Raw genomic sequence first — 70,946 nt, forward strand, 5'->3', positions numbered from 1 at the left:
CCTTCCCTTCCCTTCCCTTTCCTCCCCTCTTTCTTTCCACTCCCTCCCTCCCTCTCTCCTTCCCTCCTTCCCTTCCTTCCTCACAAAAAAACCTCATAATGTTTTAAGTAAATTTACGATTTTGTGTTGGACTTCATTCACAGCCATCCTGGGCTGCTTGTGGCCTGCGGGCTGCAGCTTGGACACCACTGGTAGAAGTTTCGTTCTCTTTCAGGGCCTTGCCTGTGACTCAAGAGGCCACCCTGAGCTTAGATCCAGCCTTCTCTGAATTTCTGCCATTCATTAAATTAGGCCTGTGCCAGGCTTTCCTTACTGTTGCCTTCCAGGTGCAGGTGGTAATTAATACACGTAATGCCTGTCATGTACTCAATTTTTTAATACATTAGTGGTGCTTAGAAATAGCCACCAAATTATAGAGTTCTTATAGATACCATGCCTTCATTTGTTAATGCTAGACAATTGCATCAGTATATCTCCTCCCCCACACCTCCTTCCATGTCCTGCGGGTGAATGTTTTTGCAGCTGCACTGCTTGAGCACCCACCCCAGGTACTATCAATATTTTGCCTTTAATCATCTGGCTAGGCAGCGATCCAGCTCAGAACTCCATGCCTAGGGCTGGCTTGCTAAGACCATTGTGTTAAGGTGGGTTCCCTAAAAGCAAAGTCTGAGATAAAGTCTCTTAAATAAGTGATTTATTTTGAGAATGCTCTCAGAAGGAGGAGGGTAAGGGAAGCGGGATACCATGGAGGGGGAAGCTAAGCAAGGACATGCTCACAGCTGGACAATAGCTCTAGCTTGAGTCCCTGGGGGCGTGGAAACACAATCACTGTACATGGTTGGTTCAACCTGGGGGATGGGGACCAACCCCCAGGCCAAAGAGGTGTAATGTTCAGGTGACTATGGCTCCATTTGCCCAAGGCAATACCCTGGGGAGAGGTGGCATTGGCAGCCAACCCTCATAGCAGCAGGGGGATAAGAAATCTGCCTGAAAGTGGGACTTTTCAGGGTCCCAACAGCACCCACTGCACCAGTGAACTGTTCTAATTAGTTTCCTGAATAGTGAAGACCTCTTTGAAATTCTTCTTAAATTCTTCCTCTGTTAGATCTGAGTTGTTGCACTGGGGGAAAAAAAACAGAGAAATAATGACACTCATTATCACTGTCATCAGCAATTGAAATGATCAGGACTCTTGTCTGAAAGACTGAAGTTACATTAACCAGGTTAAGTTTAAAAACACAAAAGCTAAGAGCAACTTTTGTTTCCTAAGAGCTTGATGAATTTTTGAGGACTAGAGAGAAATGGAAAATCACTCTCACACCTGAGGACTCTTACTTCTTAGGTTTGGGTTGTTTCTGTTAGTGAGAGTTACAAAACTAATCTAAGATCTTAATAGAAATCAAATATCACAGATGTCTAAGTACATCCAGTGACCTTTCTTTCGCATTGTCACTTCCGTTCCCCGCTGGTGACCCCTGTTAACTATGTGGTCCACTCCCATGCAAAAGACTCTGCAGTTTGGGATTTCTTAGAGGTCTGATGGAGTATCTTTGGGGAGAGATAAGAACCACAACATGACTTTAGGCTGCAATCTTCTCCTTAGGTTTGGAGCAGGGAGGATGTCACTGTTCTCAATGGGCACTTGTCGCCATTGCGGAGAATGAGCTCTCGGGTACGTAAATTGGGTTGCAGGGACACCTCTTGGCTCGCTGTTACTTTGTCTAGTGAGCTTAAGTCCTGAGTTTCAAAAGTCACTCACTTCCTGAACCATTGCTCATACAGGCTCATCAGGAAAGATGAGGGAAACGACAATTTCTCAGCACTGGGAAATGAGAGCAGAGCAACTCATGGCAAGGACGTGCAATGGAAGCAGGGAGAACCACCTACCTTGGGGTCTTGGAAGAGGGTGTGCATGGCCTGCACAAAATCTTTCACTGTGGTGTAGCCTCCCTCATTTAGACTCTTCTTGATTTTGTCCAGCATCCTAAGTCTCTCTAGGCATTGAGAAGCCTTTTCAACCTGGTGAAAAATATATCGACAGGAGATTTGCTGACACAGTTCACTGTCTGCCTTCTGTGGTCTCCCATCACATCCGACAGAAATGCGAGGTGAAGATGAAGGCAGCTCATGTTCTCCTCCCAGGGGCTTCCCATCATAAACCCCACAAGAGTCCGTGTCAAGGTCAGGGTAATATCACGAAGGGCTGTAATCATGGCTGGCTGTTGTTACTCACATAATTTTCATTTTCAGGAATTTTCAGGAAAATGCCATTCTCTAAAGGGCCATATAACTTTAAGAGGAGGAATGCACATTTCTGCAAAAGAAGGAGGTTGGGAATGAAAAACAGCTTGGGGAGAAGGAGCACGTAGTCATGCCCAGATACATGCACACCCACTCTAGTCTTCTGGAAGTGTCCCCAAACTGGCATTGCTTTTGGACACGAACATGTCATGGCTGAGTTTTTTCCCCCCCTGCAAAGTGGTCCTGGGAGGTTTCAGTGTGGCTGAGGGGTGGGCAGAGGAGCAGGCACCATTGTGCACCCTCCCCCTCATCCTGTGACTGACTGACTTCCCACATGTCAACAGAAAGGAGGCTTGGGGTTTGAATCCAACTCACCAACTTCTCCTCAGGCTCCATCTGTCTCTCCAGGACCTCAGATTCCCTGTAATGCTGCTGGCTTTTTGGTAGATCGTCTATTGTACAGGAGGTACAACGCCAACCGTTCCTGAAATGCCAGGTATAAGTGAGAAAGGGCAAAGCCGAGAAACATACACCATCCCTATGGCTGCCACTGTTTCCCTTTCGGGAATGGCAGGTAGGCACAGCCGGGGAGTGAAGGGGACACCTTCCGGGGTCTCTAAGATTCTCATGTGATGACCCTCCTCCCATAGGGGGTAGCCATGGGGGGTGATTGGGTGGAGGGTGGTATCAGGGTGGGTGGTGAGCTCTCTTCTCCCTGACCGAGCTACTGGGAGCACAAGGAGCTGCTGTACACGCGGCCTGAGTGCCGGAGACCGGACCTTAACCCATGGGCATTTCCAGCTTGAGTAGCTTGTTGAGAACATGGCAAAATGAGGAAAATTGTCCATGTTTCCTGCCTTTTTGAATAAAGCAGAACACAAACAGCTGGCATTTCCAGGCGTCTGTGCTTGGAGAGTTCTGGAAAGGACAGCAGCAGTATGCAGGCAAGGGGCCCATCCAACAGCCTCAGCCTCTCAGACGAGAGAGGAGAACATTCCGCTCCTGCTGCCGGCATCTTTTAGCAGCTCCCAGGATCGTACTGCTGAACTTGTACATCCGGCCCCACTCTGTCCCCATCGGGACGCAAGGAGGAACCCCCCACGGGGAGTGTGCATGGCAGGAGGAAGGGTCCTTAAAGGAGACAGGGGGCTGCATCTCACAAACCTCTTAGTGTCCACAGGGGGGAGGTGACAGTTCTCATGAAAGAAGCGCCGACATTTTTCACAGCGGAAGAGCTTTGCTCCATCCTGGCAGATCTCGCATTTGTCTGAGCTTCCCCCCTAGAAGGTAAAGCAATGTCCACATCGCCACGGGCCCTTGGTGACCAGTGCCGTGGGAGTCTAGGACTCGTGGCCTCTGTGCAAACTGCAAGGATTCTTATGTGCTTCTCTGAGCTGTGAGGGGACAGCATGGAGGGGCGTTCCAGAAGGAGGATTCTTGTTCTGCAGTGAAGTGCAGGAGGAGGGCCCTGTGGGGCCAGACCAAAGTGGTTTTTCCTATAAAACCAGAGATTCCAACACAGAAAGGCCGGCAACGAAACAAGAGGATGATTTCATAGGAATCATTTTATGAACCTGCAGATGGAACAAGGTTTTGAAAGAAGTGGTAAATCCCTTTGCCTACACTTCAATGCCTGAACTGAATCATGGAAAGGTGGTGTGTTGGGAAATTAATAAGATGGAATAAACCTCTAAGAAAACACTGATACTGTTTTCTTGGCTGAATGTTCCCCGTGAGTTGAAGGGCCTGCTAGGGGCCCTGGACTGTGGATTCTGTGCCTAGAGGGCCCTTGGCTGTGTGATAGTGCCCTTGGGTTGGAAAGACCATGGGCACAGATGGCCAAGTGGTGCCATGGCACATGGAGCTCTTTGAATCTGGAATCCCGAGGAAGATGCCCCGTGATTCAGTTGCACATGTGAGGTGTGGAAGCTCCATCCCGGAGTGGCCAGGGAGCGTGGCAATTGCTGTGTTGTATAAACCATGTGGAGGTACCCCACCAACCACCCCCCGCCGCTGCCACCAATGCACTCAACTGAAACTGGATTGTTATCAGTCTCAATATGTGGCCTTTAACTACTGACAGACCGAGGTAGGCCTAGAAGGAATGGAAAATCACCAGGTGGAAAACTACACCATGGGAAACCAGCCTGGGAAAATGCCTGCCTGGGAAAACGCCTGCTAACCTTACCCAGGACAAACAGATGCCCAGTGAAGATTGGGGTCTGGGGTGGGCCCACCCAGTGTAACAGGATGCAGCTTTAACTGGAGCCTGACAAGATGTATCAAGGACAATGGCCAGAAGAAACGTCACCCAGCAGCCAGCTCTAGCCAATCAGACTCTGAAGCCCCAACCAGTTACCCTTCCCGTGTTTTTGTGCTTAAAAACTCTGCCCTAAGAACAACCAAGCAAATCTTAACCTCCCAAGGTTGGCTCCACTTTCTCCACTTTCCCCTGCAAGTCCCAACCTCCCTTGGTTGGCCGCACCTTCCCTCTTATTCCCCTTTGATAAACCCTGCTCCTTGGCTCTCTGCTTCCGTCTGGTTTCTTGAGGGACTCCGACCTGAAAACTACATTTCATTTTATTTGGAGAAGATAAAATTTGATGGTATTTGCATCCAAGTCTTGTAGCAGAACTCCTACCCATTAAACCCAAATAAATTTGTAGAGCAGATACCAAGATACACTGTGTTCTATACAAACACGTGTATTTATAAAACAAAAAACTGATCTGTGACTGAGCCCTTTGTTAGTGAAGAAAACACAGTGTAAGGACTAATGTTAAAGCTCAGTGTCAGGTGCTGCTGTGACACCTGGTAACATTGAGATGGCCTTGGACAGCCTACCTGCACGTGCCTCTCCCCACCCTGCTCCCCTGAATAAGGTTTCATAGCTAAATAACGGTCTTCATCAAGGGACCACCGCTGACCTTGCTCATCCTAGAATATCAGGTTTCAGTTCCCTGCCAGTCATGGAATCTTTCACACAAACCAGACACAGAAATCAGGGACCCTGTTGCTGTCCTAGCCCCTGGCTATCCACTCGGTTACTGAGAGCAACCTCGGTGAGGCTTGCATGGGGACTCTACCCTCTCTCCTGGGACTGGGTTGTGTGTGGTTAATAAACACCTGTCAATCCATCCTCCAGTGACAGAGGCCATGATGTGCCATCTCCCCAACTGTCTGGTGGGTATCCCTCCCTCATCAATGGGATGAAGAAATGATGATTAAAACCGAAAAGCACTTTTTAAAAAAATGAAAATCAGCACTTACATATGAATGAGGAACTTTTAGAAACTCTATCTCCCCCTGGTTGCTTTCCTGGTTCTGTCTTCTTAGAGAATCCAGACAGTTTGAGAACCACTTGAAGGTTTTTCTTCCCAGAAAGACAGAAACATCCTATCTATCCCATGGTCTACTGGAGAAATTCCTCCCCTCCTGTGACCATCTGAGATGACACAAATGAGACTGGTTTGGGGACTGGCCCCCGCATTGATGAGTGCTGGGTGGAGGGAAGTGGGCTGTTGAGGAGCAGCAGGAGGCAGGGATGACAGCATCCACCCTTGTCTACTGTGACTCCTCCTCTCTCCAAACACATGCATTCTGTGCCATCTTTCTCCTGGGGTTACTCCCTCAGACTCACTGCTGTATCACTTTCCCTTTCCATCCTTGTCCTCCTCCAACATTTAGACAGAATCCCTCAGGTTCCCATCATTGGCCATTCAATTGGCCCCAGATGGTCAAATCACTCTCAGAGCTGCAGTTCCATTGCTATGTCTCCAGCTCCCAGATGTCCAGCCTGTCTCCTGCCTTTGTGCGTATCTCTGTTCTTACCCAGTGTCTCCTCCTGGGCCCTTGGATCACACCCCAAATTCATGCAGTCAAAACTGAATGTATTCTCCTGTCCCCACACCCGCTACATGTTCTTTCTGGAAGCTTCCATTTCATAAAATGTACACCTTCCATGGCAAACCTGAGAATCCATCATGGGTCTATACTCTTGTTCATATCCCAGATCCAGTCAATCCCCTGTCTTCTTAGCGTAAAATTTAAGCTTCCTTTGCTAGTTCCATTGTTTCTTTAGGGTCCCTTGCATACAGGGATGCTGAGATCCTGATGAATGGTTGCACCTTAATACATAAAGAAAAGGGGTCTGTTTCTCACAGTCTGTATTATATCTTGATTAAAGACACACAAAGATCAGAAGTCATGATTCAGAGTGGTTAAATAGAAATTTTGTCTGGAGTTAGATTTGGGCAATATTATTTCTCAAAGGTCTTCAGGTGATTCCAGTACAGCCTAAATTGAGATTTAGACTGAAACAGTGTGGTTATTAATGCCTGAGGATATTATATGTCAGTGTTCAATTGGCCTATAATATGTATCCTAAGAAATATTATTATTAGCAAGGGTACTCTTGCCGGAACAGTTGCCTTCGCCTCTCCATGGACCTCCAGTTGTTGGTAATATGACAGGATCCTCTGGGTCTCCATTGGTTGTACAGGACCCATGCAAATGTCCTAGATAGAACTCCAACACCTCCCACAGCTGGAGGTGCTGGAGTATGTGTTTGTTGCCTCCATAGCCTTCTTCCACAGAGGGAGAAACCACTTTCACAGACAGAAAGGAGGCCTGCTCAGCCCCTGAGGTGGAGCCAAAGGGGTGGCATCAAAATAAACAATTTTCTAGGTCAGCCTGTCACCTAAGCTACATCCACCTCCCAAGAGTGTCCTCCCCAACAGCAACATCCTCATGAAAAATTTGCCAATAATTTCTGCTTGAGAAGGAATTTTGTTTGTCTGTGTGTATGTTTTATTGAAGGATGAAAGAATGTGTAAAAATCAGAAAAGAAATACATTTTTAGTTTCCCTCGTGAAGTAGTATATGGTATTCATGTATGTCTCAAGAGAGACTATCTACTAGATGGGTTTGTCTGGATGATGGGAAGCAAAATTCTTCTTCATTAGATTTCATGAAAGTTAGAAAATAGTAACCTTTATCAAAAAAATCTGGGATGGACTTGAAGATGACCCTGGGACCTTATTAAGAAACCTTTTTGTGCATTCCATCATCATGTTTGCTTTTATAGCTTGACACCCTCACCACATCTGCATCTATAGCTGAAACTCAGCAATGAGATCTATTTGGTGGCTCCTTATCATCCCCATCTTGCATGGTCTACAGTTCACAGATAACCTTGCACACAGCCTACTGTTCCGTGGAACAACTCTGAGGGCATGCAAAATAAATGAATAAAATAAAATGAAACAGAATAAAATAAAAAAAAGAGGCAGGGGAGGGGAGAAGAAGAAACTTAATGATAATCCTACACTTGAGAAACCATAAAAAATGCAGTACATATAAAATCAGTTATGTAATAGGAACTTATGTAAAGTAATACTCACCTTTTTGCTCCTGCCACATGTTGTTGGAGGTGTAGGTACTTTGTCTTCCTGAAAGATAAAAATATCTGAGTATATGGATAGCCTGTATTTATGTACTGTGAACCTGGCATTCTAACATCCTCGTTAATATTTCTTCTTGGATATCACACTGTCAGCTCGCCAAGAAACCATCTCCCTCTTCTCACCTATACTTATTCTAGAATTCATCAGCAGTACCCAGAAAAGCATCAGTAGAATGGGATTCCTTGCTTTGTGCTTTTTTCCCCTGAGTTTTCAGAGATTTTCCTTCATAATCTCTGTGACACCTCTCCTCTCCTTTCCATTCCCACCAACACCACTCACACCTGCCTCCTCACACCAGGCCTATTCAACTGACACACACGTGTCCCACACCTGCAGGGTGTCACCCACTCTGGACAATGTTGGACACACGGTTACGGACAAACCCTAGAGGGGTCTAGAGAGACAAAAAGAATGCATGGAAGGATAAGAATAAGACAGTGTGAGAAGGGCCTCAATAGTGAGTTCAGGGGGCCCAGGGAAGGGATGACCAGGGCAGGTCAGTCAGGGAACATTCAGACAGGAGTGACACGGGAGCTGAGCCTTGCAGGTGGACTGTAGGTTTCTTGGGCTGAAAGACACTGAAGTCATTTCAGGGCCCCACATCGTCTGAGATACTGTTTTAATATGTCATGTCACACCTCAGGAGACTCCCTGGTTCTGCACTGTCTATGTTACCACTTTAAACTCCTTAGTCTGACATTAATGAAATCCCTCTGCAAACAGGTCTAATTGACAGATTATGCTGAATCACACAAAATCCATCTACCTCAACTCACAGAATCACAGTAATTGTGCTTCTGGTGTTTACACCACTCTTTCTCTGGAGTGTGTTCTGCCCACTCGTTTGACTGCAGACAGTCTTCTTTCTTTCAGTACCTAAAGCTGTCTGCAAGCCCCTGGGTCAGAGTGACCTTTCGTTCCTCCAAGCCCCTGCAGCCACCCTGACAGTGCCCCTGTGACAAGCGGACATGCTGCCTTGTACTGAGGTGTGAGTGTGGGGTACCTCTTCCTGGGAAAAAGTTATAGCTGGGGCCTTTGGGCTCTAGCCACAGCTCGGCATATATTGGGTGAACACATAGTGACCTCATCTTTGACCACAACAAAGAGAGTCACACCTTCTGCCCCTGCCACTGAAATACCTCCATTAGCCGTTTTAGGGTTTTTCCACCACAGGTCAGGCTGGTCTTCCAGTTACTTGCTTTTTCGTAGCCTCCTCTGACTTCAAATTCCCTGGGGGTGAGCCAGTTTCCATCTGCAGTTCTTATGCACTTCCTTGTGGCTCCTGTAAGACCAGGGTACGTTGATCCTGACCCCTCTTTGTCCTCAGTGCTCAGAGGTTGGCCTCCCACCATTTAGGACCTGATGTCACCCATCTGGGTTCAAGATCAATAGCAGGAGAGTCTGGCCTCCCCTTCCATGCTTCAGAATGCCCAAACCCAGCCTGAAAGTCCCCTCCAAAGAAATGTCCTGCTTTGAATAAAATCTCAAGTGGGGGCCCTGTCATTCACAATGGCTCTAAGCCATTTTCTCTGAGTTTAATGGCATTATATTGAGCAGATGTTTTTCCATCTTGAAATTATGGGTAGCTGACATTAAAATAACTGTGAAATATTAATCAGTGGAAATTTTAACTTATATGTAAAAGGTAGTCATACACTTAGCAACATTATTCATTAGAGAAAAGGAAATAAAAATTATATCATGCCCCTAAGATGGCCATAATAAAACAGATAGACAATCACAGTGTTGCTGAGAACGCAAAGAAATTGGAGCCCTCAGATTTTTCTGGTGGGAATATAAACTGGTACAATACTGTAGAATACAGTTTGGGTTTTCCTCTATAAATTAAACATAGAATTACCATATAATCCTGCGATTCCACTCCAGAGTATATACCAAAAAAATTATAAAAGTATATTCACTAAAAAAATTTACACAAAACAACATTATTCATGATAGCTAAAAAATGAGAAAATCAAACTGGTAGGTAAATGCAATATTGTATATCCATACCATGGACTAGCATATTATGTGAGCATGAAAAAGAATGAAGTATAATACATGGTACGATATGTAACCTTGAATACTTCATGCTGAGTGAAAGAACCATCACAGAAAGGCACATATTGTATGAGTCAGTTAATAGGAAATGCTTAAATTAGACCAATTTTAGATCAGAACATAGATTGATCATTGCTTAGGGTGGATGAAAAGCTGGGGTGGGGATGGGTATTGACAGCTAAGACATATGGGGTTTCCTTTAGTGGGGACAAAATGTTCCAAAATCAGATTGTGATGATGGTTTTATAATGTTGTGAAAGAACAAAACAGACAAATGCTCAACAGTGAATTCTACAATTTAAGTGCTGAATTGTCTATATATGAGTTATATCTCAGTGAAGCTGTTTTAAAGAATAGTTATGCTGCAAATATTTATTTATACTAATTTTTCCACATGGCCATATTAAGAATAATCTGATAGGAAGTTCAACATAATGGACAATTATAGAAAAGCTTTATAATGTTAAAACCACAAAATATTTTATATTCATGTATAAATTAATTCTCAAAGTTACACCAGGAGGCAGGACATTATTATCCATTTCTTAGAAGGGACGTTTCAGGCTCAGGAAGGTCCCAGTCTTCACACTGTCACTCTCAGCAGGGCTGAGGCTGGGATGCAGGTTTCCTGACTCTAAACTCTGTGGTCTCCTCACTGCATCCAACACCCTGTCCTGGTGGTGATTACCCAGATAGGATACAGGATGTGAACGTGGAGGCTGAGGGCCTCTTCCCTGTTATAGCTGATTCAAAGTAAAAAAAAAAGAAGTACAGTATTTTCCACCCAGAGACTGACAATCCTGCACTTCTCTTAGGTTCTTTGGGCATCCTCATGGGCACTTGCACATGGGGGTGAGCACTTAATATGCACCACTGCTTACAGTGTAAAATATTACCTTAGGGATCCCTTCCTTTTTCTTTCAAGCCACAGTGGGGCCTCAGTTCCTTGAATGATGGGAAATTGACATGGGTAATTCTATTACTTAATGTGATTCCTTTATAGAGGGTTTGCAACTTAAAGTAAACCTTGACACTTACCTTGTTCAAATTTCCTCTTAATTAACAGCCCCCTTATGTCCCCACATATCACAGGAAGTGTTTCAGCCTCCATATCCACATTATCTTCTTTGTGCTTTCCTGACTCTGGAAGAGAAGATTTTTTCATTCGGTCTCATTTCACAATTGCACATGTACAACTTTCTCCCGTGTCGAGGTCATTTCTATAAAGTCATAGGGGTACTTGAACAACTTTATTCCACAAATCTCCGGAGTTTCAGAGCCTTTCTTTCAGTGGAACTTTTGATACTTAATGGCAGAATGTCTACCTTCATTATACCTCTCAACGCCCGCACAACCAGCATGCTTTAGCAAGCAGAGACACCAGGCATCAGCACAACTGTCTTAGCTCCCCATGCAGTCAGTCCCCTGATTCTTATGTGACAGTGACACATGCAGCTGCTGCCCTGGTAGAAGGGAGCTCTGCAGCTGGGCTATTTCCCTGCACTTAGGTCACTGGAGACAAAGTCTGAGACTGTACCTACCTCTTCCTGTGTGAGCTCTGACTCAGGAGCAGTGGGGACAGTGATGGGGTGACCTAATGGAGATGGTGTCTGCCTGCTGTTTGTGTTCACTGCTTTGCCTCATTTCTCCCCCACATCAGCCTTCTCCAAAGCTGAAAGGGGAGCTCAGGAAGCTCTAAAACAATCAGCAAATCGCATGACTGGCTGGAGCATTTGCTGTCTGACAATGATGTGTGCTTTTTCAGAAGCTACATTCAATGCTCTGATCATCTAAGTTTCCACCTGTGCACACACTTCTCCTCTATTAGGACTCTATGTCACTGAAGGCAGCTGTCCCCAAGGAAGGCAGAAAGCGACCAGCTTCTTTCTGCATTGTGATCAGGACAAAAGTGGTGGGGGAATCAATGGCGTTATAGAGACAAACTCTGAAAATTCTGGATTTGGTTCTGACCCTCGATGGCAATGACTCCTCATTCTTTCCCCAACCACCCTGGAGGGCACCTCCTTCAGGGTCCCAGGAAGTTTCAGCCAGTGGAACGGTACAAAGGTTTTGTGGCAGTAAAAGAAGAGCAAAGATCCAGGCACCGGAGGAGGAAACACCTAGGAGGTATGGAGGTAGAGAGGCATTAATGATATCTGTCTTCCACAGCTGCCCTGAGTCCTTCTTCCAGAAGGAAACCACTGGGTCCAGGTCTTCCACCACTTGGATGCTGAGTCTGCCACTCAGCATCAGATATGAGGAAACAGAGGCTAGTGCCAGCATCTGAAATCCCATGCAGAGTGTCTCTGGACAATGTCCCCACACTAAATCTCAGTTGTTTAGTGGTGGGGTACAGGTGCAGGGACCAAATGCCATCTGAACATCATGGCCAAAGAGGTCAGATTGGAGAGACTGTCCTGTCCCCACTTCTTTCCAAACCCCATCAGCAATGAATAGAACTGAGAATGGTAAGGAGTGCAGGCAGTCAGGGGCCCACCTTACCCTGGCTGCCACATTCCCCCTAGGAACCTCAACAACTGTAAATGCCTCTCTTTCAGGGCATTTCTCTCTTTCACCGTGTGTGCCTTTGGATTGTACCATTTGTGTGAAAGCCAAGCCTTCACTTGCCTCTAATGCAGATGTGGTGACTTGCACTGTAGGGGTAATTATGGTTACCCCTACAATTATGGTTAAGGAAATTTGGTAAATACTGAAGAAGACCAATTGAATGAATTTGGTCCTAGCCTCCAGTAGTCCCATTAATCCTCATGGTTGGTAGAATGGTGTCCTCATGGGGAGACTGCCAGGATCTGCTGTGCAAGGTCAGTTTGTTGGGAGGTAACTCTCCATGTTTTGCCACATGCCCCAGAGTATCTTTTCAAGGATGTGTGAAGAGCAAATGGTTTTAGAAAACAGAGTTAATGTAGCCTTCCAGATCAGAAGGCAAATTTGTTTCCTGACCAGTATAAAACAGAGAATATCTCCCTCCTTAGAAACATCCCAGGATAATAAAGTCTCCCTTGTCTCCTCAGAGGAGGGTTTTTTAAGTTCCAGGGTGATGGTCACATTCCGTCTCTTGATAAAGATTTGGGTTTTACAGGTAAGTAACTTAAACAGAATCGATAGAATGATATACTTAATACTCACACAACTCATTGTAAATCTTATCTCAGAAGACAAAGAAAATAAATACAAATACTGAAGTCTAGTTAATAATATGCACACTAAAGTGTTCGGAAGGAAGCGTTCTGTTGTCTGCAACTTGAAAATGTTTCAGACTTGAGGATGGTTAGTAGATGGGTGGGGAAATGGATAGATGGACAGAAATGTGACAAAGCAAAAATAGTACATGTTAATTGTGAATCTTTGTTTAGTGTAAAAATTTCCCAAGTTTTCAGTAGCCTTAAAATTTTCATAATTCAATAGTTGGAAAAAGACATTTTGGCAGGAAAACAGGCTTATTAACTAAAAAATGACTGCTAAAATACAAGGAGAATATCAGCCACACAACAGAGTATAGAAGACAATGCAATCATCATATTAGTACATTGAGGAAAAATAAATGTTGACTTAGAATTTTTAATCTTGATAAAAATCCTTTCAAAATAATGGCCAATCAACAACTGTAAATGCCTCTCTTTCAGGAAGGCATTTTTTCAGCTTAGACACCCTCACTAAAATAATCAACGATTTATTCATGTAGACTAAAGAAGAAACCAAACAAGAAAATAATGATGAGTGCACATACAATGATGAAAAATTAATTTAAGTAAATAGTGGCTGAAAATCAATAATAATTTCAAAATGTACAATTAAACATTAATAACAAAATGTTAAGCTACAATAGCTTAATGATGAAGATGGTATGTTTAATTTGAGGGAATCCATGGTAAAATCCTTGCCATCTTTTGAGATTAGGGCATGTTAAAGAGATTACAGAAATTTTATCTCCAATTTCTACACAAATAGAGAAGGAAGATGGAATGTAAATTCTTTCTTAGTCAAGCAGAAAGCAGGAAAGAGACACGGAAACACAAAGAAAGAGTGGTTAACAAGAATATAGATTTATAAGTTCACATATGTCAGGGATCATAATAAAAGTAACAAATAAAACTTAACTATTGAAAGATTAGGATTATCAGAGAAGACTCCAAAAAGCTGTGTCATTATAAGAAGCATAAACCAAAGCTGCATAGGAAAGCTTAATGAAAATGGGTAAAAAATAAAACACAAAAGTTAATGTAACAGTATTAGCACCCTGAAAAAGAGATTTGAATGTAAAAAGCATTAAGAAGAATGAAGGGGAACACTCTACCTATAAAGAAACAAATCCATTAAGTTATAACAACCATAAAAAAATGTCAAAGTATTTATGGTAAAATAACAAAACAAGAAGGAATTGGCAAATACTCAATCGTTTGGAAAATTTAACACATCTGTATATACACACCTGATACATCAAATACAACATAAGTTACTATAGATTCAGTAGATTCAAACAGTGGTTTTGATAAAAAAAAAGGTGTATATAGGGAGAAGCCAGGACCCAACAAGGAGTTCAAACTGTATATAAAATACTTACAAATATCGGTCACACATCAGATTCCAAAAAAACTTCCAACAAATTTTTAAGAGCTAATGAAGTCAATTCTTCATATTGTGTTCTAGATATCCATTTTCAATTCCTAATTTACTAACAGAACATCTGCATTCTTGGAGATGTCATAGTCTTGACAAAATACCATAGTTCATAACTGCACTAATAGCTGACAGGACCACCTGTTCAAGATTTGATGAGTGAGATGTGGGAGGAGAGGAGCTCTAGAAAAGCTTCTCATAAAAGAGACAGACCTCTGAGGGAAGGAGTATTTTGCTGTTTACCATTTCTATTTTGGATGGCCTAGAGCATGGCATTGTAGCTGGAGCTCAGCAGGCGCCTTGGGCAATGACGTGATCTTCAAAGTGAATAAACTGAGAGATAGAAGAAGCTTCCAGATATAAAGTGCCTACATAGCTAAAAGTATTTGGGAAAAGAAAAACAAAATTATAGGTCTTTGTACCTGATTTCTGGACTAATTTCTGGACTAAAGCTACAGCAATCAAGATTGTCTAGTATTGATGTAAGGGTAGATATAGATAAATAGAACAGAAAAAGAATTACAGAGATTCACCCCACATCATGTGGCCAACTGACTTTCAGAAAGGATGTAGAAGCAATTAATTCAATGTAGAAAGGATAGTTTTTTCAACAAATGATGCTGGGACAATTGGATATCCATATGCAAAAAAGTTCTTACCTAACATTGTATGCAAAATTAACTTAAATTGGATGACAGATGTAAATGAAAGCACTAAGCCATGAAACTTCTTGAAGAAAACATAGGATTTTGAATTAGGCAAAGATTTCTTAACTAGAAACCAAAAACTGCAGATTATAAAAGAAAAAACTGTTAAATTGGATTTCATCAAAGATTTAAAATTTTGTTCTTCAATAGATAGTGTCTATAAAATGAAAAGACAGCCATCGAAGGAGTTGAAACCAGAATAGATAAATAATTCTTCCACCTAACAAAATAAAGAGATAACCCAATTAAATAAGGGTAAAAGATTTCAACAGACACTTTCACAAACAATATCTGTGGATGATGGCCAGTAAATTAAAAGATGTTCAGAACAATAAATTGTTAAGGAAATAAAAAAAAAACCTTACAAGAAAAACATTACAGATACATTAAAAATGGCTAAAATAAAAAAAAGTAACAATACTAAGTACTGGTGAGTATGCAGAGCAATGGGAACTTTATACATTTCTAGTGGAAATGTAAAAAGCTTATCACTCTGAAAAATACTTTGGCAGATTCACAAAATGTCGAACATGTACTTATGTTCATATCCACCAGTAGTATGACTCCCAGAATTTATTAAGAAAAGTTAATAACATATCTACCTAGATATTTGTATGAACAAGTCCCTAGTAGTTTTTTTGTAATAGCTTTAGACTGGAAATAGCTCAATACCTATGAACAAGTGAATAGATAAACAAACTTCTATATAGTCATACAATGAAATACTTCTCAGAAATAGAAATGAAGTAACTAGTGATACAGCAATATCAATGTGTCTCAAAAGCATGTTAAGTGAAAAAGAACATACATAAATAAACTGCACGTTGTATGAACTCACTTCCAGAAAAAAAAACCTACAGTGATAAAAAGAGATCAGCTGTTGTCAAGAGCCAGAGAGTGTGAAGAGGGACACTGATGGCCCTTTGTGGATGATGATAATGTCTCGTGCCATGATCATGGTGGTGTCGCCATGAAGACCCACATTTGTTAAAGTGATGACTTCTATTGCATATAAATTGTATCTCAGCAAATCTGACAAGAAAAAGTAAGAATATGCACAATGTATATAAAGGAAACCATAAAATTTTGTTGAAGAACAAAAAAGGTGACTTGAACAAATGCATGGGGCATTCTCCTTGAAAATGTTTCAGTTCTTCCCAGATTAATCTTTAAATTTATTGTACTTTTATTTTTTTAATTTTCAGAGTTTATTTTTAATTATATTTTATTGATTATGCTATTACAGCTCTCCCAATATTTCCTTCTTTGCCCCTCTCCCCCCAACACTCCCTACTCCCTCAGGCAATCCCCACACCACTGTGCACATCCATGGGTCATGTGTATAGGTTCTTCGGCTACTCCATTTCCTGTACTGTACTTTACACCTCCATGGCTATTTTGTAACTACCTATTTGTATTTCTTAATCCCCTCATTCCTTCACCTGTTCCCACACACCCTTCTCCCACCTGGCAATCATCAAAATGCTCTCCATATCCATGAGTCTATTTCTGCTCTTCTCATTTGCTTATTTATTGCCATTTTATTGTTCATAGTTTTGATCTTTTTAAAAATAAGTCCCTTTAACATTTCATATTATAATGGTTTGGTGATGATGAACTTCTTTAGTTTTTTCTTCCCTGGGAAGCTCTTTATCTAAATTATAACTTTCCTGGGTAGAGCATTCTTGGCTGTAGGTCCCTGTTTCCCATGACTTTGAATATTTCTTGCCAATCCCTGCTAGCCTGCCAAGTTTCTTTTGAGAAGTCAGCTGACAGTCTTATGAGAATTCCACTGTAGGTAACTAACTGCTTTTCTCTTGCTGCCTTTAAGCTTTTCTCTTTAACTTTTGACATTTTAAATATGATATGTCTTGAAATGGGCCTCTTTGTATCCATATTGTTTAGGACTCTCTGTGCTTCCTGGTCTTGCATGCCCATTTACTTCACCAAATAGGGAAGTTTTCTTTCATTATTTTTTCAAATAGATTTCTAATTTCTTGCTCTGTCTCTTCTTCTGGCACCCATATGATGCAAATGTTGGAGCTTGAAGTTGTCTTAGAGGCTGCTTATCCTTCTTTTTTTGGGATTTTTTTTCTTCTTGTTCCAATTGGTTGTTTTTTGCTTCCTTATATTCCAAATCGTTGATTTGATTCTCAGCTTCTGCCACTCTACTCTTGATTTCCTGTAAATTGTTCTTTATTTTAATTAGTGTATCTTTCTTTTCTGACTGGGTCTTTTTTGAAGTCCTCACTAAGTTCCTTGAGCATCCTTACAACAAATGTTTTGAACTCTGCACTTGATAGATTGCTTATCTCCATTTTGTTATAGTTTTTTATGGAGTTTTGTTCTGTTCTTTCATTTGGGCCACATTTCTTTGTTTCCTCATTTTGGCTGCCTCCCTGGGTTTGTTTCTTTGTATTAGGTGGAGCTGCTTTACTCCATGTCTTGGTAGTATGGCCTAATGTAGTAGGTGTCCTGTAGGGTCCAGTGGTATAGACTCCTCTGTCACCCAAGCTGAGTACTCCAGGTGCACCCTTCATGTGGGCTGAGTAAACCCTCCTCTTGTAGTTGAGCCTTGATTGCTGTTGGTAGTTAAATAGGAACTATTTACCTAGGCCAGTCAACTACAAAGACTGGCTATGACCAATGACTACCAATGCCTGTCCTCTGTGGAGGAGCAGCTGTGCATGGGTAGGTGGTGGTATTCTGATGTGGTCTGTAGCTGTCTACTGGATACTCAGGCTCTGGGGTTTCCCAGGTGGTGCAGGCCAAGGTCAGCTCCCACCTGTGGTCTGCCTTGGGCCACCCTGCATGAACTATAAAGCAATTTTAGATGGCTGTTACTTGTGCTGGGCTTGGAGATTCCCAGGTGAAGCCAAGTTATCCTTCCAGTGCTGGGCCTGGGTCCATTTAGCAAGAAATATGGGGTCTGGAGGCTCACTGAGGCCAGTTGTTGCTTGTTTGAGGGGATTTAGGAAGTTATGAATCATGAGCCAAGACCAGCCATTCGTATGGAAAAGTCACTCTTAACAGGTTGGGTGGGCTGTAAATTCAGTGGGACAGAATCTCAGGGTATCTCCAGGGTGGGAAAAACAGTGTCAGCCAGGTTGATGGAGTCTCAGATATGGCACATGCCTGCTGGCTCTTGCTCTGTGGGTTCAGAAAACCCACTTCAGTTACTTCAGGTACTTCAGTTCCTTTCTATATGCCACTAGTGTCTTTCAAGCTGCTAACCTGGTGCTAGAGCTTAGAGGGAGTGAGTCTGATTAAGTCTGTGTGTGGGATCTTTAAGAAGGACTGCTTGGGACTCCAGTTTCTTCCACTGACTCAATCCCCACTAATTTTGGAAGCCAGAAGTTATGGGGACTTTTATCTTCCTGACAGTGGAACCCTGGGCTGGGGAGCCTGCTGTAGGCCTGTGACTCTTTGCTCCTGAGATATCCCTCCTAAATTTTTATCCACCACATGTGGATGTGGGACCAGCCCATTCCATGTCTCTGCCCCTCCTACAAGTCTGGATGGATGCGGTTTCTTTAATTCTGTAGTTGTCAGGCCTACATTTAACTCAGTTTCTGATGGTTCTGAGTGATGGTTGTTCTATGTTTTAGTTGCAATTTTGATGTGGTTGTGCAAGCACGTGAGCCGTGTTTACCCATGCTGCCATCTTATTGTACTTTTAAATTCCCAGAGGAATTGGGGTGGTTTTAAGAGAAAATCTCGATTATATTCTAAAGTCACAGAAGATCAGTGTCACTGAACTTCTGAAATCTCAATAATAACCAATGAAAAATGCTCAAATACACTAAAATTATTTTCTCCCTCTCTCCTTCCCTTCCCCTCTAAAGATAAATAAATAAAATCTTTTAAAAATATTACAAACTAAAATATATCAACAAATGAGGCAAAATATTAACAAACATAAGTAAAATATAACCTATGTAATATATTAGCATACCTATTCTTGTTCAGCATGGTTTTGAAAAAAATGACCAACATAACAGCAACACTGGTAAGGCATATCCAGGCATTTGTAGAAGAAGAAAAACAAATAATTAATAACCAATGAAAAATGCTCAAATACACTAAAATTATAGTAATGCAAATTAAAACAGGAATGAGCACTTTTTATATTTAAATTGGGAAAATGTCAAATGTTTATAATGTCTAGTACATAATGTACTGAATTAAAGTAAAACAAATAACACGTGAATAGTTTTACTTAGATATGTCATGCAATTGATACTGTTCTACAGCTTCTGAAGTCTGCCCTCAGTTTTTGGCTCATCGTCCTCTTGTCTTCCTCTGTAAAGACAGCCGCATCACGGCTCTCTGATCGTTCTTCCATAGGCACATGTTCCTCTGCACAGCAGGACAGCTTTTCTGATTTTTAAGGACCTATCTAATTTGATTGGGGCACCCAGGCCACCCAGATTATCCAGGGTAACCTTCCATCTCAAGATAATTTACTTAATCACATTTTCAAAGTCTCCTCTATGTAGAGAAACAGGTTCCAGGTTCCAGGGATTACACATGGACGGCTCTGTTTCTGTTGGCATAAAAGAGTCAAGAACCAAATAGGTCTCCCAGGTATGTCATGGGGATCTGCTCCATTAGACAAAAGGTTCCTCCACGGATCTTCCCTATGTAATCACGTACCTATTTTTGGCTTCTGCTGAGATGGCTGAAGGGATCTGAGTCACACACAGAATCTCATCAAAGCACCTTTCTGTGACTGAATATTCCGGCTTTTTGCTACTTCTGAGGCTCTAGCAAAAAGTTGTACAGCCACACTCTTAGTCATTCTATCGAGCACACTTGCCTGACAGTGAATCTTCTAATTTTACCATCTTTTTCAACCAGAATAGGCTGAGGCTTCTCCAAATTATCACGTCTTGATTTATTTTGCCTCACAATTTCACCCTCAGTTTATCTCTTTTCTCTCACATTTTACTGTAAGCAGCAAAAACAAACCAGCTGCATCATCATCATCATCTAGAAATCTTCTGAGTGTATATCCAGAAAGTTCTTTCCACATTTCTGCAGGAAAGGATTTGGTTATAATTTTTGTCACTGTATACTGAGAATCTTCTTTTCTAGTTTTCTAAAACATGTTCTTATTTACTTCTGAGCCCTCAGCAGTCACACCTTTAAACCTCCATATTTGTGCTGATCAGGATGATTTTGTATTTTCTGAGACAATGAAGGTTGTTGTTCTCATGTTCATCCCTCTTTCTGAGTCCTCACTAGGTCTTCAGCACCCATGTTCTACACACTGCTCAATTGAGGATTTTTTAACCATTCAAGTTAAAATTCTTCCAGCCTCTTCTCTCTGCCCATAGTCACTGCCACATTTTAAGAACCAAAGTCTTTATTATTTCCATATTGCTGCCATAAGAATTTACTATAAATATGTCTTAAAACAACACAATTTATCATCTTACGATAATGTCAGTTAGAATTCTGAAATAACCTCACTGGGGATAAAATCCAGTTTTTAGCAGAGCTTCATTCCTTTCTGGAGGCTGTAGGGGACAATTTGATTCCTTGATTTTTCCTGCTTCTTGAGGTCCCCCACATTCCCTCATCCCCCCTCCATCTGCAGAGCCAGTGATATTGCACCTCCTTGACTGATCCTTCAGAGTCACCTCTTCCTCCCTCCACAGCCAAGAGAGGCTCTCCACTTTTAAAGGCCTATGGGAGTGTACTGGGGCCATCCAGGTAATCCAGGATAATCTCCCCCATCTCAAGGTCCCTAGTTTAATCACATCTGTAAAATCCACTTGCCATGTGAGATAACAGATTACAGGTTCCAGGGATTAGGACATAGACATCTTTGAGGAGCCATCATTCTGCCAACCACAACATTGGAAATTAACAACAACAACAACAACAACAACAACAACAACATACTGACATTGTGAATCATTTCTCACATCAAAAGCAAGTAAAATCTTATTCTTACTTCTTTTCCTCTTGGTCTTTTCTGAAGTAGAGCTGGTTTCAGAATCGACAGCACCTACAAAATAACAGGTGGTGGTGAGAAAACAGAAATGAATACATAAAATTTACATATTTTTGGATAATTAAAACTGCAGGAAGCTGGAGTTTATAAGGGTGTTTGATTTCCTGTTTCTCTTTTATTTATTTATTTTAATTTTTTGGAGAATTTTTTCATTGTAGAGTTACTGAAAACCTACTAAAATTGAAGTATGACTTCAGCATTGGCCCTGGGTCTTTTTGAAAAAGTAGCATTTTGAAAAATACTTTTATATACTTTGTACTCAGAGGTAGGAACCGGTATCATATCCTGTTGAGATCTTATGATTATTATGCAGAAATTTGTGCAAAAGTTTGTACAAAATTGCTGTATAAACCTAAATCACTGTACAAACCTGTGACATGCTGGAAGACAGATTTCCATCAAAAATATGTGACGGGTTGCTGGATTCAAAGATGGCTGCAGAGTAGGCAGAAGCTACACTTAATTCCTCCCAGCCCCAATCAACCTGAATAACCAAGCTGAACTGAAATATCCTAACCAAAGATTTATAGAAGAAATCACACAGTGATTGGTAAGAAGGGCAGAGATGTGGAAAGGGCTAGACTCTGCATCTAGGCCCACTGCAGCAGCCAGAGGGATATTGTGGCTGCAAAACTCTTTTTCCCCAGGAGCATGAGGTCTCAACCCCACACAGGGATCCCCAACCCAGGGCAAGACAAATGGTAAGAGGAACCTGCATAGCATCTGGTGGTGAAAATCAGTGGGGATGCAGTCCACCTGGGAGACCCAGACACCACTCTTTCAGGGATGAGCACTCCACTTATTACAGCACCAGCCTGCAGAGTGCAATGCTTGACTGCTGGTGAACCCAAGCTGCTGTGCTTGGGTCCTGCAGGGGGGGTCTGCTGCCTGCAGTCAGCATTGACTTTTGTGGTCCTCTTTTCCTGGGGAGATTCTTGGTGGAAATCCAGACAATGACTAACCTGTGCAGTTTTGGAAAGAGGGCTCATTTCCTCCTCCTTGAGCACACAACTGACATCACCTCCTACAACATGTTGAATGACTTGGATGGTGCCATCCTGCTGAGTTCAGTCATGCAAGGGGACCAGAGAGCTTCAGAGCTGGGACTTTTAGACTGTGTCTCCTGGGAAGCTTTTGTCCAGGAACCAAATGAGTTGAGGATAGGGTGTGTGGCTACATCACAGGGTTGGGGGAGAGCCACTTATATCTCCTGTGTGAAGTCAGCTGGTACTACACAAGGATGGGCAAGAAGTACCTATCCTATAGGCTTGTGGGCACCACTCCCAGAGACTGGATCAGCCCTGCCAAGTCTCAGATCACCTGCTCCTCAGTTCTGGGAGGGGAAGGGAGAGTGGCTGGGGCTTCAAAGGGTAAGTCCTTTGGGGGCCACTGTCTGGGACAAGGACAAAGTACTTAGTCCACTCTGTGGTTGGGCTGGCAACACCCTCACTGAGATAATCTTTCAATCTGTTGCCCTGATTCTGGGGCAGCTTAGCTTGCTCCTACAGAGAGGATGGTTGATTGTACCCAATCTAAGCCTGCAGCAAGCCTCTCCAAGAGAAACTAGAGTTGGAGACTCTGGCAGAGACTGAGTGTTTTGGCTCTGGAGTAGTGGCCACGTTCCCCTCATTGAGCGCCTGACTGTGTGATCCTCAAGTAGGCAACCCCCTAGTCCTATCCTCCTAGCCTTGTTGCTATTAACTACTGTGCTCACTACCTGTGGAAGAGTTTGCACTCAGCCTGGGGCAACATTACAGTCTTTCTTCAGAAGGCTCTGGAGAAAGACCAGGCTACCTCAGGGGGAGGTAGCATACCTGAGAGGTAAAGGCAAATGTCACGGAACCTTATTCCTTTTACACATCTACCCTCAGCTCTAAGTTGGGGGAAGCTGATCCTTTTACATAGATTGGTCCTTCCCTTGCACACCCAGGTCCAGCAGATACAGCCACAAACAATAAACAGTGTAGTAGCTCCAGACAGGTAGCCCAAGGCCACTTACACCCATATATCTGAAATTGACCTGTACCTGAACCCTGCCCAAGGGGACCCAGAACCAGTGCAGCCTGTTATGAGCTTTGGACCATGCCAGAGCTTGACCCAAGTGGCCACACAAGTGGCACACACAAGGAGATTCTGGCAGGCAACAGACTTTGCTGGGAACAACTGCTCCTCAGGGGTAGTCCTTGCACAGCATCCCCTACATGGTATTCAAGGCTTACCTTTACAGTCAGCCAGCCTGAAGGTATGACTCTACACACAAGAGGGCCAACATTATTCAAGATCAATGATTGTGCAACAGGATGGTGTGCATAACCCGCAAAAAACATTCCTGGAGCACGGAACTCATGTAATCAGGAAGAGTGTGACACAGCTCAATGAGACACCTCCATTATAAAGCCATCATAACAAGTTCAGAAGTCATAGTAGATCTTCCTAAAATACAGAGCCAAAATGGGGAGACAATGAAATATGCTACAAGTGAAAGTAAAGACAAATCCCCAGAAAAAAGAGTAAAATGAAATGGAAGCAAACAAAATACTGGATGCAGAGTTTAGGGCAATGGTTAAAGGTCTTCAAGGACATTAAGGGAAGAATAAATGATTTTGGTGAGAACTTAAACAAAGAGATAGTAAGCATTAAAAAGGAAATAGAAACCATAAAAAAAGAAGCAGTCAGAAATGAAGACTACAATATCTGAAATGAATACACTAGAAGGAACCAACAGCAGCTTAGATGAAGTAGAGGACAGAATCAGTGATTTAGAGGACAAGATAACAATAAGCATGCAAACAGTGCATTAAAAAGAAAATAAAATTTAAAAAAAATGAGGAAAGGTTAACATCAAGTGTAACAACATCCACATCATTGAGATACCAGAAGGAGAAAAGAGTGAGGAAGAAATAGAGGACCTGTTGAAGAAATAATGGCTGAAATCTTCCCTAACTTGGTGAAGAAAAAGTAACACAAATTCAGGAAGTACAGAGAGTCCTAATCAGATTAAACCAAAGAGGTCCACACCAAGACACATCATAATTAAAATGCTAAAGGTTAAAGACAAAGAGAGAATCTTAAAGGCAGCAAGAGAGAGACAATTAGTTTTAGCTATCTACAAGGGAGTTCCTATAAGGCTTTTAGCTGACTTCTCAACATAAACACTTCAGGCCAAAAAAGATTGGCATGACGTAATCAAAATAATGGAAAGCAAGGACCTGCAACAAAGACTACTTTGTCCAGCAAGGCTGTCATTTAAAATTGATGGTGAAACACAGAGCTTCCAAGACAAAAAAAGCCTAAAAGAAATTCATTACCACCAAATTAATATAGCAAGAGATGTTAAAAGGCCTTCTATAAGAAGGAATAGAAAGAAAGGAACATAGGTATAAAGAATAAAATGGCAATATGTAAGTACTTAACAATAATAACCTTAAATGTAAATGGATTAAATGCTCCAATCAAAAGACATAGAGTAGCTGAATGGATGAGAAAACTTGACCCATATATATGCTGTCTACAAGAGACCCACCTCAGAACAAAAGATACACACAGACTGAAAATGTAGGGTTGGATCCCATTCAAATGGAAGCAAAAAACCTTCCAAAATGGGGTAGCAATACTTATATCTGAAAAAGTAGACTTTAAAATAAAGGCCATAACAATAGACAAAGAAGGTCACTATGTAACTCTAAAGGGAATGATCCAACTAGAAGATATAACCCTTGTAAACATATATGCAGCCAACATAGGAGCAACTAAATATATAAAGAAAATCTTGGAAGACATTAGCGGAGAGATCACAGCAATACAATCTTAGTATGGGGCTTTAGCACCTCACTGTTATCAACTGATAGATGTGCCATACAAAAAAAAAAAAACCCTCAACAGGGCAACAACAACCTTAAACATCACACTGGATTGAATAGATTTAAGTGATATTTACAGAACACTTTATCCCAAAGCAGCAGAATATACATTCTTCTGAAGTACATATGGAACAGTCTCAAAGATAGACCACACAGTGGGACACAAAAGAAATCTTAACAAATTCAAGGAAATTGAAATCATATCAAGCATCTTCTCTGACCACAGTGGTATGAAGCTAGAAATCAACTACAACTACAGCTACAAGCCCCCCTGCCCCTCACAAACATTCAAACACATGGAGGTTAAAGCACATGTTATTAAATGATAAATGGGTTAACAATGAGATCAAAGAAGAAAGCTGTCCTGGGAGCGAAGTTCAGAGCACTATAGGTCTACCTCAAGAAGCAAGAAAAATCTCAAATAAACAATCTCATCCTGTACCTGAAAGAACTAGAAAGAGAACAACAAAGTCCAGAGTAAGTAGAACAAAAGAAATAATAGCAATCAGAGCAAAAATAAAGAACATAAAGACAAAAAAACAAAAACAAAAAACAAAACAAAAGATCAATGAAACCACAAGCAGGATCTCTGAAAAAATAAACAAGATTGATGAGCCTTTAACCAGGCTCATCAAGAAAAACAGAGAGAGGACCCAAATAAGAAAATTCAGAAATAATAGAGGAAAAATGACAACTGACATCATAGATTGTCAGAAAATACTATGAACAACTATATGCCAATAATCTGAGTGAAATGGGTAAATTCTTAGAAACATATAATCTTCCAAAATTAAATGAAGAAGAATCAGAAAACCTGAATAGACTGTTTACAATGAATGAAATTGAGGCAGTAATCAAAACGCTCCCAGCAAATAAAAGTTCTGGACTAGATGGCTTCATAAGTGAATTTTGCCAAACATTCAAAGAACTAACACCTATCCTTCTCAAACTATTACAAAAAATTCAAGAGAAGGAAAGACTTCCAAGCTCTTTTTAATAAGGCCAACATCATCCCAATTCCAAAACTAAATAAAGACACTTTGTAGGCCAATATTCTTGATGAACATAGACAGTAAAACCCTCAACTAAATATTAGCAAACCAAATCCTTGGGACTTATTCCAGGGATGCAAAGTTGGTACAATACTTGCAAATCAATAAATGTAATATATCACATAAACAAAATGAAGGGGAAAAAATCACATGATGACATCAAAAGATGCAGAAGAAGATTCAATAAAATCCAGAACCCATTTATGATGAAAACTCTCAGTAAAGTGGGAATAGGGAGATCATACTTCAACACAATAAAGGCCATATATGCCAAAATCACAGCTGATATCATACTTAACGTGCAAAGACCACAAGTATTTTCCATAAGATCATGAACATGACTGGGATGTCTGCTTTCACCACTCTTACTCTACGTAGTACTGTAAGTCCAGCCCCAGAATCAGACAAGAGAAAGAAATAAAATGCAGCTAAATTAGAAAGAAAGAAGTAAAATGGTCATTATTTGAAGATGACATATTATACATAGAAAACACTAAAGATTCCATCATAAAACTCTAGATCTAACAAACAAATTCAGAAAAGTAGCAGGATACAAAATCAATATTCAGAAATAGGTGGTATTTTTATATGCCAATATTGAATTATTAGAAAGAGAAATGAAAAAAAATATTCCCATTTACTATCTCAACCAAAGGTACCTAGGAAAAATTGAACCAAGGAGGTGAAAGACCAGTACTCAGACAGTTATAGAACACTGAAGAAAGAAATTGAGAAAGATACAAATAAGTGGAAGCATATACCATGTTTATGGATTGGAAGAATTAACGTCATTGAAATGTCCACACTACCCAAAACGATCTATAGATTCAATGAAATTGCTATTTAAATACCAATGGCATATTTCACAAATCTAGAACAAATATTCCAAAAACTTATATGGAACCAAAAAAGTTGTCAAATAGCCTGAGCATTCTTGAGAAAGTAGAACAAAGTTGGAGGTATCATGACAACTGATATCAAACTATATTACAAGCCTCTTGTAATAAAAACAGCCTAGTACTGGCATAAGGAAAGGCATATAGATCAATGGAACAGAACAGAGAGCCCGGAAATAAATCCACACTTTTATGGTCAATTAATATTTGACAAAGGAGGTATGAGCATGCAATGAAGTAAAGACAGTCTCTTCAGTAAATGGCACTGGGAAAATTACACTAAAATACTTGCAAAAAAAGTGAAACTAGACCACCAACTTACACTATACACAAGAATAAACTCAGAATGCATAAAAAACCTAAATGTAAGTCGCAAAACCATAAAAATCTTAGAATAAAACATAGGCAGTAAAATCTCAGACATCTTTCATTGCAGTATTTTTGACAATGTATCACCTTAAGCAAGGGAAACAAAGGAAGAAGTAAACAAATGAGACTACAACAATCTCAAAAGCTTCTGCACAACAAAAGAAACCATCAACAAAATGGACAGGGAACCCACTGCATGAGAGAACATATTTGCCAATGGTACATCAGATAAGGAGTTAATTTTCAAAATACAGATCAGTGGTCCCCAACCTTTTTGGCTCCAGTGACTGGTTTCATGGAAGACAATTTTTCTATGAACAGGGTGGGGGAGGGAGGGGGGCCGAAACTCAGGTGGTAATGAAGCTTTGCTTGCTTGCCTGCCCACTGCGACAGGTGGCAGAGCTCAGGTGGTAAAGGTAATGAGAGCTTCACTCCCTCACCAGCGGCTCACCTCCTGCTGTGCAGCCAGGCTTCTAACAGGCTATATGGACTGATACTGGTTTGTGGTCCAGGGGTTGGGGACCCCTGATATGAAGAACTTATACAATGCAACACCAGGAAGACAATAATCTAATTTTAAAGACCCTTCTTCAAAGAGGACATACAGATGGCCTATAGACATAAGAAAAAATGCTCAGTGTCACTCATCATCAGAGAGATGCAAATTAAAACCACAATGAGATATCACCTCACACCAGTCAGAATGGCTGTCATTAGTAAATCAACAAACAAGTGCTGGTGAGGATGTGGAGAAAGGGGAATCCTTGTGCAGTGTTGGTGGGAATGCAGGCTGGTGCAGCCACTGTGGAAAACAGTATGAGGTTTCCTCAAAAAATTAAAAGTGAAACTACCTTTTGACTCAACGATCCCACATCTGGGAGTATAGTCTAAGAATTCTGAAACAGTGATTCAGAAGAATATATACATCCTTATGTTCACTGTATTGTTATTTGTAACAGCCAAGAAGAGTGGATAAAAAAGCTGTGATACATTTATACAATGGAATATTATCTGGATGTAAAAAAGAAGGAAATTTTACCTTTTGAGATAGCATGGATGGACTGGGAAATCATGCTAAGTGAAACAAGCCATAAATACCAAATATCATAAGAAAGACAAATACCATATAATCTCACTTATATGTGGAATTTAATGAACAAAATAAACTGATGAACAAAATAGAAACAGAAGCATGGATACATGGAACAGATTGGCAGCTGTCAGAGGGGTGGGGCTGGGGGGACTGGATGAGAGAAAGTGAAGGGATTAGCCAAAGAACATACATACATAGCACACAGACAGATAACAGAATGGTGAGAACCAGAGAAAAAGGGGGGTAGAGGATAGGTGGAGGTGGGCAAAGGGGTGGGGGGGTGGAAATGAGGAGGGAAAGAAACTTTCCTTGGGGTGCTGGGCACACGATACAGTATGCAGATGATGTTTTATTGAGTTGTACACTTGAAACCTATATGGTTTTGTGAACCAATGGCGTTCCAATAAATTCAATTAAAGTAATAAATAAAATATTGAAAATACAGTACTGCTTTATATCACAATAAAATGTGCTGGGTTAAGAATAGCTGATTTGATGCATTTCCTCCGAACAATGTAGTCCAGAATCAAATGTTTTTTTGAGGCCACACAAAAGTGACACTATTTTTTTAGCCCTGGCTGGGTTGCTCAGTTGGTTGGAGCATGGTCCCATACACCAAAAGATCATGGGTTCAATTCCCACTCAGGGAACATATTGTACTTAGGTTGTGGGTATGATACCCAGTCGGGGTCTCATATGGGAGACAACTGATCGATGGTTTTCTCCCATATCATTTCCCTTTCTCTCTCTCCCTTCCTCTTTCTGAAAATCAATTTAAAAAATATATCCTTGGGCGAGGATTTAAGAAAAAATGACACTATTACCCAGAGGCAAAATTTTACTTGGCTTTCATAGATTCCACAGAATACTGGGTGTGATAAGAATGTAAATCATTATACAGAAATGAGGCCTGGATGCAGAAGAATGAAAACAGAAAATTAATACAAAGTGAACCAGATGATATCTGCTACAAACAACTAATGCAGATTCTGGACCAGACCTGTATAATCAACACCTTCATATTTCTTTTTTCCTTACCTTAGTTCCTTCTCGTCTCACAAATGATATGAGGCCAAGCACTCACTATAATAGTTATTGTTTCCTTTTTACCCTTAATTTCTATCTGGAAAGGTAACATTGGGCATCATCTTTTTTTCTTTTTTTTTTATTTTTTTTCTTTTTTTTTAAAGATTTTATTTATTTATTTTTAGAGAGGGAAGGGAGGGAGATAGAGAGAGAGAGAGAGAGAAACATCAATGTGCGGTTGCTGGGGGTTATGGCCTGCAACCCAGGCATGTACCCTGGCTGGGAATTGAACCTGGGACACTTTGGTTCCCAGCCCGCGCTCAATCCACTGAGCTACGCCAGCCAGGGGACTTTCTTTTTATTCTCACTCAAGAATATTTTTTCATTCTTTTTTAGAGAAAGGTGTTGGGAACTGCCCTGCCTGGTTTCAGAAACTGTAACTCCTCATGGCGAAGGCTGAGTCAAAAGACCTCGGGACCATAAGCCATTAAGGAGACAAAGCTTGTCTTTCTTGTAGGGGCGCAGCCTCTGCCCCCTTTCACTTCACCTGCTTGACCCCGGGCTGATGACTGGTTAGCCAATGATGGATAAGATTCTGCAAAGGAGGGATGACCTAAGACATTTATAGTTGAAAAGGGCCCTCAGGAAGGACTTAGGGGGGTACAGAAAAATGGGGTGATGGACCCCTGCCCCTCAGCTTTAACATAGCCTGAGTCCTCATTCTGTCTGCAAGAAGTCTCCTAATCTCTTGGCTGCCTTATTCCCCTGCCTGACTTAAGCCTGAAACAATGCTGGAGGTGGGTGCAGCCCTGGGCTGGAAAGGGCAGGTTCCCCAGGGCAATCAGGCCTAAGGAAGAATGCATAAAATCCTGTACAATCTACTTTGCTAATACCCTCAATTTAAATGATAAGGGTCCAAGCATGAAAGGAGTTTGTTTCCCCAAAGTTTTGTGGCCCTTTAGCTCTTAGATCCAGATTCAAAATAAGCCCTCATAGTTCTTTAATGTTATCTATTGTTTGATCACTACTGCCTGACAATGATTGATGAGCTTTCTGTATACTCCCTGTACTCCTGTGCAAATAAACCCAACAAAAGCCCACTGAGGAATAGGGCCTGGCCCTTCTCCTTTGAGAGATTGGTTACCTTTCCTCCCCAGGCAGATCATGTCTTGGTAGATTTATTCTCATCTGTGGTGGACTGGGAGGGGCCCGAGGGTGGAGCCCCCCCACAGAAAGAAAAGTGATTAAAAAAAAGAGAGAGATTCTAAAGAGAGAGAGAGAGATCACTTGCCTTCTAGAATGTACCCACACTGGGAATTGAACCCCCAATCTGGGTATGTGCTCTGAACTGGAATTGAACCCACCACCGTTTGATCTATAGGATGATTGCTCCAACAAACTGAGTCACACAGGCCAGGGCTGGGTATCACCTTTCAACCTACTTCACAGGTCAAAATATAAAACTGGTTACACACACGAAGTCGAGGATGTTGAGTGCTTGGTGACGTCAGCCCCACCAAAGGTTTAGAAGAATATTGTCTCCTTGACAGGAATTGCGGTGATCACCCCAGCAATGGTCAACCAGAAAAATGTTTAAATTTCCTTACATGAGTTACATTAGACAATACAATCGTCTTTGACCATATCTTAGCTGAACAAGTTGAGGTTTGCTCTGTTTTAATACCTTTTGTGGCACTTGGACAAAAGACCTCTGATAAAATAGAAATGAAACTAGATAAAATCTAGGCATAAGCCAAACAATTGAATGCAGCGCCCACTGTTACCACATGACCCTTTATTTTCAGCTGACTGCTTGCAGGGACGTTATGAGGACCCCGCTCTAGTAATGGTCGTCCAACATTTTTGAAATAATCACTGAGGCCTAAGAGACTTTGTGTGAGAAACCTCAGCAACCGAGATATTTCCCTTTAAAGAAACATGACAGCAAAGCTTTCCTCTGCTCCAGTGCTCTTGTTGCTCAAACGTGGCCCCTAAAAAAAGAGAAAACCACTTTCCTTCCCGCGTGGGACATGATGTCCTGGGAATGAGCCTTCCTGATGATGAGGGACCAACAAAGGCATAACACCCCCCACATGAGCCACCTGCCAACGGAGAACTGATGATGATGTTTTCAGTAACGGATCACTGCTTTCTGATAATTAATCAGTGATGCTCTGAAGGAAAGACCTTGATCCAAAGAGAAAAGTTGGAAAATTATAAATAAACGGAGCCACTTTAAAATGAAGTAACAGCTGCCATCCCAGAACTGCATTTCGCCTCTTGTGCCGGAAGCATTTGCACCGTTAAAACAGGAAAATAATCCTGGCACTGAGCCCAAAGCAACACGGTGTCCCAAAGAACACAGTGTCTCCTTGGTGTCCTTGTTTTCAAGAATAACAAGAAAGCAGATTTTATGACTACTGGATTTAGGACTACTGGACTGAGAACTACCTGACTAAAACATTTAAAACATCGCATAGAATTAGCATCACGATGTTAGTTTATATTCACCAATAGAAATTCCTTCCTTCTGTTGATGTAATTATTTCCCTGTCCTTTCTCATAGATACCCCTGGATCCTGTCTCCTAACCAGAGCACTGTTTGGGTTTTTGCATCAACGAGTGCTTTCCTGAACAGCTATTCTTTTGACCTCAAATAAATGCTTGTTGCCTCTCACTTTGAAGGGCCTTTTATTTTTAGGTAAAGAGTATCCTAGAAGCAATAGGATCAAGACATATGGAGAATGCTCAGAAGAAGATTCATGAGGAAAACAAAGCTGTACATTTTGATGATGGACACTTGTCATGCAGGACTGCAACCTTAACATTCATATCCTGTGCAAATTAGCATGATGAGCACTTGATTCTAAACTCAAGGATATTGAGCACTGCATAAATTAATAAGATGTTTTATGTGACTCCATGAGTGAAAAAAAGAAAAACAATCCCTCAGGAAATTCACTAATGAGAAAAGTCAGGAAAAGAGAACCAGAGGCATAGCATCATGGAATAGACTGACAGGTAAGAGGGGAGGAGGGAGGGGGCGAGTGTTTGAAAGAAGATGAAGGGGTTAGTCAAGGAACATGTATGAGGAGCCATGGACACAGACAATGGGGTGGGGACTGACTATGGAAGTTGGGAGGAGCGGGGCAAAGGGGAAATAATGGAAACAACTGTAAAAGCTAAAACTAAAATAAAAAGTAAAAAAAAAAAAACCATCTTGAACACCCATGCAAATCATGACCTGCATCCAGGCCACCTGGTCTGTCCCACTAAGTCACCTGCTTTGGGGATTAGCGATGCTCCATTTCCTGACCCCAGAGCAGAGACAACTCGCTGCTCTGTTTGCACCTGACCTCCCTGCACCCCTCCCTCTTCCTCCTCCTAGTGCCGCCTCGCGCTTCCTTCGTCTGCTGTTTCTCACGTGGGGAGACGTTGGGAATCTTGTGTTCAAGGCAGAGAGCCTTCTCTCCCCGACCCGTGTCCCTTGGGCTGTTTGCAAAGCTAAGAAGTGATCTCTTGTGTCTGAGCCTTACACCTACTACACACCACCTTTTAGAGCAGTTTGCCTACACTGGGATACAAGTCAGAATGTGCACTCTCTAAGAACTGAAGCAAACTTCTATTTTACATGGATAGACATAGTGAGGTATTACAATAAACACATGATTTACAATATTGTACTTTTGTAACCTGAAGATCAGGTAATATTTCTTAGTGTGTTTTCCTAAATGGCATGCTTCCCATAGCCTCTGTGAAAGTCAGAGAAAACCAGCCGCCAGCCTGTTTACCAAAGAGCTGCAGAGTTGATGGCCACTCACGCTGCCCAAGGACGAGGGAAACCATGTTTTGGTAACCGTTCCAAACTGCAGTTTGACAAAGGAAATAACCCAGGAAGCTATTATCTCCATGAGACTTTGAAACATTTATGTGACTGTGTTTCCTCATCTAGAAACAAGGGTAACAACGTCCATCCTGTGTAACCCTCAGGGTGGCTGTAAAGGAAAAAGTAAGATACTACTTGCAAAGGTCCTTTGAAAAATTCACTATATATGTTATGACTTGCTGAAGAACTCTGTCAAAAACAAAAAAACGGTTTTAAAACACTTTATCCATTTCTGCTAACACTAGATGAACGAGTTGTCTTTGACAATATTCAAAATTTGTGATCAGATGACAAGATGGCCTCCCAATAAAAAATATTTAGCATTCTCTTTTCTTTAGAAATAATGGTATAAATTTAACACTTAATAGTCATATCAGTTAGTTAATTTTAAAACAAACTCATTACTTTGCTGGCTAGTAATTTTACTATATATATAATCAATATGTAGATGCATATATAAATAGGACCCATCTATAAATAGTCTCGCCATCAAGAAAATATATATATACATATAGTGATTTCTTATTGTCTGGTACTTCCCAAAGTGGACAAGTAAAATGCAGAGAATGGGACTCAAGGATAAAGCGGATCCACGGTGCAGGATGAACTCACAACAGATGCCTCAGGAGACAGTAGCTGTTAGTTCAGCTTCCTGCAGCCCAAGCCTGGAGCTCCCACCTCCTTACCCGCTTTCCTTTTCAGTGCCGAGGTGGAAGCTTCTGGGGGCTCTTCTCTGCTTCTGTGTTCCGGGGAGTCCACGCTGCTGATCTCTGCACAGAGGACAAATCCCTGAGAGTTTCAGGGAGGCACCAAGGAGCCCACGGACAGGAAACCCCGAAATGAGAGCTCTAGGAAGACCTAGAAACTAGGTTAACTCAGGTCCCCCTGGTCTGCACCCTAAAGCGTGGGCCTGGCAGGTTGCTCCAGGTCCTACACAGAAGGTGTGAGATTCGGGCACAGAGGGCAGCTGTGCCCGTTCTGCAGCAATGCTTACCCCGCAGTCACCCTGCCTCCCACCTCCACCCCCACTCTACCTCTTCTTTCAGTCTCATTTTAATTCTTCACTTCCCTATTGGCTCAAACAATTTCCACTAATTACGCCTGGTGATGGCACGTCTTTATAGCTCTCCTTGTCTTCACGTGTTTCGTTTTCTCCCCTCCAACGCATATCTTGGGGTTTTGGGATTTTCTCCCTTTTCTTTAACTCCTACATCCATCCCTTTCCTCTCTTGCATAGAAATAGCTTCTCTGATATCAGTACTTAAACTGCCCATTTCTGCTTTTGGAGTTTTGCAATAACAGGGAACATTTCTCTGCTAAACTCGTTGTGTAAGTGCTGGTCCCCGCCCCTTCCTACCTCTAACCAAGGCCACCAGGACTGCCTCCATGGGCCTCATGATGTTTCCCAGCCCCTCAACTAGTACCATGACTCACATCACACACTCTTTCAGTCAGCCTTACCTATTATGTCAGATGCCTGGTTACAGTCACTCCTTCCTTGGGCTTCCCATTCACCTCCTGAATTAAAAAATGGCTTTTCCTTCATTATGTCCACTGGCACTATAGGGCAGGAATTCACTGGGATTCCATGGTTGTGTAGCTCTGCTCCTAGACAAAATTGCCATAAAGAATTTCATTTGTCTCCCGAAAGGGAGTGAGGACCCACACTACAATTAAGCCCTTCTCCCTGTTATCCCACTGCAGGGAGAGCTCCCCCACCCTCTCCTTGCCTGCTGCTACTCTCTGCCCTTCCTTTGTGCCTCTCTTAACTCTGGGGTTTTTGTTTTTTATTTTTGTTTCTATTTTTCAGAGGAGAGGCCTATTTTTATCTGAGAAGGTTCCTGGGCCATTCTCATCACCGTGGCTTACTTCTCAATGGTGTTAGGAGCAGTCTCTTGTGCTTTCTCTGGTGACTGTCTCCTCCAGTCAGACAAAGCTTGGTCTTCTCTCTGCCAGTTCTTCATTCATTGTTCTTTACTCTTTCTTGACATAGTGCTCTTGGTGTCTCCCTATTTTGTCTATTTATTGATATTTATTTTCCTCCGCATCTTTCTATTTATACTCATTCTCTACATTTATTTTTATCGTTGTGCACCAGGGCCCAGCAGGGCCCAGGGTGAAGCAAAGTAGCTGTCGACAGCACAGAAGATGCTGAGAGTGAGATCCTCTTCACACAAGCTTTTGGGTCCCCGTGTCACCCTCCACCTGACCCTGCTGTGCGCTATGTGAACCTTCAGTTTATCCATTCTCTGTAATGTTTCCTACTTTCTCCTATTGCATTTCTTAATTATTTCCATGGCCTGTGAATGCCCTTTCTATGTCAATTTTATCTTTATGTTTTCTCCATCTTAAGCATTCCCATCATTACTGAAGTTTTACTCTTGCGACTGTATCCACTACACTGAGTCCCTCCGCCTGCCAGTTCCCCTCCACACTCATCCAACCCAGTCACTCAGTCTTACCTGCTCGATCACACTGCTGGGCACATTGTTCATTCGCTTGTTGGCTTTCTAGTTCATCGTTGTTGTTACTGGTTGTACCTGTTTCCATTGCAATTATCTCTTCTATTTCAGACAGTTTCTCTGAGAGTTCTTTATCATGTGGAGCTGTATATAGACAACGTTTTGATGCATAGGTATTTTATTTGCTCCCTGCATCAATCAGGGCTCAGTAGGCAAATGCCAAGATCTCTAAGTTTTTAGAGAAGAGGCAGTTTAATCTAGGGGATTGGTTACACAGTTAATGGAAAAGCTGAGAAGCCCAAATGGAAGAATGCAGCAACCCCCCAAAAAATGGTCAATAAGGAGCTATGCGAGGGAACTAGGGTGAGGGTATGTGCCAAGTTCACCGGGTGGGCAGAAGCCGGACTATGGCTGGCCAGTTTTATGGGAAGTGGTGTCATGGGAGAGATGCAGCTGCTGCCAGCACTGAGGCCTGAGAAAGTGCCGACAAATACCTGCCTCTCCCTTGCTCCCACTCTCCAGTCTCTTGCTGGTGCCTCCCAGGGTAGGAACCGAACACAAACAGTACAAGGGAGCTGGCAAGCAGCCCACAGGGGTCAGTGGTCACAGATGGATAAGGAATGAGCCCCTGAGTAAACCACCCAGGACCAGTGCACCCACTTCCCCTTAGTGAACCTCCTCGGCTCATTGTCAATTCCACTGACCCATCCTACTCTGTTCCCACCGACCCCAATAGCGTATGGATGGATAAACATTATTTTCAGTGGACCTTGAAGTTTTTCATTTCACCTATCAATATCGATTGATGTGTATGTTGAATGTTTTATGTTTTTAAATGTTAAATTTTTGACTAAACCTGATTTCCTAAAAGTATCATGGTACTTTCAAAAATTATTCTGAAAGAAATTTTTTTCTTTTATAAAAATATATTTCTAACTTAGAACATCCTTCCTTCAACAACACACCCTAGCAGAGGCTACATAATAATGCCTTGTGTGCTGCTGTAGAGCAGCTCCAGGCCTGCTGCCCCAGAGATGAGGGCAGAGGATTTGCACGGGATTCGCATGGTGTCTGTGGTCCTGTGTGAGGGACCCGGCAGGTGAGAGACCCTGGCCCAGGAGGAACACTCATCACCCCTAACCCAGCCCTCTACTGCAGTGCTGGCCACCGCTGGATGTGATGGTAAGCAAGGCTGCAGCATAGCCAAGCGAGACAGAGACAGAAGACTGTGAAGCCAGGTGCATGGGCAACAGGTCCAGGCCCTGGTTGTCGGGAGCTGGCAGCACGTGCATTTAAGGAATATGGAAGGAGTGGCCCGCCCAGCAACCAGGAAAATGAGGACTGTGTTATCTAAATCTTTGGGGAAACTGCAGATACAAAGAGTGACTCTTATGGGCCATTAGTACTAAAGAGAAACTGCCCTCACCCCACACAGCACATGCCAGCATGGGGCACGAAGAGCAAAATATCACAAAACAGTCACTAGAAACACACCACTGTGATCTGAGGGATGTGGGCTGTTCCAGGGCAGGCTTGGGTATGAGCTCTCACCAGGCCCTAGGGGGAAGAAATTAGAAGTTTATTTCAGAAGCTGAAGTATGGGTGGGGCTGTACTCCCCGAGTCCCATTTTAATCCTTATAAAGTGGGATTTCAAGATTCCCTCCCGTCATGTATCAATTCAGAGCCCACCTGGACCTGGAGGATCCCCCTCCCCCACTGTTACAATCAGCTGCACCCCTGGCCTCAGTCAGGCCATCTCACTGAGATAATTCATGAGACACGTGGTAACTGGGGATGGCTTGTCATGTCACCCCCGGCCACAACGAACCTGTTTTTGTTGTGAGAGCTGCCTTGACTTCTTGCAAAGTTTGCTGACTCATCCCCACATCACTTCACACCACACCCTCCCTCTGCATGTCTGTTCCTCTGCCTTGTTGGCCTTTCATGAGGCTCAGTGTCTCTGTTTCCTGCACTTATTCCAGCTCCTGTATGTTTCTTTCTGTGTGTTTCCCTCTCTCTCTCTCTCTCCCTCTCTCTCTCTCTCCTCTTTTTTTGTCCAGGTTTCTGGCTTTTCCATGAGGTTATCTGGGTGTGCACAGGTTTAGGAACACAGACCTGCCCATTTGACCCCAAGCCAATTGCATACCTGCTCTTTCTAGATTTCAGCCTGCTTGTCTACAAATGTGCTGATGGTGACACTGCACCCCAAGGGCAGCTGTGAGCACTATGTTCCATAAGTGAGCTCTTAATAATACAGCTGTTTTATTGTGTCCTTTACCCCTGCTCTTGCTTTTCGTTTCCCTTCCGTCTTTCCCTCAAGGTACAACCAACCCCTCCTCCACATCTTACCACTTCCCTTCTCCTCCCCCATATGACTGCCCAACTCCTTGAACATTCCTGCTCTTAAACAGCCTCCCCCATATTTATATCAGTCCCGTTTTCTGTCATCATTAAGGATCTCCTCTGTGATGTTGACTTTGTGCCCACAGTTCTTAGCCTTTCACAGCTTCACACTGATCTTCTCTTCCAGGTTCTTTCTAAATCACAATTACTTCCAGGCCAGCATTCTCGTTAAATCTGGTTTCCTGCCTCACTGGGTTCCTGTTTCTTTGTTCTGGTTATTGGGTCCATGGTGCCTCGTCCCAGCTGCTCCTCAGGGATCAACTGCTGGTCAGACTCTCATACAAACACCCCTCCCTGCCTTCTCCAAGCTCCTCAGCAGTTCTCCCCTGAGTCCCGAAATCCAGTCAGAGCTCAAGTCCCCCCTACCTGGTTCAAATCTGGATTGGGTATCAGGCCTCTCCTCACTTTCTTGTGCATGATTTTCTGGAAAAAGTTTCTTGTCTGGTATCTCTGAAGAAAGGACAAAAACAAGAAGACAATTAGAAATCTCCATCAAGGATAGTGACATCACCTTAAATTACATGTGTAAGAATTTCCAGCCCTTGGGTCACTCAATGCTTAGTGGGCCCCAATCCCGACCGTGAAGTTCCCCTGGGACAGAAAAGAGAATCCCCAGCAAAGAAGGCCTCGTGCTTCCCACACAGAAAGGAACCACTTGAATGTCAGGACACAGAAACTGTGGGTGCCTGGCCAGTGCGGGTCAGTTGGGTGGGCCAGCAAACAGAAAGGTCCCTTGTTTGGTTCACCATTGGGGCACATACTGAAGGCGGCAAATCGATGGTCCTTTCCGACATCAATATTCCTTCCTCTTCTTTCTCCCTCCCTCACCCTTTCTTTAGAATTCAGAAATAAAAATTAAATTAAAAAAATGATGTGCTGGAAACATTGTGAACTTGTTACTCGTGAAAAAGTTCAGCTGGCCAAGAAAGCGTATATTAACATAAATAATGTTGTTTATTTTGAAATGTGTTTGCTGAAATGTTTAAATGTAAGGAGGAAACAGAGGGATTTCCTTTGGAGGAGAACAGAGATCTTACAGCGGTTCACATGTACACAAAAGGAAAAGCCCAAAAGTTTTAAAAATGTGACTGGACAAGAGAAGGTTTTGGCTTGATTAAATCAGGGAGGACGAGTGCTTCCCACAGAGACAAATCAGAGGACATGGGAGCAACTAGATGTCCCAGGGGGTCTCAGATCCCAGGACAAAGGAAGGCCACTGTCTGAAGCTACAAGCAGGGAGCGAGTATTGGAGGGCAACCCGAGAGGCCTCATTAGGGACCTGGGAGGCAGCCAAAGAGAGGAGAACGTGGCAACAGCCCAGGACCCCTGCATGGAGGTGGCCCAGCAAACACTGGAGGAAGGAAATAAACCAAAAATCCCTGGGGTAGGTCTCTGCAGGGAGGCCAGAGTGGAGCCTGAGGGAGCAGTGAGCCCATATGCCTTAGGGCTGGTGGCAGGGGCATCTCCTGAGGCAGTAAACCTGTACTTATAAACCTTATAAACCTGTCCTATCTTCTTCCTGTGTGGCAAATAACATCAAATTCCTTAGCTTAAAAGCCAGACCTTCCAAAATCTCTTTTCAAACTCGTCCCTCTTGAATCAGCTCCCACAGTCTGCTTCTCGCTCTGACATGGTCTGATCTGTGCTGGTTCCGCAGACACACGGGACCTTTCCCGTTCTGCCTGTCCCTGCACCAGCTGCACTCCTCAGTGCACACAGCCCTCTTCCTGCGCATTCTCCGTCGTTACTTGGGGATCTTTGTGCGACAAAAACTCCTTTAGGATAAAAAAGTTTTCTAGGCAAGTGAATCAAAAATTTTTGGAGAGCGTTTTGTTTAGCGAGGACCAATAAAAAAATATAAAATCATGCCTTCTCAGGGAAGAAGGAGAGAATCAAACCTGCAGTTTTTGTGTAACATCAAAATAACCCCACCTCTGGCAGAGCAATTGCTTTTGTGACTATTTGATTGTTGATCACATGTGTTGCAGGGAATGTGTTAATAAGACCATCTGTTCTTCTTCAAGGGCAAATTGAAGTTAATTTTCTTGCTCATTACTCTGGCAACCTGGTGAAAGTGGCCTCTCTTCTGTGTTACTAGGCCAACATTGAGCTTAGAGTTAAAACTGAGCAGTGGCAGTAGGTAGGTAAATTGGGTGTGTACTAGCAGGGACTAAATGCAAACTCTAAGCCATTTTTAGTCTTCCTCCAATGCGGTGATCCTTGTAAGTTGGCTCTTCCCTCGTGGGGTCATGGAAAGTTATGACTACAGAGTTGTTACACAAGATACTCACTGCATGGACGTGGTGTGGCTAAATCAGGGTGGATCCTGCACCCACAGCTAAGCTGCCACTCGAGGCAGGTAGTAGTCAACCTGGTGGACTGCTGTGTGGACCGCTGCATAGGTCCCACAGGAGAGCAGCAACAGCTGCTGTCTATTGGGATGTTGTGTTTCTTGTCATTTGTCCTTCTAAGTAAGCCTGATGCCACTGTGGCTCTGGTTGTCCTGTGAGTCTAAATGCCTCGTTAAGCAGAACCCAGATGGGCATTATACTGTATCCATTATATCATAAACTTTGAGAAGCTCATAGTATGTTTGTTTTCTTGACTGTTATGTCCCCACTGCCCAGCACTGTGTGTGACACATGGTAGAGGCTCAGTGTATACCTGTGGGAAGAAACTGGCCCTGGTCATCAAAAAAGTAGGTAATAAACCTAATTACCATTTTTGAAGATTTCATAAATATGCTTTAAATCAGGGTTTCTTTTCAAGGTGAACTCGTCGAACAATATTTTCAGAAGGGATGGTTCAAATTTCCTCTGCACTTCAGTGAGGACATCGTATACGACTTCTTCAATGTTTTGACCTTTTTTAAAAGTTTCTTTAGACACCTTAAACATAGTGAACAATGAAATATAAACACAGGCTTCCAAGTTATAGAAGAGCCCTAGAAAATAAATTTGTTGTAATATATTACAACTTTCCTGCATAGGTATCTTCTCATGTATACTTTTATGATTTGTATATGCTGTATGGCTACTAAGTGGAACAACTAAATCCTTCCTTCTTGAATATCCCCATTTGTGAATCTGATCTCCTCCCTCTCATTTACATTAGATGGAAGGAAGAGCAATTTTGAAGAACAAAAATGGTTCAGAGTTAAATGACGTGTAGCTCTTGCCGAGCCTGGCCAAATGTTTTAACAATAGACTTAGCAGGCGATGGACTGATGTTCTAGTGACTGGACAACCCTTGTCCCTTTCCCAGGACCGAGTCTGCCTGGGAAGGCTCAGGGAAGCCAGGTGGTGATTTTCCTCCTCCCGCGAACTTTGCCATAAAGTGAACATATTCACAGGGAAAGAGCAGACTAGCATCTCTGTATCTCCACCTATGTCTTCCACGAAAGTTAACTCAAAGTCCAAGGCTTCAGAAATACCACCAGAAAAGAAAAAAAAAAAGGAAAGGAAACTGAAAATTTTTGGAGAAAAAATAGCAAGAATTTACTTTCAAATTTGTCCTAACAAGACATTCATTCTCTGGGGATTTTAATGTTCTCACATCTAAGTATTTAAATGATGCTCATTGAAATGAAATATTTTATCAATTATTATTCCATTAAATAAAATCTTTAAAGTTTTTAATCTATTCATTAAAATTACTTTTAATTCCTGGTTTATGCTATATTGTATGTATAACTCCTACAAGGCATTGTACACCTATGGAGCCCACCCACTGCAGATCCAGCCTACCCCAGGGCTATTCACCCAACTGTAGGGGGCACATGGAGGCATGTGGGGCAATGTGCCCTAGGTTAACAGCAGGACTGTTTCCAGTGGTGCCTGCTTCTCTTCTCCCTTCTGACCTGGCAGGAATACTTACAGCACTACATGAGAAGGTCCACTCACAGGAGACTCCTCAGTAGTCTCGTTGTGTCTGACATTTGACTCCAAAATATCAAAGCAAAACTCAGTTTACGGCTGGTGTACCAGACTGTGACAAAGTAAACCTCACTTACATCATACATTTCACTGGTGATGAAGTCATGGTCATGGAGAAGTTCAAAGAAAGGAAATGAATCTTTTATCTTATGTGAAATCGCCACCTTGTGCTTTTTGAAGAGCTTCCGTGCTTTGTTCTCTATGCTGTTGTCTGTGTCCTGGGCTTCTGCAGACATACTGGGGAGAGGGGATGCCATGATAAAACGATCATCAATATTTTGGTATGCTGTAACATTTTATATATGAAAGACAGGCTGTGAAGAACCAAGCTATATAAAATAAATGGTCCTAGCCCTGGCTGGCGTAGCTCAGTGGATGGAGCGCGGGCTGGGAACCAAAGTGTCCCAGGTTCGATTCCCAGTCAGGGTACATTCCTGGGTTGCAGGCCATAACCCCCAGCAACCGCACATTGATGTTTCTCTCTCTCTCTCTCTGTCTCTCTCCTTCCCTCCCTTCCCTCTCTAAAAATAAATAAATAAAATCTTAAAAAAAAATAAAATAAAATAAATGGTCCTGAGTAGAGATGCGAACAAATGAATTGAAGCAATAGACAAAGCTATAATAAAGTGAAACATGGTGGATTAGAAAGACATACACAGTACTGAAAAATTCCAGCCTGTCTTGATTAAAAACCATTGTAAAGTTATTGTTTCCTAAACACATTTAGAATTTTTTATGAAAATGTTGTAATTTGTGCAAAAGTGAGATGCAGTAAACAGATCATTCACAGAGGAATACAAAACAATTGAATAAAAGTGGAATCTCAGTGTAAAAATGCATCTTAATTAACAACTAAAAGAACATAAATCTCAAAAAGATAAAAACAAGGTGTTCCCTCTATGACCTACAGCAGGTAAGAGAGATACCATACTGAATTATAAAGCTAATTTATAAATGATATGATGTTGTACATAATGATACGATAAGGCATAAACTGAAATTTCACATGAATATCAGTCATTTCTCCTGGGACTTCTGCTTTGTGCCAATATATATCTGTCTGTGCTATTGTTGTATTTAATGAATTGTTTTAGTCACCTGGATTTCAGAAATGGCTGCTGTTTTCTGTGAAATTAGTTGTCAGCCTGAGTCTGTAATTCTGCTTCTTAGCTGATCATTTTTTTGCTCTGGTAATAAACTTTTAATAGACATTTTGCATTTCTAAATGTGATGAAGCCTTATATGCTTCCTTTTTCAAATCAGAAAAAAAATTGGCTCTTCCTAGCACCCACCATGCATCAGGAAATAAAACTGTCATATCATTGTGTCAATTCTGTAAAAAACAAATTTCTGGTTTGAGATTGTGAATTGAAGATGAGCTTTTGTCTTCTGTCTTATTAAAAATGCCACTAAAATGATAATTAAAAATTGGTTTCACAATGAGGAAAAGAATGGCAGGGGGCAGTGACAAATGAGAAATTTCAACAACAAAAATGTCAGAGGAGCATTAGTTGCTATTGTGGGTGAAGGGCGCTGCCAGCCGTCAGGAGGCAACCCTGTGCCCTGTGGAATCTGGAAGGCAGTGGAGACTGAAAGGGAGACATGGTGCTGAAAACTAAGATGTTATTTGAAAAATGAAGAACAGGGCGATGTACCCTTCACCCCTCAGCCTCCATCCTGACTAGCTGGAGCCAGGAAACCTCTCTGTGGCAAACATTAGTGTCCTCTCTGTCACCATATGTTACTGTTGCCCGTTACTACATTCATACGTGGAATGTAGTAACATCATGTGTGCTTTTGTGTCTGACTTCTTTTGCTCATCTTCTACGCTGTCGTGTGACTGGGAGTTTTCTCCTCTCATTGTTCAGTGGTATTCCATTGTGAGTGCCTACCAGAATTCGTTTGGTCCTTTTCTGGCTAATGGATGTCTGAGGTGATTCCAGTTTAGTATGGGTAGGAATAAAACTGTTGTTCTTGTATAAATCTTTCTGTAGTCCGTTTTTGTTTCTCTTGGGTAAATAACTAGGAGTGGAATTGCTGGTTCATCGTGTAGGAGTACATTTAACTGTTTTCATACATGCGAAACTGGTTTTCAAAGTTTATTAGAAATAGCCTTTCTACTTTAGTCATTTCAGTGTGCTCTGTGGTATCTTATAGTTTTTTGAAAAAAATTTCATTGTTGTTGTTCAGGTACAATTGTCTCCATTTTCCTTGCTGCCACCTTCCCCCACCCCACCCACCTCCACCTCCCACCCTCAATCCTACTCCTCTTTGGCTTTTGACTATATTTATTTAATGACTGATGATGTTGGAAACAATTTCATGTGCTCATTGGAAATTCATGTACCTTTTTATGTGAAGTGTTTGTTCAGGTCTATGGCCCTATATACAGACCTGTATATATTATTGAGTTGTCTTATACTTAAAGATGTGTATAAGTTTGCTTTATAATTTTAGATATAAGCATTTTATTTAAAATAGTTGTGGTGAAACTTTTTTTCCCAATCTGTGCTTTGCCTTTCATTTTTTTTTCACTGTCTTATGATGAGGAGATTTTAATGGTGATAAAGTTCAATCTGTCCATTCTTTCTCTTTTGTGATAAATGACTTTAGTATACTATCTAAAGTATCTTTGCCTACTCAAAGTTTATAAGTGTATTCAAAAGCCAACATGTCTAAATCTGGATTTTCTCTTCTGTACCATCAATCTATTTGTCTGTCCTTGTCAGTAAACCTTCAGCTTGATAACTATAGATTATAGAAGTCTTGAATTCAGCTGGAAAGAGATAGTCTTGAGTTTTCTAAATCTTTTGCTTTTCTTTTTTTTTAAATTTTATTTTAATCATTGTTCAAGTACAGTTTTCTCCCTTTTACTCCCAATCCAGCCCACCCTCCCAACCCTCCCCACTTCCCTGCCATTACCACTTTCCCCCTAGTTTTTTCCATGTGTCCTTTAAATTTGTTCCCATAAACCCTTCCCATTGTCCCCTGAAATTCCCTCTTCTCTCCCCTCTGGTCACTCTCAGCCTGTCCTCTATTTCAGTGTCTTTGGTTATATTTTGCTTGTTTCTTTGTTTTGTTGTTTAGGTTCCTGTTAAAGGTGAGATCATATGGTATTTGTCTTTCACTGCCTGGCTTGTTTCACTTAGCATAATGCTTTCCAGCTCCATCCATGCTGTTGTGAAGGGTAGGAGCTCCTTCTTTCTTTCTGCTGCATAGAATTCCATTGTGTAAATGTACCATAGTTTTTTGATCCATTCATTTACTGATGAGCATCTAGGTTGCTTCCAGCATCTAGCTGTTGTAAATTGTGCTGCTATGAACATTGGGATGCATAGGTTCTTTTGTATTGGTGTTTTAGTGTTCTTAGGATAGAGTCCCAGTAGTGGAATTGCTGGGTCAAAAGGCAGATCTATTTTTAGTTTTCTGAGCAAGTTCCATACTGCTTTCCATAGTGGTTGTACCAGTCTGCAGTCCCACCAACAGTGCACTAGGGTCCCCTTTTCTCCACAACCTCTCCAACACTTGTTGTTTGTTGTTTATAATGGCCATTCTGACTGGTGTGAAGTGGTATCTCATTGTGGTTTTAATTTGCATCTCTCTGATAGCTAGCAATATTGAGCATCTTTTCATGTGTCTCTGGATCCTCTGTACATCCTCCTTGGAGAAGTGTCTGTTTAAGTCCTTTGCCCATTTTTTAATTGGGTTGCTTGTCTTCTTAGAGTGTAGTTGTGTAAGTTCTTTATATATTTTGGAGATTAAACCCTTGTCTGAGGTATCATTGGCAAATATGTCTTCCCATACAGTTGGTTCTCTTTTTATTTTGATACTGTTTTCTTTAGCTGTGCAGAAGGTTTGAATTTTGATGAGGTCCCATTTGTTTATTCTTTCCTTTATGTCCCTTGCTCTAGGGGACAAGTCAGTAAAAAAGTTTCTGTGTGAAATATCTGAGATTTTCCTACCTATGTTCTCTTCTAGGACTTTAATGGTGTCACGTTTTATATTTAAGTCTTTTATCCATCTTGAATTTATTTTTCTATATGGTGTAAGTTGGTGTTCGAGTTTCATTTTTTTAATCTTTTGCTTTTCCACATATCTTTAGAATCAATTTGTCAATTTTGGCCAGACAGATCTTTTGGATATTTATTGTGTTTATATTTAATCTATAGGTAAATTTGCTGTGAATTGATACCTTAACTACATTCAGCTCCAATTTGTTAACATAATAACACCATTTATGAAGTTTTCCTTCATTTTATTTGCCAGTGTTTATAGTTTTTAGTCCAGATGTCATGTGTATCTTTTCTTAAACTTATTCTTTTTGATACTCTTTATTTTTTTAAATCCTTACCCAAGAACATTTTTTATCTCTTTTTGGAAAGAGAGGAAAGGAGAGAAAAGAAAGAACTAGAGAGAGCATGACAGAGAGAGAAGGAAAAGGAGGGAGAAATATTGATGTGAGAGAGAGACATAGATTGGTTGCCTTCTCCTATGTACCCCAACCAGAGCTTGAACCTGCAACCTCTTTGTGCCCTGACTGGGAATTGAACCTGCAAACTTTTGGTGTACAAGACAACACTCCCTAAAAGTGAGCCACACCAGCCAGAGTTAGATGCTAATTTAAATGGTATTGATTTTTTAATTATTGGTTACTATTGTAGAAAAGAAGCATTGCTTTAAAAAATATTAACCATGTATCCATAACCTTTCTAATTCACCTGTGACTTTTTGTTAAGTATTACATATTTACTTCGGATTTTATAGAAAAAATCTAGACATTACAAAAACTCCTTTGATTTTTTATTTCCAACAATTATTTATTCTTCTTTTCTTATTGCTATGGTTAGGAGTTTAACTTCATTGTTGAAGAGAAGTTGTGAGATCTGACTTCCTGGTCTTGTTTCCAATCTTTGAAAAAAAATTCATTATGACTATTAAGTATAAGTTTTGTTCAACATTTTTGTGTATATATTTAAATGAGACTGAGGGCGTTTCTAGCTATTGCTAGTTTGTGGAAATTTTTAAAGAAATAAATGTTCAATTTTATCAGATGTATCCATGGAGATATTTATATGGTTTTCCTTTTTTAGTATTTAATAGTAAATTTCATAGACCTATTTCTGCAGCCTCTTATTAAGCTACAATATACATGACAATTCCACAGACTTTTGAGGAAATTCTTCAATGTCAGAATGAAAGAATAAAAAAAAATGAAAAAGTTACTATGAAAAATGGGAGACTTCTTCCCAAAGTAATATTTTTAGAGTGATATGAGAATTTATATTGCACAACATGATGCTAAGAAAAATAGAGCTACTATGGAAAGATGTAGAGGTCTTACATATATTTTAAATGATTTTAGAAATATAAATTATTTTAATGGTTTTAAAATAAAACTGAGGAAATATCCCACAAAACTGGGTAAAGAGATTAAAATGGAATAAAAGTAATCTTGAGAGAAAGTATAAGAAGACAAGCCTTAACACCCAATGTAATAGCCATGTAACTGCAGTCAAGACAGCTGGACAGAGAAAATGGAGAGGAGGAACATATCAAAGGAATCATTTAAGGAGACACCTCAGAGTAGAATTTTTTGAAAGGGCACAGTTGGGTATTTTACACAAATGAATTTCAAAAGAACCTCCAAGGTACATTGTTATGAAATAACAACACCTGAAAAACAAAGAGAAAGACATAAAGCTTCTGGAAAGAACCGAGAAACTGGAGCCTATGGAGGAGTGATGGGGCATAGCAGAGACGTCTCTCCCACAGCAGTGGCTGTAGAGCCAGGCTTTCAGATCTCAGAGTGGATCAGGTCAACTCCACACATGTGGGGCTGAGAGATTTTACTTATGAAATTACATTTTTGATGTTTTTTCTAAACTTTCATTATTTTCTTTTTTCTCACTAAAGTCTGTCCTTTATTTTATTGCCTTAGTTTTCCCTTACAACCCTCTTCCTGTTGCAGGATCCCACCCCAGACAGCTTGTCACATTTGCTGGGCAGGTCTCCTCAGGCTCATCTGCCTGGGGCTGTTTCTCAGACTGTCCTTGCCTTTGTGACTTTGACAATTCTGAGTGCTGGCCAGGTATTTTGTTGAATTCCTCTCAGCGGGGCTTTGTCTGACCTCATGATTACCCTGGGGTTATGGATTTTAAGGATGCTGAATACTGAATGTTGTGTCATTCTCAGCATGTCTTTTTTCTTTTTTTTTCTTTTAATCATTGTTCAAGTACAGTTTTCTCCCTTTTACTCCCATTCCAGCCCACCCACCCAACCCTCCCCATTTCCCTCCCATTACCACCCTCCCCCTAGTTTTTGTCCATGTGTCCTTTAAATTTCTTCCCGTAAACCCTTCCCATTGTCCCCTGAAATTCCCTCTTCTCTCCCCTCTGGTCACTCTCAGCCTGTTCTCTATTTCATTGTCTTTGGTTATATTTTGGTTGTTTCTTTGTTTTTTCATTTAGGTTCCTGTTAAACGTGAGATCATATGGTATTTGTCTTTCACTGTCTGGCTTGTTTCACTTAGCATAATGCTTTCCAGCTCCATCCATGCTGTTGCAAAGGGTAGGAGCTCCTTCTTTCTTTCTGCTGCATAGAGTTCCATTGTGTAAATGTACCATAGTTTTTCGATCCATTCATTTACTGATGGGCATCTAGGTTGCTTCCAGCATCTAGCTATTGTAAATTGTGCTGCTATGAACATCAGGGTGCAAAGGTTCTTTTGTATTTGGTGTTTTAGTGTTCTTAGGATATAGTCCCAGCAGTGGGATTGCAGGGCCAAAAGAAGAGTAAAGTAGGAGGGACCACAATACCTGACACTAAACTATACTACAGGGCCACTGTAATCAAAACAGCCTGGTACTGGCATAAAAACAGGCACATGGACCAATGGAACAGAACAGAGAGCCCAGAAATAAACCCAAGTCTCTACAGTCAATTAATATTTGACAAAGGAGGCAGCAACATAAAATGAAGTAAAAATAGCCTCTTCAACAAATGGTGTTGGGAGAACTGGACAGCTACGTGCAAAAAAATGAAACTTGAGCACCAACTTACACCTTATACAAAATAAATTCAAGGTGGATAAAAGACTTAAATATAAACCGTGACACCATTAAAGTCCTAGAGGAGAACATAGTAGGTAGGAAAATCTCAGATATTTCATGCAGAAACTTTTTTACTGACATGTCCCCTAGAGCAAGGGACATAAAGGAAAGAATAAACAAATGGGACCTCATCAAAATTAAAAGCTTCTGCACAGCTAAATAAAACAGTATCAAAATAAAAAAAGAACCAACTGGGGAAAGCATATTTGCCAATGATACCTCAGACAAAGGTTTAATCTCCAAAATATATAAAGAACTTACATGACTCATAATTTTCTTTATACACATATACATAAACATATATAGATTTCACTTATTTATTTATTTAAACTTTTAAAAATTGTTGTTCAAGTACAGTTGTCTCCATTTCTCCACCTCAGTACGTCCCCCTGAACCCGGCCATTCCCACTTCCTACCATTGATCCTACCCTCTTTTGGTTTTGTCCATGTGTCCTTTACAGTTTCTATAATAAAAATTTGCAAGTGCTTTTAAATTTTTCTGCAATCACTATTTTACTTGTGGCTTGTTTTCTACCTAGCAGGTTTCCCCTTCCTTTCCATCTCCATCAGTGTCCTCAACTCTGCCACATAACCCATTTAAATTACTTTGCATGGGTTCTTCCCTAAATGTCCATAAACATGTAATTTCATCTACCCTTATCTATATCCTAGCCATACTTCCAAAATGTTTTGTCATCCTATAATATTATGACATTATATAAATTTTCCTGCATCATGCATATTTTCTGCAATATACACCCTTTTCTGCATCACATTTGTTTTCTGCATAACATCTTGCAAAAATTTTCTAAGTCATGTAGTATGGTTTTAGATTTTGTGTATGTTTGTTTCATGAATGTATCATATTCAGCAGCACCCTTATAATTTCATGAAAATACATCAGGATAAAGTCCAGAAAACCAGAAAAGTAAACCAGTAGTGAGGAAGATGTAAAAACCAAAACACAGTGAACCTAACCCAGGAGACAGTAGAAAGAGGTGCAAGATGGCAGCCTGGCTGCAGACCGAACAGCTCAGATTGGAGCAGGTGATGATTACAGCACATAGACAGGTGTAATGAGTAACAGCAATGCGAGGAGAAAGGGGAGGAAAACACTGGGAAGAGTCTGTTATGAGGTACAAGCACTACAGGTGGAGTGGTGTAAAATGCATATTGAGTTACTAGGCAAACACTAAAAACATTTAAAAAGAAGTAAATTGATATATTAATAGATGGGATAAATAAAATCATGTAACATGCTAAATTAAAACCAGAGATGGTATAAAAAAGGGGTGGGAAGGAAAAAAGACCGAATACAATGAATAGAGAACTGTTACGAACATGATAGATATTAATTCAATTTATTAATAATTACTTTCAATATGAATGGTCTTAATACTCCTATTAAAAAACAGATTATGTATGAAAGAAGTGGAGGCATTAGGCAAAGAACATACATGCACAACCCATAGACACAGACAACAGTGGGGTGATGGCCAGAGGAAAGGGGAAGCAGGGGCTGGATGGAGGTAGGCAAAGAGGAGGAAATGTGGAAATCAGTATTAGCATCACCAATGAAAATAAAGATTATTAAACAGGTTATCAAAGTGACTGAAAAAAAAAACCTATACCTTGTCAACAAAATAAACCTTTAAATATAAAGATTCATGTTAAGAATGGAGAAAAAGCTATCGTGGTTACATTAATCAAGAGATGGAGTAACTACATTATTTTCACACAAGAAGATTCAGAAGAAGAAAAATTACAAAGGAGCAAGAAGGCATTCCACATGAAACAGGGTCTGTTTTCCAAGAAGACTTTACAACACTTAACATGCATTTACCTAAACACATACCATCAAATTATATAAGGTAACAATGGAAAGACCTACAAGTAGAAAAAATAAATCTACAACTAGAGTTTGATGCTTTCAATATCCTCTTTTAATAATTTGTGGACTTAGGCAGAGAATTAATAAAAATATATTTGATCTGATCATCATTATCAACCAAATTGATCTATTTGACATGTATGGAATATTCCATTTCACAACACTGAATACACATATTCCTGATAATAACAGGGAAAACTCACCTTCACCAAGACAGATGATATTCTGGGCCATAAAGCTCACCTTAAAAAGTGTAAAAGAATGGAAATCATAAAGAGTGTGTGCTCAGACAACAAAGAAATTAAGCTGGAAATCAATATCAGAGAGATAAATGGAAATTCCTCAAATATTTGAAGATAAAAATACTTCTAAATAACATACAGGTCAAAGAAGAAGTCTCAAGAGAAATTTTAAAGTTATTTGAACTAAGTGAAAATGAACACACAATTTATCAAAATTTGATGGTACAGAATAAGCAGTAATTAGTGGGAAATACATTCTATTAGACACATATGTTCAAAAAGAATAAAGATCTAAAACTAAAAAATCTAAGTTTCTCACATAGGAAAGCAGTAATACAAGAGCATGAAGAGAGCAATTTAAACCTGAAATGGAAGAAATGGACTAAAATAAAAATTTAATAAGGAAATAACCAGTGAAATTGGAAATAGAAAAAATAGAGAAAACCCACAATACCTAATGCTGTTTCTTGGAAAAGATCAATAAAATCAAAACTTTTAACACAGGCTAATTAAGAAAAACAGGGAAAAGACACAAAATACCAATATTCGAAGACTAAGTAGGATAATTACAACTGATCCCATGGAAATTAAAAGCATTTGAAAGAATACTGTGACAAATCTATGAGTATAATTTTGGTAATTTCAATAAAATGGGCCAAATTCTTGACAGATAAAAGCTACAAAAACTCACACAAGTTCAAATAGATCATTTGAATAAGCTTATATCTATGCTTTTTAAGTAATAAATGAGTAATTAACACTTTCATTTTTTTTTGTTAACCTTTCTGGCCCACCAATGTGGCAGGGCAAATTTTTATATTTATTTATTTATTTATTTATAATATATTTTATTGATTATGCTATTACAGCTGTCCTATTTTCTCCCCTTCACTCCCTTCCATCCTGCACACCCCCTCCCACCCACATTCCTCCCCTTTAGTTCATGTCCATGTGCCATACTTGTAAGTTCTTTAGCTTCTACATTTCCCATACTATTCATACCTTCCCCCTGTCTATTTTCTACTTACCATCTATGCTACTTATTCTCTGTACCTTTTCCCCCTCTCTCCCCCTCCAGCTCCCCTGTTGCTAACCCTCCATGTGATCTCCATTTCTGTGGTTCTGTTCCTGTTCTAGTTTATTGCTTAGTTTGTTTTTGTTTTAGGTGTGGTTGTTCATAATTGTGAGTTCGCTGTCATTTTACTATACATGTTTTTTATCTTCTTGTTCTTAGATAAGTCCCTTTAACATTTCATAAAATAAGGGCTTGGTGATGATGAACTCCTTTAACTTGACCTTATCTGAGAAGCACTTTATCTGCCCTTCCATTCTAAATGAAAGCTTTTCTGGATAGAGCAGTCTGGGATGTAGGTCCTTGCCTTTCATTACTTGGAATAGTCCTTCCCAGCCCCTTCTTGCCTGTAAGGTCTCTTTGGAGAAATCAGCTGACAGTCTGATGGGAACTCCTTTGTAGGTTACTGTCTCCTTATCTCTTGCTGCTTCTAGGATTCTCTCCTTCATCTTTACCTTGGCTAATGTAATTATGATGTGCCTTGGTGTGTTCCTCCTTGGGTCCAACTTCTTTGGGACTCTCTGAGCTTCCTGGACTTCCTGGAAGTCTATCTTCTTTGCCAGATTGGGGAAGTTCCCCTTTATTATTTGTTCAAATAACTTTTGCACGTGTTGCTCTTCCTCTTCCCCTTCTGGTACCCCTATAATTCAGATATTGGAACATTTAAAGATGTCCTGGAAGTTCCTAAGCCTCTCCTCACTTTTTTGAATTCTTGTTTCTTCCTTCCTTCCTTCCTTCCTTCCTTCCTTCCTTCCTTCCTTCCTTCCTTCATTTCTTTCTTTCTTTTAAAGATCCTATTTATTTTTAGAGAGGGAAGGGAAGGAGAAAGAGAGAGAGAGAGAAACATCAATGTGCAGTTGCTGGGGGTCATGGCCTGCAACCCAGGCATGTACCCTAAGTGGGAATTGAACCTGCGACACTTTGGTTCACAGCCCGTGCTCAATCCACTGAGCTATGCCAGCCAGGGCTCTTCCTTCTTTTCTGATTGGATGTTTCTTCCTTCTGGTCCACACCATTGATTTGAGTCCCAATTTCCTTCCCTTCACTATTGGTTCCCCGTTCATTTTCCTTCATTTCACTTAGTGTAGCCTTCATTTTTTCATCTAATTTGCGACTAAATTCAACCAATTCTGTGAGCATCCTGATCACCAGTGTTTTGAACTGTGCATCTGATAGATTGGCTATCTCTTCATTACTTAGTTGTATTTGTTCTGAAGCTTTGATCTGTCCTTTTGTTTGGACCATGTTTTTTTTGTTTTCACACTTCTGTTATGTAGTGAGGGGCGGAGCCTTAGGTATTCACCAGGGTGGGGTAACCCAGGTTGCTGAGTTGTGATGCTGTATGTGGGGGTGGGGTCCAGGAGGAAACAATGGTGTTTGCTCCACTTTTTGCTGGATTTCAGCCCCTTCCGCTGCTTCCTCCAAGCAAACTGGGCCCTTCTGGTGCTGATTCCTATGTGGGTGGGCTTGTATACGTTCTAGGACCCTGTGGGTCTCTCCAAAGAACTCTCCTGTGAGGCTGGGAGTCTCTCCCCGCAACTCAACTCCCACAGGTGTTTTCAATCAGTGGTTTGAGGATTTATTTCCCTGAGCTAGAGTCCTGGGTTGTGCATTCTATCTCACTCCCCAGTTTTGCCTGTTTTTTTTTTTGTGCATGAACGTGGGATCACCCAGCCTGCCAGCTGCTTTGCGAGCCGTGCCCATCCACAATCTGCTGCCTCGCTGGGTTTGCCCACTGCCACCTTGTGCCTGGGGTCTGCCAGACACTGCTTTTTTTGGTGCAACCTCTCTTGGCCTGGCCACCTGACTCAGCCCCTTCTGCCGGTCTGGATGAATGTGTCTATTTTAACTCCTTGGTTTTTGGACTTCCATACAGTTCAATTTTCTGTCAGTACTGGTTGTTTTTCTGTTTCTAAAATTTTGTTGTCCTTATTTTGGTTGTGGGAGGAGGCACAGTGTGTCTACCTATGCCTACATTTTAGCCGGAAGTTCCAACACTTTAATTTTGAAAAATGTAAGCATCGGGCTCAGATAGTTTCACTGGTGAACATACTAAATATTGAACTAAGAAATTATACCAGTTCTTCAAGCGTTGCCCAGAAAATGGAAGCAGAGGGAACATGTTTAACTCATGTCATGAGTCCAGCAATACTGCAACACCAAAAACAGAGAAAGGTCGACTACTAACCCATAACTCACATGAAGAGAGATGCAAAATTCTTCACCAATACATTAGCAAATTCCATACAGCACTCTATAGAAAAATTATACTCATGATCACATGGAATTTACTCCAGATATGTAAGGCTGGTTTAATATCCCAAATCAATCAAAGTAATACACCATATCAAATGGCTGAAGAAGAAAAATGGAGTGATCATTTTTCAGCGGAAAGTTCAACTGATGCAGAAAGTTCATTTGATAAAATCCACTTCCATTCACGTAAACACCCCTAGCAAACTGGACACAAAAAGGAACTTCCTCAACTGGAGAAGAAACATCCACAAGAATCCTGTAGCTAACATCAGACTTACTGTTGAGAAACTGCACCCTTTCCCCCTAAAATCAGGAAAAGGAAAGATGTTCCCTTTTACAAGTCCTAGTCAATATTGCACTGGAATGCATACTGGAAAATGAAAAGGAAATTAAAACTATAGCGTTTGGAAGAAATAAAACCGTCTTTGTAGATGACATAACTATCTATGCAGAAAATCCCAAAGAATTCACCAAAATATCTACTGAAGTAATAAGTAAGTACAGCATGGACAAAGTATGCAAAGTAATATAAAAATGTTAATAGCTTTTGTACACACCATCATTGAAAAATTGGAATTCACTATTAAATTAGATAATACCATTAACAACAGCACCAAAATATAAAAAACCTAGGGTTGTACTTAACAAAATGTGTAAAGAATCTGTAGGCAGAAAGATAATCTAGAAAAAGAAGAATTTTATTTTGTAAAACAAAACCTATTTCAATGTAAGATTTCAAAATATATTAACAAACTTAAAGTGTTGAGCTGAATGTTAAAGAAAAATTAGAGTTAAATGACTTGTTTTAAATATAGGAAACTTGAATAATATGGTTTCAAATTCAAAACTAACAATTGTAAAAATATAGAGTAAAAATCATTTAAGAGACTTCTGGCCAAGATGGAGGTATAGATAGATACACTGTGCCTCCTTGCACAACCAAAACAAAGGCAACAACAAATTTAAAAATAAAAGAACAACCATTACTGACAAAAAATAGAAATGTATTGAAGTCTGACAACCAAGGAGTGAAAGAAGGAATTCATCCAGACTGGTAAGAGGGCCTGAGATGGGCAGCTGGGCAGAGAGGAAGTGTGGCAAGGCAGGAGCTGGAGGACCAGGACAGGCAAGGTGGTGGCTGGCAGACCGAGTAGTCCAACATTTGTGTACGCATAAACCAGGAGGAACTGGTGAGCGAGACAGATCGTGCAACCCAGGGTTCCAGTACAGGGAAATAAAGCCTCAAAACCTCTGACTGAAAAAACCTGTGGGGCTTGAGGTGGCAGGAGAGTTCGCTGGAGAGACACACAGGGTCCTGGAACATACACAAATGCACTCATCCAGGAATCAGCACCAAAAGGGCCCAATTTGATTGTGGGTAGCAGGGGAAGTGACTGAAAGCCAGCAGAGATCTGAGCAAACAGCATCATTCCCTCTGGGACCCCTCCCCCACAGACAGTGCCACAATGTAGCGACCTGGGTTGCTCAGCTCTGATGAATACCTAAGGCTCCGCCCATTACTATGAAACAGGCATGCTGAGACCAAAAAAAAAAAAAAATGGCCCAAGTGAAAGAACAGATCAAAGCTCCAGAAAAACTACAACTAAGCAAAGAAGAGATAGCCAACCTATCAGACGCACAGTTCAAGACACTGGTAATCAGGATGCTCACAGAAACGGTGGAGTATGGTTGCAAAATAGAGGAAAAGTGAAATAAGGGAAAATGTACAGGGAACCAAAAGTGATGGGAAGGAAACTGGGACTCAATCAACTATTTGGACCAGAAGGAAGAAAGAAACATTCAAGTAGAACAGAATGAAGAAACAGGAACTCATAAAAGATAAGGAGAGGCTTAGGAACCTCTGGGACAACTTCAAACATTCCAACATCTGAATCATAGGGGTGCCAGAAGGAGAAGAGGAAGACCAAGAAATTGAAAACTTATTTGAAACAATAATGTAAGAGAGCTTCCCCAATCTGGCCAAGGAAATAGATTTCTAGGAAGTCCAGGAAGCTCACAGAGTCCCAAAGAAGTTGGACCCAATGAAGCACACACCAAGACACATCATAATTACATTACCCAAGGTCAGAGATAAGGAGAGAATATTCAAAGCATCAAGAGAAAAGTAGACCGTTACCTACAAAGAAGTTCCCATAAGACTATCAGCTGACTTCTCAAAGGAAACCTTACAGACACAAGAAGGGGCTGGAAAGAAGTATTCAAAATCGTGAAAGGCAAGGACCTACATCCCAGATTATTCCATCCAGCAAAACTATCATTTAGAATGGAAGGGCAGATACAGCGCTTCCCAGATAAGGTCAAGTTAAAGGAGTTCATCATCACCAAGCCCTTATTCTATAAAATGTTAAAGGGACTTATCTAAGAAAAAGAAGATAAAAAATATGAACAGTAAAATGACAACAAAGTCACAACGATCAACAACTAAACCTAAGCACAAAAACAAAAACAAACTAAGCAAACCCAACTAGAACAGGAACAGGACCACATAAATGGAAATCACAGGGAAGATTATCAGGGGGAAGGGGAGGGGAGGAATGGGGAAAAAGTTATAAGGAATAAGTGGCATATATGGTGGGTAGAAAACGGGGAGGATAAGAATAGTATAGGAAATGTAAGAGCCAAAGAACTTATATGTGTGACCCATGGACATGAACTAAAGGGGGGGATGCAAGTGGGAGAGGGTGTGCAGGGTGGAGGGGAACAAAGGGGAGAAAAAGTCGGGACAACCGTAATAGCATAATCAATAAAATATACTTAAATATAATGAAAAAAATAAGTAAAAATAAATAAACTTCAGAGTATGTAGAAGACTCTCCCATATCATTAAAGGAAGAACAATCTCCTCAACATTGGCAAAAAATAAACTGGCAATTCATAGAAGAGGCAACTTAAATGAGCAATAGACACGAAGAGCTGTTGAAGTTCCCATGCAATCAAAGAATGCGAATTAACAGGCTACATCCAGTCGTAGGAGAATATTATAGTGGTTCAGTCACAAGGAAGGCAATTTGGTAGGATCTATAAACCATTAAATATGAGGACCCTTAGCCTCAACAATTTTACCTTTTGGTTTTTGACACAAGACAAATACTTGTATATATGCAAAACATAATTATAAAATTGATATTATCACATATTTTTCATGATATGAATAATTAAAAACAACACAAATGGTTTCAGTGGAACATAAGTTAAAAATTATGGTGTATTGACTTCAAGAAGTAGTATGCAATGTTAATAAAAATGAGGGAGGTGCAATTTTTAGTCACTTGAAAAAAAACCTCTAATAAGTTTAATATTAAAGTTTAAAAAATGTAAAATGTACAGAATGGTGTATACAATATAATCTCATTCATTAAAAAACAAGATACAAATCATGCATTTAGGAAAACAAGTCATGTGTGTAAATGCATAGAACAGACGTAAAAGGCTGTGCCCGCAACACTCAGCAGGACCAGGATTGGAAGCTGCAGGAGGTGCGTGGTGAAAAGGACTTTCCCCTCTATATACATGCTGTTTGAATATTTATGACCAGCAATGTATAATGTATTTCTTTTATATTAAAAAATCGAACAATTAAACATATTAAGTAGTGTTATTTCTGACCCATTACTAAAGGTCGGGTTTCTAGCCTTTTCCTTGTCAGAGGTAAAATCCACCCAGAGCAGAAAATCAAAGTACAAATGAAAACATCAGCCTGCCCTGGGTTTTGGCATCTTGGTCCTTCCTCTTCCTTTGATGTCCTTAGATCAAGATCCCTGGAGGAAGAATCAGACCCACAACCAGAGATGGGAATAGGCTGGGTGCTGATCCGTTCCCAGGTCAGGTCTGAGGACAAGGCACCCAGATTTGAAAAGTCAGATGCTTACCCTGAATTTTGTATTTTCTAAAGTACTCTCTTTGAAACGACCCAGGTGAAGGTAGAGGGGCCCTAGGGGAACAAGAGGGTTCAGAGGTCATGAGAAAATAACAATTCACTGCTTCAAAACCTCAGGAAGCACAACTCCGTCCAGAAGGCTCTCCAGTGGAGCAGCAGGCATAACACCAGAGTCCTGTGGGCTGTGGCCGCTGCATTCACACCAGAGGCTGCCCCTCTGCAGTTTAAAGAGTCAATTTGCTCATCACACATTCCTGCATCTCATTACACTGCACGTGAGTGTTCTTGTGAAGCTGGACTACAGTCAAGGTTTCTATGAGTGTCTAATGACAAGCACTAAAGCAGCAGCACTGCCAGAGAGAACGTTAAAGGAAGGAAGACAGAGACTAACCTGGTGCTGAGGTTGCTGTCCCCAGGGACCTTTGGTCTTGCCTGTGGCTCTGCCTGGGCCTCTGATCCCTACAGTGTCCCCGACCTGGTTCCAGCCTAGTTAGCACTGAGCAGGAAGTCCGTAAAACTTACTCACTCTGAGAAGGCTCCACCCAAAAGGGAAATGAAAAGTGAAAATAACTTTTGGAGTGTTGTCAGACATGTCTCCCTCCTCCTGCAGCCCGACATGGCTCTCAGCCCTCGATCGGGACATGGTGCAGCAGGAGTGGAGGACACGGGGGGGATAGTCAGGGACTGGAGGGGTGGGGGAAGAGGACACACAGCAATGAGCAGCCCTGCCCTCCAGGAGTTCTCTTGTTTGTGCAAAGATACGAAAACATCAGTGAACCCCACTGTTCTCTCTCACAGCCCTAAGTTTCTGAGAGGGTGCAGGGGAACAGAGTAAGGTCTCCGGGTTCAGATACGGGGCTGGAGAAGCAAGATTCTTAGAGTGATGGTTTTCACGTTTGTTCCCTGAGTCCAACTCCCTCCAGCTGGGACTATGGGTTGTGGCCCATTTACGTTAAGATACGGGGGAAGTTTCTAACCTCTCTCCATGTATGTTCTTTCTTTCCTCCCAAAAAGCCAATATCAATCTGCACAGATCCCATAGACTGATGAGGATGTTTCTCTCCCAGAGTGCAGGGTCTCAATGTGTCCCATGTGCTGCACACATGGGGGATCTCTCCTTCCCCTGATTCCCTCCCTCACTGGTCATTGGGGGTAGAAAATTAGTAAGCTGAGCCTTTGCTAGGCACAGCTGTCCTCTGCTTCTGGCATCCATGGTCAGGGGACCCAGACAAGGTCTGACACAGACAACGCCAGTCTTTCCAGTGTTTCCCCTCCCCTCACTTTCCTCTCTCCCACAGCAGGCAGACTAGGCCCCCTGGTCTGGGTGTTGGCATAAATGTGCCCACTTTCCCCTGAGTTGGCTTAGAGTCACCAAGATCACTACATGAATGAGAGTTGCCTGGGTGGGAAACCCACAGTGGCCGGGCCCATGGGTGGACACTCCCAAACTGGGATGCCTTGGCCGAAGGGAATGGGATATGCTTGTTGGGCTGGGATAAGCTGGCATGCACCCTGCTCTGCCAACAGCAGTGGTTTCTGTGGGATTTGGAGGTTTCTGTGCAGAAAGCAAAGATTTTTGATCCAGAAAACAATGTCAGACCCACCTGCTTTAGGACCCAGATAAGACCATCTTTGCAAGCAGGTGGACCCCCTAACAATCCTCCTGGACTGATGTGAAGGGAAGAAGCCAGTGCTTGGGGCATTTTCCCAGTGGGCAAGGAGTGAGGACAACAGGGACCATTCCTGTTTTCAGGGAAGTTGCCTGAGCTAGGGGACCTGGAGACCTGGAAACCTGAGAAGCAAGAGAGGCAGCGACTGAGCGGGGACACGGGGCAGAGAACTCAGGGAGGGAGTGGACAGGCTTCCTTAGCTTCACCAGGAGCAGCTTCCAATCAGATGTCAGTACTGGGCTGAGTCTCCAGCCTGGGAGACCCTGTGGGGACAGAGGCTTGTCCCTGAGATGAGGAAGGGAATCCAGATCTGAGAATTCACTGGCAGGAGGAAGAAAGCAGCAGCAACAGCAGCCACTGGGCTGAGGATGGAGACCTGAGGCACCTCTGTGGATGTGGGCATGGAGAGGGAGGGGCACCTGGACCTAAGTAGAAATACTCAGGCCCTGCACTGATATCCACTTCTCGAAGGTGGCCCATCAACTAGCAGGACTCCTGGTTCCCCTGCCCTCCCTTCCTTCTGGAGAGACCCTCAGGCTGGGAGTCCTGTGAAAGGTGAGTCTGCTCCCTGGTGGGGCTCCCTGGGTTTATCCTGTGGGAGAGGCCAGGGCTCTCTGCTCCTCTAAGCTCAAGTGCACAGGGACAGTGGTCTGTATGGTGTGCGGTGTGTGTGTGTATTACATGGTTGATTGTAGCAGCCTGAGGGTTTGTGGATAAATCTAATCCTGGGGTTCAGATTTAGGGATTATTTTTGGCACACATCTAAGCCATATCTCCATCCAGCTTTTACCAAGAAGAAAGATGGTATTTTGATCTTCATCTGTCTCACCTTTTGGCCTGTCAGTTGGTTTGGAACTCAGGTCTGAAGGCTTAGGGAGAGTTTATACACAAAATTTGAGGAGTTGCTGTGACATTCTTCTTTCTGGGATTACCCTCTGGCCCCCAGAAAGACTGGCTGCCTGACTTTGCTGCCCAGGAAGAAGGCGGACTTTCTACCAAAGTGTTGACCACGCCACAAGCCTGTGGCTGCTCTCAAAGCCTGCCACATTCCAGCTAGTAAACTGGAAACATTGTGTGTTGGTTACTTGTGAGATTTGACTTTACTTCAGACTTGCACTGTCTTTGTTCACTTTCTTGAGTCTCAGGCATCATTCTCCAAATATTGCCCAGGATTTCCAGCTGTTTTTTTTCCCAAGAGGATGGCTCATTAGGAACTCACTCCTACAGATCAGAAGCAAAAGGCTTTGCCCTTGCATGTAAGCAGCAGAGCAGCCCTGCCCACTCCCAGGCCCAGCCCTGTTCTGGCTTCTGGAGACGCCAGTGGGCCCAGTGCCCCTGAGCCTCTGCCCACCAAGCAGGAGAGATGCTGCTGTGCAGAGCATCCGAGGCACGTATTTGTTAGGAGAGACACAAGCCAGGCTAGATACGCTTCGTACTTCTGTGCTCATTGGAGCACAAACACACAACTCTTTGGAGTGGGCTCGTTTCATAAGCAAAATAAGACAGCAAATAATATGCCTGGAGAAAAAACATGATTTATTCTAGAATTTCAGTTGGCGTTAATACTTTCTTCATTAGTGTTTTTGTATTAACATTTGTCCCAAGTTTCCCCCATTGCTCTGCCCTGCCCTGCTCACTTCTAGCTCTCACTGTCAATCCCCACCCTGTTGTCCATGGATCATTTATACATTTTCATTGACTAGTCCCTTCCCCATCTTGTCCACCTTGTTCCCCTCTCCCCTCCCTTCTGGTCGCCATCAGTCTGTTCCTTGTTTCCATACCACTGGCTCTATTTTGCTCCTTTGTTTTGTTCACTAGGTTCTACTTATAGATGAGGTCAAATGATATTTGTCTTTCTCCACCTGGATTATTTCACTTAGCATAATATTCCCCAGCTCCATCCATACCATTGCAAGAGGTAGGAGCTCCTTCTTTCTTTCTGCTGCCTAGTATTCCATTGTGTAAATATACCACCATTTTTGATTCATTCATCTACTGATGGACACTTAGGCTGTTTCCAGCACATGGCTATTGTAAATAACACTGCTATGAAGAAAAAGGTCATAGGTTCTTTTCAATTGGTGTTTCAGGATTCTTAGGACATAATCCCAACAGTGGAATTACTGGGTCAAAAGGCAGTTTCAGAATTTTCTTCCTTTGTCATATATGTTTTATTGCAATAAAAGAAATAGATGAAAAAAAGACAGTTCCATTTTCAGTTTTTTGAGGAAATTCCATACTGTTTTCCACAGTGGCAGTACCAGTCTGCATTCCCACCAGCAGTGTATTAGGGTTTCTTTTCTCCACATCCTCTCCAACACTTGCTTGTTTATTTGTTTGCGGTGGCCATTCTGTCTGGTGTGAGTTGGAATCTCACTGTGGTTTTAATTGGCATCTCCCTGATGGCTAGAGATGCTGAGCATCCTTTCATACATCTCTGGGTTCTCTGTATGTCCTCCTCGGACAAGTGTCTGTTCAGGTCCTTTGCCCATTTTTTAATTGGATTATTTGTCTTCCTGGTGTTGGATCATGTCAGTTTTTAGTGTATTTTGGAGATCATATCCTTGTCTAAGGTATCATTGGCAAATATGTTTTCCTGTATGGTTGGTTCCCTTTTCAATTTGCTGATGTTTTCTTTAGCCATGCAGAAGCTTTTAAAATTTGATTTAGTCCCGTTTGTTCATTCTTTCTTTTATTTCCCTTGCCCTTGAGGATATATTGGCAAAAATATTGCTGTGTGGGGTATCAGAAATTTTACTATGTTTTCCTCTAGGACTTTTTTGGTTTCATGGTTTATGTTTAAGTCTTTTATCCATTTTGAGTTTATTCTGGTTTTTAGGGTAAATTGGTGGTCTAGTTTCATTTTTTTGCATGTATCATCCCAGTTCCCTCAATTTGTTGAAAAGGCTACTTTTAGTCCATTTTATACTCCTGCCCCCTTTGCCAAATATTGACTATAGAGGCATTAGTTTATTTTTGGGCTCTCTATTCTTCAATTGATCTATACATCTGTTCTTATGCCTATACCAGACTGTTTTGATAAAATGGCTTTGTAATATAGTTTGATCTCAGGTATTATGATCCCTCCTACTCTGTTCTTCTTCCTCAAGATTGCTGATACTATTTGAGGTCGTTTTTGGGTCCATATACATTTTTGAAATATTTGTTCTAAACCTGTGAAATATGTCATTGATATTTTAAGAGGGATTGCATCGAATCTACAGATTGCTTTGGGTAGTATAGACATTTTAATGATGTAAATTTCTGCGATCTATGAACATGGTATATGCTTCCACTTATTTGTGTCTTCCTTAATTTCTTTCTTCAGCACTGTGTAGTTTTCTGAGTATAGGTTTTTTTACTTCTTTGGATAAGTTTATTCCTAGATACTTTATTTTTCTCATTGCTATAATAAATAGAGTTTTCCCCCTAGATTCTCTTTTTGATATTTCACTGTTGGTGTATAAACATGCTTTCAATGTCTGAATATTGACTTTGTGTCTCACTATTTTGCCAAATTCACTTATTAGGTTGAGTAATTTTTTGGTGAAGTCTGTACATTTTCTATGTACACTATCATGTCATCTGCAAACAATGACAGTTTTACTTCCTCATTTCCAATTTGGATGCCTTTTATTTCTTTTTCTTGTCTGATACCTGTGGCTAGAACTTTCAATACTATGTTGCATAGAAGTGTTGAAAGTAGACATCCTTGTCTTGTGCCTGGTCTTAGGGGGAAAGCTTTTAGATTTTACCTGTTGAGTATGATATTGGTTGTAAGTTTCTCATATATGGCCTTTCTTATGTTGAGGTATGCTCCTGCTATTCCCACTTTGCTGAGTGTTTTTATCATAAATGGGTGCTGTACTTTATCAAATACTTTTTCAGCAACTATTGTTATGATCATGTAATTTTTGTCTTTCCTTTTGTTTATGTGGTGTATTATGTTTATTGATTTGTGAATATTATACCATCTTTGTATCCCTGGGATAAATCACACTTGATCATGGTGTATGATCATTTTAATGTATTGCTGGACGCGGTTCACCAATATTTGTTGAGGAGTTTAGCATCTATGTACATCAGTGTTATTGGCCTGTAGTTTCCTTTCTTTGTTGTGTGTTTACCTGGTTTTGGAATTAGGGTAATGCTGGCCTCACAAAAGGAGTTATGGAATCTTCTTTCTTCTTGGAATTTTTGGAATAGTTTGAGAAGAATAGGGGTTCACTCTTCCTTAAATGTTTGTTAAAATTCACCTATGAAGCCGTCTGGTCCAGGGCTTTTGTGTACTGGGAGTTTTTTTTATTCCTGTTTCAATTTCACTAGCTGTTAATGGTCTATTCAGGCTTTTTGCTTCTTCTTGGTTCAGGTTTGGAAGACTATATGTTTTCAGACATTTATTCATTTAGACCAGGTTGTCAAATTTCTTGGCATATATTGCTCATAGTAATTTCTTACACTCCTTTATATTTCTGAGGTATAGGTTGTAAATTCTCCTCTGTACTTTATGATTTTATTTATTTGGGTCCTTTCTCTTTTTTTCTTCTTTAATTTTCTTGATGAGCCTGGTTAAAGGCTTATCGATTTTGTTTTTCTTTTCAAGGAACCAGCTCCTGGATTTATTGATCCTTTGAATTGTTCCTTTAGTCTCGATGTCATTTAATTCTGCTCTGCTCTTGATTATTTCCTTCCTTACTCTGGGATTAATTTGTTGTCATTCCTCTAGTTCTTATAGATATAGGGTTAGGTTGTTTATTTGAAATGTTTCTATCTTTTTTAGGTAGGCCTGTATTGCTATGAGCTTCTCTTTTGGGACTGCCTTTGCTGTGTCCCATAGGTTTTGGCCTGTTTTGTGTTCATTTTCATTTGTTTCCAGAAACTTTTTGATTTCTTCCTTGATCTCATTCTTAACCCATTCATTGTTTAATAGAATTTTATTCAATGTCCACGAATTTGAGTGTTTTTTAGTTCTTTTCCTTCAGGTTGGTTTCTAGTTTCAAGCCCTTGTGGTCTAAGAAGATGCTTGATATGATGTAGGGAACCGGTTTGTTTTAAGTCTGGCAAATGTGACTTAGCTCTGAATGGAAAACCTACAGAAGCAAAGTGGTAGACAGGAGCCAGACCCTCACACCAGGTTTTCCCATGGGAATCAGGCCTAGAAAATGCTACAGACTGTTATGGCTTGCTCTTGCTAAAAGTCCCTCACCCTGGTCTGAAACAGATTTTTATTGTCTATCTTCAAGGTAATTTCCAAAGCCTGTGTGAATTTTCCCAAGGATGGAGCTAATCAGCTCACCGCCTTTCCCTTCTGCATTTGTTATTTTCATTTCCTTGATTGTACATAAAATGTAGGCAACAATATTTTATGTAATAGATAATAAATCCTTCTTTTATGTAAGACCCAAGAAAAACAATAATAGCCTGTCCAGGTAAGGGTCAGTGTGCTCTCCCCTTGAGAGAATGGCCAAGGTGCTCATCCCTTGAGAGAGTGGCCAAGGAGTTCTCCCCTTGTGAGAAGTGGCCGTGGGACTCTCATCTTAGGAGAGTACCAAACCTTCCTTTTTTCTCCACAGGACTGCTATAGTCTGTGCATTTGTTTTCATCTTTAGTCACAACATGCAGACTCTGCTGGCCAGAGTCTGCCACAATGTGATTTCAATTTTCTTGAATTTGTTGAGGCTTTTTTGTTGTCCTATCATGTGGTCTATCTTTGAAAATGTCCCATGTGCATTTGAAAAGAATGTGTATTTTGCTTCTTTGGGATGAAAATCTATATATTAGTTAAGTCCATTTGATCTAGGGCATTGTTTAATGCTGCAATATCCTTGTTGATATTTTGTTTGGAAGATCTATCCATTTTTGACAATGGGGTGTTAAAATCCCCTAGTATAATTGTGTTGCTGTCTATACCTTTCTTGAAGTCCTCCAAGATATTCCTTATATATTTGGGTGCTCCTATGTTGAGTGCATATATGTTTATAATGTTTATGTCTTCTTGATGGATTCTTCCCTTGAGTATTATGAAATGTCCTTTTGGGTCTTCTTTTATAGTTTTGTTTTGAGTCTATTTTGTCTGATATGAGTATTGCGAACCAGGCATTTTTCCTGTCCATTTGCTTGTAATATTTGTTTCTAGCCCTTTACTTTCAGTCTATGTAGGTCTTTTGTTCTGAGGTGGGTCTCTTGTAGGCAGCATATGTGTGGGTCTTGTTTTCTTATCCATTCAGCTACTCTATATCTTTTGATTGGAGCATGTAATCCATTTACATTTAAGGTTATTATTGATAGGTACTTATTTTACTCCCATTGCCATTTTACCCACTTTGTACCTGTGTTCCTCTCTTTTTCACTGTTTTTCTTTCTCTTCTTAAAGCGGTCCCTTTAGCATATCTTGCACTGCTGGTTTGATGGAGGTGTATTCTTTCAGCCTCTTTTGTCTGGGAAACTCCTTATTTCACCTTCCATTTTAATTGAGAGCCTTGGTGGGTAGAGTAGTCTTGGTTACAGACCTTTGCTTTTCATTACTTGGAATATTTCTTGCCATTCTCTTCTCTGTTGTAGTGTTTCTGTTGAGAAGTCAGCTGCTAGGCTTTTGGGGGCTCCCTTGTATGTTCATTATTGTTTCTCCCTTAATGCCTTTAAGATTCTCTCTTTGTCTTTGAATTTTGCCATTTTAATTATGACATATCTTGGAGTTGGCCTCTTTGGGTTCCTCTTGATTGGGACCCTCTGTGCTTCCTGGACTTGTGTGACTTTATCTCTCATCAAATTAGGGATTTTTTCAAACAGGTTTTCTATTCCTTGCTCTTCTTCTTCTGTTATCCCTACTAAATAGATACTATTACATTTCATGTTGTCCTGCAGTTCACTTAACCCCTCTTTGTTCTTTTTGTGTCTTCTTTCCTTTTTTTGCTCTTTCCAGGAGTTTTTTCTCTACCTTGTCCTCCAGCTCACTGATTTGATCCTTTGCTCCATCTAGCCTGCTTTTGATGCTTCTACAGAGTTCTTCAATTCAGAAACTGTATTCTTCATTTCCTCTTGGCTCTTGCTGATAGTTTCTATGTCCTTTTTCATGCTGATATAGTTTGTAGTAATTTCCTCATAGTTTCCCTGTAGTTTTTGGTAATTTTCAATGAACTCATTGAGCTTCCTTATAACTACAGTTTTGAACTCAGTATCTGATAGTTGACTTGCCTCTATTTCATTTAGCACTCTTTCTGAGGATTCCTCCTTTCCTTTTGATTGGGGGTGGTTTCTTGTCTTCCGATTATTTGTGAGACTCTTCTTGTTTGCTTCTGCTTCTTAAACTGACCTGTTCTAACTCCCTGAGTTTGTGGTGTGAACTTTATGGTAGGAAACCTGTGAGATTCAGTAGTGCAGTCTCCTTGATCTCCTGAACTTGATGATCTTGGGATGTCCTTTATGTCATTTATGTTGGCTCTCTGGATGTAACTGGGTTTTGGTTGTTGAGGGGTCATTCTTTGGTGAGTTCTTCCCTCTAGCTGGTTGGTTGAAGGTCACTCCACCCACCACATCTTGAATACTGTTGTGCAGGTGCAGACAAGTTGTGCTGAAGCTGATGCTTCTGCCTGTCCGATGTTATAAGTCTTCTCTCTCAGTATTGCTCAGTTGTTTGTTCCAGGTGATTTCTGCACAATTTAGTTGTATTACAGATTGATCCTGGGAAGAGGTGAGTGGCTTCCATTCACTCCTCCACCATGTTGCTGGTCTGATTTTAATTTTTTTACTCTTTCTTACTTTGTTCCTTGCTTTCTTTCTTACTATCTTCCTGTGCAATTTTATGACTTGTGGCCATATACTTAGTGTCCTCTATGATAATCTCTTGTGTATGTACTAAAGGATCATTATTTGTGGTTAGCATAAGACTTACATAAAATATCTTATATCCATAATTTTATTTTAAGCTGATGAAAACTTAAATTTGATAATATAAAGAAAATTTACACTTTTATTTCTCCCACTCGTGTTTATGATTATTGATGTCAGAATTTATAAATTTTTAAAATCCTCACTTGAGGGTATGCCCATTAAATCTAGAAATAGGGGAAGGGAGAGATACAGAGAGGGAGATAAACATCAATGTGAGAGAGAAATATGAATCTGTTTCTCATTTGCACCAAGACTGGGACCAAACCTGCAACATTAGCATGTTCCCTGACAGGAAATAAAACTTGTGACATTATGGTTTATGGGATGATATTCCAACCAACTGAGCTGTACTGACCAAGCCTACATTTTTAAAATATTGTATACTGAATGATGAATGATTATACAATAGTGTTGGATACTTAAAAAAAAAGATTTATTTATTTATTTTTAGAGAAGGGAGGGAGGGAGAGAGAGAGAGAGAAACATGAATGTGTGGTTGCTGGGGACCGTGGCCTGCAACCCTGGCATGTGCCCTGGCTGGGAATCGAATCTGTGATACTTTGGTTCGCAGCCCACACTCAATCCATTGAGCTATACCAGCCAGGGCATGTTGGATACTTTTAATACATGTGTGTTTAGCTTTTAAAGTGCAGTTATAGTGAATTATGTAACACCATTACAATGTCAGAGAATCTGATTTTAGCTGTATACTTACAAGTACAGGGAGTTTTACTTATTCTTATGTTTTTATGATATTAATTAACATCCTTGGATTTTAGCTTCATGTAGGCCCTTTAACATGACTTATAATGCAGGTCTACTGGTGATGAACACTGTCAATTTCAGTTTGTTTCAGAAAGTGTATTTCTCCTTCATTTCCAAAGGACAGCTTTGCTGGGTACTATTCTTGGTTAGTAGATATTTCTTGAATATGTTGAATATATTATTCCTCTTCTCCTGCCCAAATAACTTCTGTTAACATGTCCAGGCCATAAGTTCCTTTGGTGAAGAACTTAGGGAATTACTACTGTGTGCACTTGCACACTCTTTTCTCATAAGAACTGCCATAATTTTCATCAACACCTTGGGCAAGGAATGTTGTATTTCCTTTGAGGTAACACCTCAATCATCTGATCATCTTTTTTTAATGCCTTTTGGCAAAATATATGAAGCAATATCCTCTTGGCTGCTCTGTCTTCCTTCGAGAACATCATTTGGTATTAGCTATTTCCTCAGACATGTATGGGTCAGGGGTCCCTCATTGTCATTCTAAGCTTGCTTCCCACCACAGAGATTACTCATCTTGCTCTGACAGTTAAATGCTGCCATGTAGCTTCAATTACTCTGGAATCCTATAATTTCATTTGCTACTAGGGAATCCAGCTGTGTCCATCATTCCTACATTATTTCAACCTGCAGAGGACTGTTTGAGTGAGCATCTCAAGAATACAGGTGCCCTGTCAGCAGTGCATTCCTTATGCCTGTTAAGGTGGTGTCTCTGAGGCCTGCTGAGGATGCAGCCACCTGCTGGATGGGTTTTCCAGCTATAGAGAGTAAAGCTGTGCCATTTTCCTAATGCTTTTGGATCTTTCCCATTTTGTCAGACTTGGCAAGTCTGGTATTTCTTCTTTCACTTCATCTAGTATGCTCTGTGCTTTATAGCAAGTGACTAAGAGCCACCCAGAATCATTGCCTTTAGAAGTTGCCAGACTAGTTAAGCTCTGTGGCCCAGGAGAGTGTGTCCATATCAGCAGATCCACTCCCACACAAATCTCCTAGCACCTGCTGGTATACGTGGCCAGTCTTGAAGCTCTGTTGGAGTAAACTATCTCTTCTAGCAGTGTTATCTAGCTAGTTTGATCATGGTGAGAAAACTCTGCATAGTCTGAATTCAGGCAAGATGAGGGGTAGGGCATAGGTCTGCGTACCATTAAGGACAAAGGACCATTTTGCAGGCCTATGGGTTCAGAATGATGTAGATTTCAGAGTTCTCAGGTGCATCTATCTAGGACATCCCATTCTGAGTTCCAGGGCTTCATGGTTTCTTTACCAGGGCCTTGACTTTGATTCGAAGGCCACCTGAGCTTAGATTCAGTCTTCTCTGAAGTTCTGCCATTCTTAAAATTAGGGGTTATGCTAGGCCTTCCTTACTATCTGCCTTCCAGCTGTATGTAATAATTAATATATGTATGTATATATTCAATTTAACACATTAGTGGAACTTAGAAATAGCCACCAAATTATATGGTTGTTATGGTTACTATTTCTCCCTTTGTATATGCTAGACAATTGTATCAGGTAGTAAAACTATTCCCCTATATATCACTCAGTTTCATGAAGGTGAATGTTTGTAACTACACTGCTTCAGCACCCTAGGTACTATCAATATTATTCATGTAATCATTTGGCTACACTCCGATCCAAACTCAGAACCCCATGCTTAGAGCTGGCTGGCTAAGACCATTGTGTGCCAGGTTTCCCCAAAACAAAGCTGGTATAAAGTCTCTCTCTTTTTAAAATATACTTTATTGATTGTGCTATATTACAGTTGTCCCATTTCCCCCCTTCACTCCCCTCCACCCTGTACACCCTCTCCTACCCACATTCCCCCCTTTAGTTCATGTCCATGTGTCATAAGTTCTTTAGCTTCTACATTTCCCATTCTATTCTTGCCCTCCTCCTGTCTATTTTCTACTTACCATCTATGCTACTTATTCCCCATACCTTTTCCCTCTCTCTCCTCCTCCCACTCGCCTGTTGACAATCCTCCATGTGACCTCCCTTTCTGTGGTTCTGTTCCT

General features: G+C 41.1%; 1 protein-coding gene and 1 long non-coding RNA gene across 2 annotated transcripts; one reads left to right on the top strand and one right to left on the bottom strand.

Annotated features, from left to right (window-relative positions):
- Nucleotides 1-300: 300 nt before the first annotated feature.
- On the bottom strand, nt 301-59,096 carry LOC114494151 (nuclear body protein SP140-like protein). Its single transcript, XM_036025006.1, is given in 17 exon segments — nt 301-1,120; nt 1,888-2,019; nt 2,234-2,314; nt 2,617-2,725; nt 3,406-3,521; nt 7,644-7,691; nt 8,846-8,988; nt 10,806-10,910; nt 21,075-21,128; nt 34,003-34,086; nt 34,778-34,924; nt 35,779-35,922; nt 37,330-37,335; nt 38,549-38,632; nt 40,902-41,070; nt 42,195-42,354; nt 58,977-59,096. Coding segments are annotated over 16 exon segments (1,698 nt in total). The 5' UTR covers nt 42,354; nt 58,977-59,096; the 3' UTR covers nt 301-1,003.
- LOC118500406 lies at nt 10,790-25,668 on the top strand. The gene is made up of 3 exons (XR_004902966.1): nt 10,790-10,864; nt 13,045-13,055; nt 25,657-25,668. It is a non-coding gene; the product is annotated as an uncharacterized LOC118500406 (long non-coding RNA).
- Nucleotides 59,097-70,946: the final 11,850 nt, after the last annotated feature.

This window comes from Phyllostomus discolor, chromosome 4, assembly GCF_004126475.2.
Source record: "Phyllostomus discolor isolate MPI-MPIP mPhyDis1 chromosome 4, mPhyDis1.pri.v3, whole genome shotgun sequence".
Lineage (NCBI taxonomy): Eukaryota > Metazoa > Chordata > Mammalia > Chiroptera > Phyllostomidae > Phyllostomus > Phyllostomus discolor.